This window comes from Bufo bufo, chromosome 8, assembly GCF_905171765.1.
Source record: "Bufo bufo chromosome 8, aBufBuf1.1, whole genome shotgun sequence".
Lineage (NCBI taxonomy): Eukaryota > Metazoa > Chordata > Amphibia > Anura > Bufonidae > Bufo > Bufo bufo.
The window spans coordinates 175,874,334-175,946,422 of record NC_053396.1 but is presented as its reverse complement, the minus strand read 5'-3'; the positions used below and the strand labels follow the sequence as shown (position 1 = coordinate 175,946,422).

The following is a 72,089-nucleotide window of genomic DNA, read 5'->3' as shown; positions in this document are numbered from 1 at the left end:
TCTATGCCCGGGTCACCCTCATTCATGGTGATCCCTGCGAAGTTCCCTCTGGCGGCGGCCCAGGTGGGCTTGAAGCAGTGCGTATGGGCGGCTGGAGCGACGCTATGACGTGCTTCCCTCCAGTCGCCAGGTGATGACGTCAGACACCGGGAGGCGGGGCCAGCGTTGGGGACGTCACGGAGGCCGCGGCCGGCGCCAAATTCAAAAAGGGGACGCCGATTCGGACCACTCTGAGGCCTTTACGGTTCACCTTACCTGCTTACAGCAACGCAAGTGAACGGGAGCTGAGAGATGAGCGCCCCTACACCACTGGCATGGGTCCTGAGCCCCCTAACCACTCTGGGCGGTGTGAGTAGCCTGCTGGCACCTTTTCATATTGCATATTTTCCCTGCAGTGGTTGACCCTTTTCCTCCCTTGTGTGTTGCAGGGAGAAAAGGAGTCTACCTCCTCTGTTAAATCCAGACCCAGGAAGTGTGGTGTCTTTTCTAAGCGCCTTCCTTCCTCAGGGTCCAAGTTACTGTGTAAAGACTGCACCTCTACCGTGCTGAAGGCGGAGTCCTCTAGTTTTAGGGAGGAGATCAAGACTCTGGTCAGAACGGAGGTCCAATCAGCGTTGGCCGCTAGGGACCCCCTGCCTCCCCCTATACCCCCAGCCCTGTCAGGGCCCACAGACCACCCTCTTTCCAGAGGCCTTGACTACTCTGGGAGTGACCTGGACTCGGCCGACTGTTTTGTCAGATGTGGGGACTTCTACTAGATCTCAGGAATCGGAGGAAAGTAGTGAGTACAGGAGTTCCTCTTTACCCAGAGGAATCGAAGAATTTATCCGAACAATCAGGGCCACTATTAAGATGGAGGTCCCTAAGAGGTCCAAGTCAGTCCAGGAGGAGATTTTTTGGGGTTTAGGGAGAGGCACAAATCTTTGTTCCGGTCCCTGGAACAACAATCCAGAAGATGATACGGGCAGAATTGGGAGAAGCCGGAGAAGGGTTCCTTTATCCCACGGGGCCTCAAAAGGCGATACCCCTTCGACGAAGCGGACTGTGCCGACTGGGAGGCCATTCCCAGGGTGGACGCTCCCGTTGCTAAAGTTGCGAAACGAACGTTCCTTCCGTTTGAGGACAGAGCGCAGCTCAAGGACCCCCCTAGATAGCGAAAGCTGAGAGTCTGCTCAAGAGAACCTGGGAAGCTACAGCAGCTCTCTAAAACGGGGGTGTGCAGGACGTGTGTGGCTCGTACACTCGCAGTGTGCTTGAACAACTAGAGCACCATATAGCGAATAAGGCCCCTCGGGAGGAGATCCTGGACAGTCTTCCTCTTCTGAAGAAGGCCATTTTCTTCCTTACAGATGCCGCTGCAGAATCGGTTAGGCTATCTGCCCGCACGGCGGTCCTGTCCAATACCACCAGACGGGTACTGTGGCTTAAGGCCTGGTCGGGCGACACCTGTATCAAAAAACAGGCCGATATCACTACCCTTTCACGGTCAATACGTGTTCGGGTCCGACCTGGACAAGATCCTTGAGAAACGCCACGGACCGTAAGAAGGGCTTTTCAGAGGACAAATCCAAGTCCAGGAGATAGTTTTTTCGGAGGCCCCCAGCAGGATCCCAGGGCCCGATAGAGGAGCCGCAAGGGTCGCGGATTTACGAGAGGCGGGAGAGGAAAAGTTTTTTTCCTTAATTCCAACCGGGGAGATCCCCTCTCCCTCTTTATCAAACAATGACATCATCCCCGGTCGGAGGAAGGCTCAGCTCCTTTCTAGGGGTTTGGGAACAAACCAACTCACGGATCCGTATTTATTATGCATCGTAGAACATGGCTACACTATAGAACTGGATTCCCTTCCTCCGCAGAGGTTCGTCCTGACCAAGCTCACCAGGGGCCTCGAGTCTCCCTTATCCGAGGGCGTAAGGAAACTTATTTACGCCTGGGGGCAGTAGAAAGGGTCCTGCCGGAGAATTGGGGAGGGGTCACCTATTCCCCCTTATTCCTGGTCCGGAAATCGAAATGGCAATTTTCGGACCATCATAAATTTTAAAACCCCTGAACAAACACATCACACTACCACAAGTTCAGGATGGAGACCGTCAAGTCAGCGGTGAAGCTCATCAAAAGAGGGTCTATGATGGCTACAATAGATCTCTCCAATGCATACTTCCATATCCAATACAGGTCCATTCCAGAAGATATCTGAGGTTTGCGGTGGAGCAAGGTGGACAGTCCCTCCACTATCAGTTCAAGTGGCCTCCCGTTCGGCATATCATCGGCACCCCGCATATTCACCAAGGTTATGGCGGACGGTCGTAGCCTCCCTAAGCAATAAGGGATAATAATCGTCTCCCTACCTAGACGACCTGCTAATAGTAGCGGAAACCTCAGATCTCCTTCACAGACACATCCAGTAGTTCTCTTGCGCCTCCAGAACTTGGGCTGGTTGGTCAACCGGGAAAAGTCGACATGTTCCCAGACCATCGGAAGGTATTCCTGGGTATTCTCTTGGATTCAGCTCTTCAAAAATCCTTTCTCCCTCCACTAAAGGTACAGAAGCTGAGGTCAAGGGTCCTCTCACTTCACCAAGCAGTCCCCATTGCTCAATAAGGCAGGGCATGGGAAATGCTGGGCCATCTCCACTTCCTGCATCCCTGCGGTTGGCCTGGGCCCAATTCCCCATATGAGACCCTTACAGAAGCTGGTTCTAAAACAATGGAACAGGTATCGATCTTCCCTGGACCAAGGGTTGTCAGTGTCCCGGGTGTGGTGAAGGCTTCACTGGGCTGGTGGCTCAAGACCAAGAACCTGGAAACGGGAGTCCCCATGGAGGCAGGAGGATGTGCTTTCCCTCACAACGGACGCCAGCTCTTGGGCGTGGGGGGCCCTCCCACGGCCTCAGACACTTTTCAGGGGATTTGGTCCGAGGACCAGAGAAGGATGTCCTCCAACTACAGAGAACTCTGTGCGGTTTGGGAAGGCCTCAGGTCCATCCAAATACAGGCCAAAAATCGCCCACGTCCTGGTCCATTCGGACAATTCTACAGCGGTGGTGTTTATCCAGCACCAGGGAGGAACAAGACACGGTCACCTCAAGAGGCTCTCAGACCGAATCTTCCTTTGGGCAGAAAAGAAATCTACAATCCCTTGCGGCAGTTACATCTGAAGGGATCCCTGATCTCCAGACGGGTTACTCGAATGGTCTTTGTCCCAAACCGCCTTCCAACAAATTCGGGATCGTTGGGGAATTCCCATCCTAGACCTGTTCGCATCAGCAAAAGAATTGCAAGGTTCAGTATTTCTTCTCCCTCAATCGAAGAGACCCATGTGTGGCAATAGACGCCTTTACCCAGAGCTGGACGACGGGCCTAGTCTACTCCTTTCCCTCGATACCAGTAATCCCAAGGAGGTGCTCCAAAAGTTTCAGTCCGAAGGTGCAGGACTGATTCTGGTGGTCCCATTCTGGCCCAGGAGAAGCTGGTTCGGGCTCCTCAGGTCCCTCAGCCCAGAAGATCCCATCTGTTTCCTGCCAGAGGAGGGTCTTCTAACCCAGGGTCCCATACTGCACCCCAATACCAACCTTCTCAAGCTGTCCGCCTGGATTCTGAGCAATCCCTCTTGTAAGGGCTAGGGCTCTCTGAAAGAGTAGGTATAAGAACCCTCTTACTCAGTAGGAAGTCCAACACCTTCAAAGAATACCTCAAGGTTTGGAGAAAGTTCGCCTCCTGGGGCGGAGTCAGGTTCAACCAGTCCACCCCTAATTATCCCTCTTATCCTGGTATTCCTCCAGGATGGGTTGGATTTGAGTCTTGCTCCCTAACACATTGCGAGTTCAGGTGTCGGCCTTAGGGGCCCTCTATTAATACCAGCCTTTATGAGGTCCCCTGGGTAGCAAGATTCCTGAAAGCGGCAGATCGACTAAATCCCCTAGTCAGGAATATGGTTCGCTCCGTGGAACCTCAACACCGTCCTTTTAGGGCTGTCGGATGTTCCGTTTGAGCCTCTTCTCTCCTATCTATTAAGTGGCTCACTCTGAAAAACATCTTCCTAGTGGCCATATCCTCCGCACGGAGGGTTTGCCGAGCTCCAGGCTCTGTCCATACAGGAACCCTTCCTCAAGGTGCTAGACGACAAGCTCATTTTCAAATTGGACCCCTGTTTTCTCCCCAAAGTGGTCTCCTCCTTTCATAGGTCGCAAGAATATAGTTATCCATTCTTTCTTTCCTAACCCTAAAGACGAGCAGGAATCTAGATTCCACAATTTAGACGTTAGGCGCTCAGTTACTTCATTATTTACACGCCACAGAGGAGTGGCGTATCGACAAAAATGGTATTTATCCAGTTTGCAGGTCCAAATAGGGGTAAGAAGGCAGCTAAGTGCTCTATATCCCGCTGGATTAGATGCACTATCTCCGAGGCCGATAAAGCCTCCGGTAAGGAGGCCTCCTCCATCCCTTAGAGCCCACTCAGTTAGATCGGTCTCCACTTCTTGGGCTGAGAGAGCCTCTGCTTCGTTAGAAAAGATCTGCAGGAAGCTACCTGGAAGAGGGCCCAACCTTCACCAAGCATTATAGGGTGGATGTGTTTGCTGACGAGGACTTGGCCCTTTGGACCGTAAGTTCCTAGGTGCTGTAGTCCCCCCCCTAAGTTACTTTGTTAGTTCTCAGTTTGTGCTGTCATGGAGACGACTGGGGAAATGAGTATTTACACTCACCGGTATCCGGTTTCCTGGAAGTCTCCATGACAGCACAACTTTGTCCCGCCCTTGTTTTTTCTTTGTCAATAGACTATTTTTATGTTCTACCCCTTGTCCTAGTTCCTGTTATAATACCACTGGCGATGAGGGGTGGGGGTGGGGTTTTTAACCTCTCTGTGTGCTTTATTCCTGTCCTATCAGAGGAAGGCAATCTCATTTTGTGCTGTCATGGAGACTTCCAGGAAACCGGATTACCGAGTGAGTGTAATACTCATATGTATTATATGTAATGCTTAAAGGGGTTTTCCAGGATTTTTATATACTGATGACCTATCTCAGGATAGGTCATCAGTACCTGTCAGTGGGTGTCCGATACCTGAGGACCCCCCGAAGATCAGCTGTTAGAGAAGGCACCGATGCTCTACACCCCTTCTCCGTGCTTACCAAGAACAGCACCGTGGCATCGTGCTCAGCCCCATTTACTTCAATGGTGCCTTCTCAAACAGCGATCGGTGAGGGTCCCAGGTGTCGCACCCCACTGATAAGATACTGATGACAGGTCATCAGTATCAAAATCAGGAAAACCCCTTTAAGAATAAGCCATATATGGCTGAACATGTGGATTGAAACTTGTCCAAGCATCTTCAACATCTGATATAATTCCACCTTCCTGTACCATTCACCATCCTCCATATGTCGACTATGTTATATTAGCTGGGTTTACTTTTATGCAAAGGAGTCATTCTTATTCTACATCCTTTATTACTGCTGCTTTGTTCTGTAAACGGTCATCTCACATTGTATTTAGGCGACTGCACATGTAAAAAAGGTGGGACGTCAATCAACAGATTGATGGGTTTGCAACACCCGGGCTAAAAAACTTTTAGCATTAGTGATGGCAGTCAGCATGGCCTGTCATTAAAGGCTGCAGGACTTCTCCTACATCAGATCTCTTAGTCATTCTTCCAAATTGCAATCAAACCTCATGAATTGCGCTGGCAGCCATCTTCCACTGCCTGCAGGAAAACAGCACACATTGTGTCTCTGCACTTGCGCATATATCTGGCGTATTCCCGATAGCAGTGTCCTGCACGAGAAGAAACAAAGGAGTGACCCCCCTGCTTAAGTAACAATTCTGGCCCGGTGAGGGGCACTTCCACTTCATGTGTGTGTTCTTTGATGTCTGAAGAGATGGGATTTGTAGTCAAACTGTTTGCCGCACTGGTTACACTTATGGAGGCTTCACTCCCCGTGTGTTTCCTCTGATGTACGAGAAGGCTAGACCTGTAGTTGAAGTCCTTCCCGAATAATTCACATTTATGAGGCTTCCTCCCCGTTGTGTGTCCTCTGGTGGACAATCAGTCGAGATCTGTACTCAAAACTCTCTGCCGCATTCATAGCATCTTGGGCTTTTCTTTGGAATGTTCCTTCATGTGCTCAGTAAAGGAAAGCTCAGAGATGAAACATCTTCCGCATTCGCCACATATAAAAGGCGTGAGGATTATTGGTGTAAAGTGACGCAAGGAAAGCGTTGTCAAACCCATCCGACTGGTCCTCATTTAGTGGTTCGTACCCTAGGTAATCAATTTTGGAATGCAAGTCTTGTTTTCGGCTTTTTCTCCTCACGTTATGGACGTTTCTCCCAGGATGCACTGTTCCTCCGGGTGGAAGTTCTCACTCAGAGAGAATGGTTTAGGTTATCAGAGACAGAGTCAGATAATAAGATTTACCACATCATAGTCATTGGAGAAATTATTAGTGAAACCTTCTCTTTGTAACTCTTGAGGCACATAGGTTGTCAGCAAAGTTTCTCCTTCCAGACAAACTCTTTGGTGGGATTCTTCTAATGTTCCCCTGACCACAGAATGATCTGTTAAAGGAATAAAATGAAGGAATTATTTTTATTAATGTGCTGCTGGTCTGAAAATGCAGAGTTGTGATAAACTTAAAGGAACTAAAGAGGACCTGTCAACGCTCTTCATGCATTCCCCATGTAATAATTATGGAGCATCTATTCTTATGGCTCTGTGTTGTGCCATTCCTTTATTATTTTTACTAGAAGTTATGAATGAATTGCTAGCAGTCTGCAGTAAGGGTACAGAGGGCAGGTAACAAGTTAGGTGTATGTACCTGCGCGGTCTGAAAATGACAGCACTGATTGGATAGAGTGAGTCTGTGCAGGGACCCCCCCCCCCCCCCCCCCACTGGTTACTTCCCCTCTGTACCCTTACTGCAGACTGCTAGCAAATCATTCATAACTTCTAGTAGAAATAACCAAGTAATGGCACAACAAAGAGTCATAAGAATAGATGCCCCAGAATTGTTATTACATGGGGAAGGCATGAAGCTATTAAAACAGGCATGTCCGGAGTAGGGTTGTTGCGGGTATCGAAATTTCGATACCCAATCGATACTTTTGTCCCGGTATCGATACGATACCGGGATTTCCATTTTTTTGATACTGGGCTGCGCTGCTGCGCAGTCTAGTATCTCTGTCAGCGCGCTCATGTTCCCTCAGCAGCACAGGGAGACGGAAACAGTCTCTCCCTCGCCCCTGTGCTGCTGCCACCAATGAACGGAGAGAGGGGCGGGCGCACAGGGCCACCAATGATATGACTTTTCCTGGGTCCAGACTAAGTAGCAGGCTACATAGAGCTTACTATTATTCCTGGGCGCCGCTCCGTTCGCCGCTGTGCCCCATTACTGTCTCCTGCTCCATATGCTAATTACTATCGGAGTAATGGGGAGGAGACATCAGCTTCTCTCATGGGCGTTCCTTCTCCCTGCGCTGCGATTGGACAGCGCTACAGCCAGGGAGAAAGAACGCCCACTAGAGAAGCTGATGTCTCCTCCCCATTGCACCAATAGTAATTAGCATATGGAGCAGGAGACAGTAATGGGGCACAGCGGGCGAAATAAAAAATAGCACATATCGCCACGTCAGAAAAGTCCAAACTATTAAAATATTTTAAAAAATCTATGCGGTGAACACCAGAACAGAAAAAATTTAAAAAAACTGCGCGATTCGCCATTTTTTAAAATGCGGAATGCACGTGTCTTTTTTGGTTTATTTATTTCGCGTGGTATCGAATATCGCAAAATCGAATCAAAAATTTGGTATCGCAACAACTCTAGCCAGGAGCAGTGACAGGTCCGCTTTAACTTTTAATATGGTCCATTAAAAAATAAATGCTTATCCAAAATAAATATAGTGCTGCTTCCAATTGGTCTCGCACGAGCAGAAGCAAGCCAACTCCAAATTTCTGAGTGTAGTAGTTGTAATTCGGGACATGAAACACAGAGTGCTGATAATGGAGGGATCTCGCACTTGCCCCCAAGCTTTTTAGGACAGGCCTCCATATGATAAATGACCTCCTTAACAAAAGACTCCAGAATAACCACCTGTGGAAACACGTAGCAGCAAGTCCTTTAGAGTGTCGGATTAAAGGGGTTATCTAATGATTAATGCAAAAAAATGAAACTCTGATATCATATAGTGCGTGCCAATCTCTTTCTAACAAACTTACAACCAGCGCCGTACCTCACATGGATCCAGAGATCTCATCTTTCATTACTCCAATTGCTCTGCTAGATTTATTTGAAGCGGGCATGAACTCTCGGGGGTTGTGTCCTTTCTACGGCAGCTGAAGAATGGATCTGAGCATGTGCTTCCATCTCAGCGAGCAGGACAGAAGAAATTAGAAAAAAGAGCAAACAGCAGGTGGCGCTATAGAGTTCAGTGAATTGCCTCAATGGGTATACTAAATTTGTAATTACATACAATTATAAAAGTATTCAGATCGGGTGCGGGGTTTGAAAAAATAGTGAGGCAGGACTAGTTACGAGTGCTGGTTGGAGTCGTCCCCGTTCTCAGGACGAGTGCTCCACTTTTGCCAGTGTTCTGGGCATAGCAATCATCATATGGACACAGCACTATATTTTGTTTGAGCTTTTCATTTTTAATGGACCATAATTAAAGTTACGTTTTAATCACTACTCTACATCGTGAGGGAACATTATATTTGATTGTTGCACTCGAGGACCTGAATCTTTGGTCTGAATATATGTATATTCCAGAAAAATGAAAATAACTCCTTTAATCACCCCGTGCGGTAAGAAGCCTATTCCCTTAAGGACGTGCACCCCAGACTCGCTTATTAGCCTGTGCCGCCATTTTCAGTAATAATTATATATATATTTTATATAGTACACACACATTTTTTGTCCAAAATGGACCTAAAGAAATCTAAATCAATCGAGAATTTCTACCTATATTCTTGGGGAGGGGGACTAAAAAACAAAGTGTGTTTTTAGTCTACATACAGTATACTGTTCTGAAACATAAGCAGCTAATACAGCGTTTATATATAGGTGGTCGATAGATGCTGGATGGTAAGTGCCCACCTGTGACATCAATGATTTCTTTTCCTCCTCACTTTCCTTCGGAGTCTTCTCCACTGGTTCAACATTCTGTGTGTTGTCATTCACATCACCTGAAAATTACAGGTGAGTGTTAATCGTGTAGGTTTCCCAAAATGTACTTTCCATATCTGATAAATAATATAACTATATCAGTTTCCAAACATTAAAGGGGTTGTCCAAGACCTAGAAAAAATTTCCAGGGGCTGGGCATGGTGCAAGTTAGAAATAAAAAAAACACCTGGCCAGAGCGTCCGTGAGATAAGATGTGGCGGCGTGCTGTTCCTGCACATACAGTAAGTCACACTTCTGGTCCACAGGGGACCGGATAGGAGCCTTGTCACTGGAACCATCTAACCTGCCTTTTATTCTTGCTGTTATGTCTTTTCTGGTCGCGACTGGCATTTTACGCCGCCCTTGCAATTTTACAAAAAAGAGTAGGCGGAGCTAGAAAAATGGCATAACAAATTACTGAACTCTACAGACTGCTGGAGGAGCCATGTAAGTTAGGATGAGGCCCATGCCTCGTCATGAACGACATGGATCGCCGGTCCCATCTAGATCGGCGTAGCAGAAGTGTTTTCTCCTCATCTTCAGAGATGTGTGTGTTTTGTAACAAATTAATTACCACGTTACTCACCTATAAGACTCTCTGAAGAAAGTGCTGGGGACTCAACATCCTCTTTATTTCCGGCATCGTCAGCTCCATCCTTAATTGATACACAATCGACATCGTCTTCTTTCAAATCTGCAAATAAAGGCAGAGGATACAACCTGAAAGCTCTTCACAGATCAACTTTTTTTTTGTTTTAATATCTGCATGGCTTGAAAATCAAATGCATTATTGGCTTCAGCCTATGGAATAGATTTTAAAGAGTGCACAATTTTGGGGCCTTTCCCCCATGGTCTTACCTTCTTAACTTCATAACAACCTAATGTAGTGACTAGGGATGAGTGGTTCGGGTTCGTACCGAACTTTGTGAGTTTGGGTACCTGGACCTTTTCGCTGAAGTCCGGGTTCGGGTGATTTTATGATTTTCCGTTATAACACGGTTACATCGGAAAATAATAGCATTCTTAAGACAGAATGCAAAACAATATGGCCAGTTAGGGGTTAAAATAAAAACCTCACCTCATCCACTTCATCGCACTGCAGCAGCTTCTTCTATCTTCACTGAGAAGGACCTGCCAAAATACTCGCGATGTGCGACATGACGTCACCGCACTCTCCCACGTGATGACGTCATCATGCATATCGTAGGTCCTGTTCAGTGACGATAGAAGAAGCTGCTGCAGCACGATCAAGTGGGTGAGGCGAGTTGTTTTTTTAACCCCTAAATGGCCATATTGTTTTGCATTCTGTCCTAAGAATGCTATTTTTTTCCGAGATAACCGTGAAGTTTGGCCGAACCCGGTGAACCCAAACTTCCATGGGTTCGCTCATTCCTAGTAGTGACCACCATATTGTGGCTCTCCATCTGCTGTGAAACTACAACTGAGGGGGATGCTCTGACCGCCACGTGCTGATAGAAGATGCTTTACCTGAGCTCAGATTGGATCGCACTGTCACCGCACTGATGGACTGGTGATTTTTAACCATCACATCCTTATAAAGGTCCTGGTGTTCTTCAATATAGTCCCATTCCTCCATTGAGAAAGAAATTGAGATGTCTCCACATTTTATTGGTACCTACAACAGTAAAATGACAAAAAACTTAAAGGGGTGTTCCAAGCAAACATTTATGGTGTATCTACAGGATTTGCCGTAAATTGCTTGATAGGTGTGGGTCCCACCTCTGGAACCTTGGCTGCGTGTACAGGGTAAATTCATGCTTGATGACATTCCCAACAAATCTGCCAGTAAGTCCACAAAATACTTCAGTCCACTGAAGTTAATGGAAGAAATCTGTACGTAGACTATCCACAGCATGCAGAAGGGGGCTGAACCGCCCCACCTTACAATAAACCTGCTCAGAGTCAGGCTTTTCACTTCAATCTGCTGTTATCCCTCATTTCCTCTGCAATGAGATGTCCATGGACGAGTGTCATTTAACGGAGACCAAAACAAAGCTGCAGCAGCGTTTCTCGTAGCATTCTGCACCTTTGGGATTTATTGGCTCTGTTTGGCTTTTCTACCGTGTTTGGAAAATCTTCTGGAAAATCCAAGCAGAAAAGATGAAACCTGAGGGTGCAGAGTGCTCTGAGAAACATTGCACCTTCGTGGCTTCCGCAAAGTTTTAGGTCCTTTTTAATACTAGGACTATAGATTGCATGGTGGCAACAAGTCCATCGCAGAGGACCTCTAGTCACAGTGACTCTCTCCTTTCAGTGGAAATTTACAATTAAAGTAACATTTTAAAGGGCATCTGTCAGCAGGTTTGTCCCTATGACACTGGCTGACCTGTTACATGTGCACTTGGCAGCTGAAGGCATCTGTGTTGGTCCCATGTTCATATGTGTCCCCATATATATTGCGATATATGCAAATGAGCCTCTAGGAGCAACAGGGGCGTTGGCATTACACCTAGAGGCTCTGCTCTCTCTGCAACTGCTGCGTCCTCTGCACTTTGTTTGAAAGGGCCAGGCAGTGTAAAGGTGATCATGCAAAACTATGGGATAAGTCAGGTCAAAGTGATCACCTTTACACTGCCTGGCCCTGTCAAACAAAGTAGAGAGGGCACAGCAGTTGCAGAGAGAGCAGAGCCTCTAGGTGTAACGGCAACGCCCCTGTTGCTCCTAGAGGCTCATTTGCATATAATAAAACATCATTTCTCTCAGCAATGCGGGCACATATGAACATGGGACCAACACTTATGCCTTCAGCTGCCAAGTGCACATGTAACAGGTCAGCCAGTGTCATAGGGACAAATCTGCTGACAGATGCCCTTTAAAGAGTAACTACACCCTTGATGGAAAAACTGCTCAGACCGCTCTGCCCCTACGGATTTCATCAGCTCTGCTCAGCTTTTCGATCACATGCAGTACGGAGACACAGAAAAGACATGGGATCTATACCCGATATAATAGAAAAGCTAAGCAAAGCCAATGAAATTGAAAAGGGAAGCACTCTGAGCAGCATTCCTGCCCCTTCATTTTTCATCATAGGTCTAGTTACCTTTTAAAGGGGCCCCCCATACGCCCGGGCCCCTCGCACTGATTCTACTTACTTCATCTGTGCACGGGGAGAAGCAGCGGTGGCCATGCGGGGACCAGGAGCGGCGCGGGGAGCCAGGTAAGTTGAATCAGTGTAAGGGGCCCGGGCATATGGCGGTGGGGGGCATTTCCAGCCTCGGATAACCCCTTTTAAGTGGGAATCGTACACAGATATTACAACGGAAGTCACCATTAAAACTCACCTCACCAGTCAGCTGGTCCCGTGGTGCTGTGCGGGGAATTCTTGCTTCATAACAACATATTCCTATATGGAAGAGATGTCATATGGCGGTGCTTTAATATGGAGAAGACTATCTAACACACATGTGGTCCAAAAAATCATCTGTTTTGCACTAGTGGCAGAATTCTGCTTTGGACCAGAGACCTAGCATTCTTCAAGAGGTAAACTGGGGGATACACCTCTCACCGCTGAAAGGCTGCCATAGCATTACTGTGCTAAATGCTTCCGCAAGCGTTCATAGCGCTCTTGTCTATCTGGGATTTTACTATGGATGATCATCATATCCGATAGGTGGGGGTCAGACACATGGCCTCCTTGCTGATGAGTTGTCTCGGGGTAGCTCCACCACTGAACTACACAGGTCTGTCCCAGTGTGGTGGACGGAACTGGTTACTGCAGCATTGCTCCAGTAAAGTGAGTCGGGAGGAGCGATGCAGTAACGCGCTCCATCCACTACACAATGGACGGAGTTGATTAGCTGTGGCACCGACATCTAGAGCAGGCATTGCCCAGAGAACTGCAGGGTGTTGGCAACCCACTGATCAGATATTGATGGCCTATCCTTAAAGGGGTTGTGTAACTAATAAAAATGTATCCCGCCCAACAGATATCACTGTTATATCACTTTCCCCGAACACCCCCATTTATCAAAACTGCCTCATTCTAAAGATATTAGTCTACCCTTGTGCCCTGTGGCAAATCAGTTTCAATTCAGTAGCTGTTGGTTCCGTCCTGTAATGGATCCTTGTAATACAGGACGCACATGCTCACAGCGCCTCAATAACCACTCCTCTATGTGTCAGTTACATGTCGGTTATGGATGGATGGATGGATGGATGGACAGACAGATGATAGCTAATAGACAGAAAGACAGATAAATAGATAAACATGAGGATGAATGTTGCCTTTAACAAATGATGGATATGCTCACAAGTTGGGTCTGTTATAAATCCAGTTACACGGAGCATTTTGAATACGTGGTGGTAGATTTTGAACTGGATAGTGTCACCTGTCCATCCTGGACACATCTCACTGGCCTAAGGCATGATGGGACAGCAGTCACATGACAAACCAGGAAGTAGAATTCAAGCATGGGGGATAAGAGAAAACTGCATATGAGGTACATTTGAAAAAAAACATTTTTAGAAATAAAGAAAAACAATCCAAGGAGGAATGGGAGCCAGAGCACTTGTGAACTATAAACTATGAGAAAAAAGTAGTTATGGCACAACGCCTTTAAGATAAGCTACCAATAGTAAAATCCTGGAACATTCTCCATCTCCACATACATGCTGCCCATCTGGTTACACCAAGACCAAGAAATTCAGAAGTCACACTGGGTAGATGTACTCGGGATGCAGATCAGAGTAAGAGTCCATTAACACGTCCGTATGTGTTTTGTGAATCCGCAAAACACGGACACCGGCAATGTACGTTCCATATTTTGCGGACCGCACATCGCTGGCACTCTCCTAGAAAATGCCTTTTCTTGTTCGCAATTGCGGACAAGAATAGGACATGTTCTATTTTTTTTGCGGAACGGAAGTGCGGATCCTCAAATGCGGACAGCACATTCCGGCCCCATTGAAAATGAACGGGTCCGCACCTGTTCCGCAAAATTGCGGAACGGATGCGGACCCATTTTGCAGACGTGTGAATGGACCCTAACACTGTCACAGATGTTTGCACCCTCGGGCTCCTGGAGTCTCAGGGAGTTCTTGTGCTGGCTTCTGCCTCTCTGTGACTGATGCCCTATAGGAGGTTCTCTTACCAATCTTCTCCTTCATTCCTTATCTCCTACCCAGTCCTTCACCTCTATTTCCACTATCTTCTTCACTCAGTTAGTCCCCCATGGAAGTGGAGATTCAGGTGGTAAGAAGGTTTTCAAACTATTCGAGAAATTTGAAAAGTATGGGACTTTCAGGAAATTTTGGTTGTTAGACTGAAAAAGTCCCTCCTGTGGATAGCAATTATTGGACTCAGGGGCGTAGCTATAGGGGAAGCGGCTGCTTTGGGGCCCGACCTCTGAAAGGGCCCATCCAGGAGGAGGACTAAGATATTTTTTTGTCAGGGTCCCTCAACAGTGTTATACAATAAGATTACATTATAGAGACACTGTAGGAAACAGACGGAGTGGCTGCTGGGCCTTGTCTGAAAGAGCAATCTTGACTAGCCACAGGAGTGGGGGTTTCATGGGAATGAGGGGGTTACGAAGTTGCTGGGAGGGCCCAGTTCAAAAATTTGCTGTGGGGCCCAGTCATTTCTACTTAAGGCACTGATTAAACTGTTAGCTAAACGCACACAATCAGGATTGCGTGCAGAAAATCCGCACCGTAGGTCATGCACATTGTATTGTATGAGAATCTGAAATTCTCATGTACACAATGCAGATTTTTTTCTGTGCGGATTTTAAAGTCTGCAGGCATGTCTATTTATTTTATTTTTCCTGACTGGATTTTCTCTATTCACTTCAATGGGGAGAGGAAAATCCACATGTACAGTTAGGTCCATATATATTTGGACACTGACACAAATTTTGTTTTTATTACCTGTTTACTGAAACATATTCAAGTTATAGTTATATAATGGAGATAGACATAAAGTCCAGACTTTTAGCTTTCATTTGAGGGTATCCACCTTAAAACTGGATGAGGGTTTAGAGTGTCAGCTCTTTTATATGTGGCAACCCTGCTTTTAAAGGGACCAAAAGTAATTGGACAATTGACTCAAGGGCTGTTTCATGGGCAGGTGTGGGCAATTCCTTCATCATTTCATTCATTCTCAATTTAAGCACATAAAGGCCTGGAAGTTAATTTGAGGTGCGGTGCTTGCATTTTGAAGCTTTTGCTGAGAGGTAAACATGTGCTCAAAGGAGCTCTCCATGCAGGTGAAACAAGCCATCCTTCATCTGCGAAAACAGAAAAAACCCATCCGAGAAATTGCTACACTATTAGGAGTGGCAAAATGTACAGTTTGGTACATCCTGAGAAAGAAAGCCCTGGTGACCTCAACAATGCAAAAAGACCTGGACTCCCATGGAAGACAACAGCGGTGGATGATGGCAGAATAATTACCATGGATGAAGAGAAACCCCTTCACAACCAAGTGAGCAACGCTCTCCAGGATATAGGTGTATCATTATCCAATCCACCATAAAGAGAAGACGGCATGGAAGTAAATACAGAGGGTTCACTGCGCGGTATAAGCCTGAAGAATAAGAAGGCTAGATCGGACTTTGCTAAAAAACATCTTAAAAAACCAGCACACTTCTGGAAAAACATTCTTTGGACAGATGAAACCAAGATCAACCTCTACCAGAATGATGGAAAGAAAAAAGTATGGTGAAGGCCTGGTACAGCTCATGATCCATAGCATACCACATCATCTGTAGAACACGGCGGAGGCAGTGTGATGGCTTGGGCATGCATGGCTGCCAGTGGCACTGGATCACTAGTGTTTATTGATGATGTGACACAGGACAGAAGCAGCCGGGTGACTTCTGTGGTTTTCAGAGACATACTGTGCGCTCAAATCCAGCCAAACTGATTGGTCGGCGTTTCCTAATACAGATGGACAATGACCCAAAAACATGAAGCCAAAGCAACCAAGGGGTTTAATAAAGCAAAGAAGCGAATGGCCGAGTCAGTCACCGGATCTGAACCCAATAGAGCATTTCACTTGTTAAAGACCTAAACTACAGACAGAAAGTCCCACAAACAAACAGCACTGAAAACGCTGCAGTAAAGGCCTGGCCGAGCATCAAACAGGAGGAAACACCGCGTCTGGTGATGTCCGTGAGCTCAAGACTTCAGGCAGTCATTGCCAACAAAGAGTTTTCATACCAAGTATTAGAAATTAACATATTATTTAATTTGTCCAATTACTTTTGAGCCTCTAAATGAAGGGATTGCGTTTAAAAAATGCTTTAGTTCCTCACATTTTTATGCAATCATTTTGTTCAACGACAGAATTAAAGCTGAAAGTCTGAACTTCACCTGCATCTGAATTGTTCTGTTCAAAATCCATCGTGGGAATGTACAGAACAAAGATTAGAAAAATGTTGTCTCTGTCACAATATATATGGACAGAACTGTAATCCACACCAATTGATGGCGATGGAAAGATGAATCCAGCCAGCAGAGGAAGCCATATGGACAATCACAATACATCAGTAAGTGCCTTGTATTCACATTCTCTTTAGTGAGACTTCTAGTGTCTTCTGCACCTGACAGAAATGCAAGTCCAACAATTTGTGAGTAAGTCCTATCTAATCTCATGTTGCTGATGTGGGACCGGAGCACCGCCACCCACCTCTCCAGTCAGCAGGTAGATGATCCCCAGGGCGTGATTCAGAATCTTCTCCGTCAACTGCTTCTTGTTCCTTTCGTTAATCATGGCGACAGACTGTGAATGACACCAAATGAAAAATGACTATCATTTCATACAGCTGCTAAGTATCGATAGGAAGGATCTGATTTTACTAAAGGTGGTCATTAGTGTTGAGCGAACTTGTGATTTGCAAGTTCGTCGTTCGGGTTATCTAAGAATTCTGTAATGGATTCTGTTACCACGGACCAGAACGGAATTCTATGACTGTATGGACCACGGAAGCCTGTAAGAGGCATTCCGTCATAATAGAAGTCTATGCTGCCGTAGTGCAGGCCGTCATAGAATTCCGTTATGGTCCGTGGTAACAGAAAGCATTACGGAATTCTTAAGATAACTTGACCCCGAACTTGCAAATCGCAAGTTCGCTCAACACCATGTTAAAAACCATTTGCACGAACCAATGATCGGAAGAGTGATCGCACTTTCAGACGATCGTTCACAATCATTGCTCGGTGGTAAACACGCCCGCTGATCAATCGCTAATCCCATGTTTTGTGCATGTGTAAACAACGTGCTGATGGTAATCATGGAAACGTACGTGCATCGGTTGATTTGCTATATCGTCCATGGTGTCGGGAGTCGTACCCCCTATACCCTTAGGATAGTTCCTCTAATCCTGAGAAATGCTATTTTATTTTTATGCTGATATGGTTTTCGTTGCACCATGGGAGGGTTTGTTCATTCAGTGCACCTTCCAGTGTCAAAACTGGTGGCTCTGAAATCTCATGGACTGTCAATCAAACAAGGGTCGGAGGCTCTGGGTGGTGTAACAGCGGATCCTTGATGCACCAAACTGAGGCCTCTCCCGCATAAAAACAAAAAAAAGGTACAGATTTTTTTTTTTTAAATGTATAGTTCTGTTTCAGGCACCTACAGTATGCTACATGGCGGCATACTTAGGCTACTTTTACACTAGCGTTTTGGCTTTCCGTTTCTAAGATCCGTTCAGGGCTCTCACAAGCGGTCCAAAATGGATCAGTTCAGCCCCAATGCATTCTGAATGGATAAGGATCAGTTTGCCTCCGTTCAGCCCTCCATTCCGCTCTGGAGGCGGACACCAAAACGCTGCTTGCGGAGCCAAACGGATCCGTCCTGACTTACAATGCAAGTCAATGGGGACGGATCCATTTTCACTGACACAATATGGCGCAATAGAAAACGGATCCGCCTCCCATTGACTTTCAGTGTAAGTCAAAACGGATCTGTTTGCATTATCATAAACAAAAAATACGGATCCGCACCTAACGCAGGTGTGAAGTAGCCTTACTTTGAAACCAATTTTGGGGTGACCTCTATGTAACTGTACTTGGCTGGTCGGCAGGGAGGGTATGGAATGGGCTTTCAAAGTGTTTTTGCTGTATAATACATCTAAAATTACAGGATCGGAGAGAATGCCGATCCCAGTCATTTAACCCCACATACGCCAGTAAATATCGACTGCAATATGTGGGAGGTCAAACAGAGAAACCGGGGCTCCCACTGCAAAATCGCGGGAGTCCGGTCAGTTGCTATGGCAACCCAGGGCTCCCAGGCCTGTCATAGCAAACTGCCTGCATCGGGGCTTAAAGGGAGTCTGTCACCACAATTTGCCCCTATAGACCACTTACATAGCACTGAAGCATAACTATAGATCAGTCAAACGGTACCTTTGTACTTTTGTTTGGATGTTCACCAGGGGCAAAAACTGAGTTTTATTCATATGTAAATGAGGTCTCGCAAGTGTCCAGGGGCGGCGTTCGGGCTGTAAGTGCCCAGGGGCGGCGTTCGGGCTGTAAGTGCCCAGGCCGCTCTTCCTTCTTCTCACATAACCCCTCCCCAGCCTGTTGCTTGGCGCGCCCTGTAAGCCTCTTCCTGTAAGCGTCATCCACTGTACTGGCCGATATCCCGCCCGCGCAGCGGTTCTTTAAGGGCAAATTGTGGTGACAGACTCCCTTTAAAGGGGTTATTCCCATCTTAGACATTCGGGGCATATCGATAGCATATGCCCCCAATGTCTGATAGGTGACGGTCCCCACCTCTGGGACCCGCACTTAGTGAAAGACAGCGGACCGCGCACGCGTGGCGCCCTCCAGTCTTTCCTATGGGAGCGCCGAAATTAACGGAGCGCTGGCTCAGCTATTTATGTCAGGCCGCATAGAAGTGAATGGGAGCGGTGGCCTCCCATTCCCTCAATGGGTGCATGTGAGCGCCCCCTGTCAATATGGGGGCTCTGTTCCAAGTATATAAAAAAAAAAATTGAGAACAATATTAAAAAATGTAACTCACCCTCCTCTCCCAATTCTAGGTATAAAAATAAACAATTAAAATATAAAAATACTTATCATCATGTGCAGTAATGGGGGGGGGGGGAAGAAAAATGTCCGATTTGCTGTCTTTTAGTCTCAAAGAAAAAAAAAAAAAAACGTAGGAATCACAAAATGATATCAATAAAAACTACAGCCCACCCTGCGAAAATGGCGACTCAAAGGGAATACGTTTTACAAAATGGTTTTCTTTTTTTTTAACAGTAGTAAAAGATACAAACTATACAATTTTGGTATCGCCCTAACGGTACCGCCTCTCAGAACATGCTCGTCATGTCGTTTTTAGCGCACAGTGAACTCCATAAAAACAAAACCTAAAAAGTCACTGCAAAATTGCATTATTTTTTTTTCCCCAAATTTCACCCACCAAAAATTCTTTCCTGTTTTCCAACACACGCTATGGAAAATTAAATGGTGCCATTAAAAATACAAGAGACAAGTCCTAAGTTATACAAAAGAAAAAAAAATAGGCAGTGCCCAGAAAGGGTTAAAGTACAAAGACCACAACCCCCCCATGGCTACCAGTCCTGTGCTGCCACCTCCAAGAATAGGTGACAGGGCATGCTGGCACTTATGGTTCCACAGGCAGTTCTTGGTGCACAAGCAAGGAAACTACGCTGAGACACTGTAACAAAACAACACACGTTCTAAGTGGAGTGACACGCAGAGCACCTTGTAGAACACCTCATAAATACCTTCCAGGGCTTACTCACGTTGTGCTAGGAGGAAGTGAAGTTCTAGGGGGAGAGGGGAGTGCAAAGCAAGAGACATGGGACAGTTTGCGCCGAGTGCATTGTAGGATTTGTAGATTTTGAAGACGTTTATTAGTTTTTTGTGTTATTTAAAGGTAGACTACAATTCCCAGAAGGCAGTTCGAGGTAGCAGCATGACCGGAGGCGGTCAATCAGAGACGAGAGGCGGGCAGTTCAGTATGACCTGTGGAGTGATGGCTGCACGGCCCCGCCCACGTGCAATGTGATTGGAGGAAGTTTATCAACAGAGACAGCGAGGGCAGGAGGAGTATATGGAAGACTAGCTCTGGTTGCCAGGGGCAACAGCTTCAAAGGAAATAATCAGGGAAGGAAGAATCTCCCAAAAAAAGGGGGGGGGGGGGGAGCTGAAAAAACACATGGTAATTTACATGCCTTGTTATTTTTTTTCCCCTGCTTACGTTTTTAAAAACTGGTGGAGAAAAGAAGTGACTTAGTCAGTCTTGATGTCGATTCCACATCCAAACTTACAATTAAAATGGGTAGGATAAAAAAAAAGTAGGAACATAGTCTTGTGTGAACATAGCCTAAGGGGTCATGCATCAAGTGCGCCATACCAGAAAACTTGCACCATTTTTAGGGGGCGCCGTGCCAGATGTTTTGTGGGAGGAACTATAGGTTTAACCAAATTTATCTGTGCAACTTTTTTTTTTTTTAAAGTCACAAAAAGTGTAATTGTCCTCCAGTCCTGTAGCGATGACACAAACTGACCGAGGCTTGTAATACATTTCAGGCGCAAGGTGCCACGGGTGACATCACGTACTGCAAAAATACTGCAGCGCCGGGTTTCATAATGTCCCCCTATAGTTAGACTTGGCAGGGTCAGCAATACTGTGGTGCAGAAGAAAATACCGCCCCAACACAACCATAGCACCCCACAGTGCAGCACAAAAATACTGCCGCCCGTGCCACAGTATTCAAAATGTATAATTGTCCTGAGGACGGTAATAGGAGTTCAGGAGGGCACCTGTGGCCGCTGGTCAGGAGCATAACTGCCCGATACTCCTACATTAATGAACGCTGAGAGCATCAGATCTTTATGTATCTAGCTGGGGGCTATAAGGAGGGCTTGGCCAGCATCCTGGGCATTGGCCCGCCAAGAAATTTCCCTGTAGGGTTATGGCCAGTCCACCTCTGCCGGGTGGTATCATTGTAGGTGGCGCAGTCCACTAGGTGGTATCATTGTAGGTGGCGGCAGTCACTAGGTGGTATTATTGTAGGTGGCGCAGTCACTGGGTGGTATCGGGTGGTATCACTATGGATATTGCATTCACTGGGTGGTATCACTATGGGTGGCACAGTCACCTGGTGGTATCACCAGTGGCATGCCCAGGGAGGGGGGGGGGGGCGCACCGCCCCGGGGGCCGGCTCTCACAGGGGTGCCAGGCCCAGAAGCAATAAGCGCTTCCATCAATAAAGATGGAATAGCTCATTGCTGGAGCGCTGATGCCCACATGCTGCGGCGGGGCACGGGAGCGCATAGTTCCCTGCCTGCCCAGCCCACGATCACCGCCCTAGGCTTCAGGCTTGGTAGGCCTGAAGCCTAAGCGGCAGTGAAATCCTGGCACAGGCGTGCGCGATGACGTCATCGCTAGCCCCTGTGCCGGGACGCAGCAGCACAGTGAAGTGTGCGCGCCTTCCTCTGCGAGCTAGCGCCTGGACATAGGTAAGTATTTAGCTTTTAGTTGTTTTGTTTTTTTTTAACTTTATTTTATGTCCCAACTTTGGGGGACACATGTCGGGGGAAAATATTATGGTCAGATACTGTGTGGGGTCAAATTATTATGGGAGGAATTACTATGTGGGGCAAATTACTGTGTGGGGGGCAGTGTGGGGGAAATTACTATATGGGGCAGCGTGGGGGCATTGCTATTGTAGGGGCAATTCTATTATTTCGGGGGACACTATGCAGGGATTATTACCTGGAGCACAATATAGGGGGTTATTATTACTGGGGGCACTCTAGGGGACATTATAGCTGCTGTGGACACTATAGGAACATTTGGGATAATTTATCAAACTGGTGTAAAGTAGAACTGGCTTAGTTGCCAGTAGCAGCCAATCAGATTCCACCTTTCATATTTGACCGCTCTTTTTGAAATCCAGTTCTACTTTACACCAGTTTGATAAATGACCCCAATTATGTCACAATTTTTTCAGCAGTATAGTACCTGGGGCATTGGGGGGCACAACGTGCACAGTATTGGGAGTGGCAGCAGGATGACACTGTGGGACACCAGGATGGGGATGTCATCCGGAGAAACGGATCAGTTATATATATTTTTCACATTTTTACCAGACGCATCCGGCATTGCAGTATTTTTAATGCCAGGTCCAGCACTAATACATTGAAATGTAAATTAATGCCGGATCCGGCATTTTGGACTGAGATAATACCGCAGCATGCTGCAGTATTTCTTCCATCCAAACCGCTGTTCAGTGACTGACCTGGAGACATCCTGATGCATCCTGAACGGATTACTCTCCATTCAGAATGCATGGGGGTAAAACTGATCAGTTCTTTTCCGGTATAGAGCCTCTAGGACGGAACTCGATGTCGAAAAAGAAAAACGTGTATATGCCTTGTGCGTTGCTTGAGAGCCAAATGGCAGGCTAGGAGTGGTTGGTATTGAACAGTAAATTCTAGATAGGATGGGTATGCTGGGACTTGTAGTTCCTCAGCTGCAGTACAGCCATACCCTGTTAAGAGTCTGTTCTGAAATCCCATACAATACGCTGGATCCGGTGTCACTGAATATGGACACATTTGCTTCCCATGGCAAGAAGAAAGCTGCGTACTCCTGGGGAATGAAAGGTGAACTTTCCAGGAATCCTGCAGCTATGTGATTGGCGGTCACGCCCCTCATACAGGGGGCACTGGGTATTGTAGTCCTAATGCAGCCCCTCTTCTTCCATCACCAAACTAGATTCCTACAAGTCCCACAATCCCCCGACCGATGCCACACCGCATCACTTCCTCTCCGAATCCTATTTGACTGCAAGGTATGGGCTGAACTGCTTTGTTAGACGAGTGTTTCTGTTGTGTAGTCTGTGTATTTGTTGCATGTTGCATGACGGCTACACGTCTGTTTGCATGTATGGAAATGACGCCTGGCAGGAGGGGCGCCTGCAGATGGGGGCTGGTTGTGGGATTGATGCATGTGGAGGCTGAGAACATGAAGAGCGTTGCTCTAGGGGTTGTGGAGGTTTTAGGTGTGATGTTAGTTTTGGTATTTTTTCTGCGATGTTTCACACTGCTTATACTGTACTTGGTCAGAATTTATCATTTTTATTTCAGAAAATCACTTTAAATGGGTTATCTACATTAAAATAAGAAGCATAAATGCACGTAGGTAAAAAGGAATATGCTTTGTTGAGGTCATTTTCTGGGGACACAGGTCCCTTTGGGGGGGGGGGGGGTGGGTCATTGAATTTTTCCAAAAAGCACAGAAAATGTGTCAGAGTATCCATGGCAATACCTTTCTAACAACCCCAGACCCAACCCTGGACCACACATGGATCCAGAGATCTCCTCAATCATTGCTCCAATTGTTCTACTAGATTTATTTCAGACTGACAGCTCAGGGGGAATGCCCTTTCTGCTGCAGCCCTCTCTTTATCACAGCTCAGGGGGTATGTCCTTTCTGCTGCAGCCCTCTCTTTATCACAGCTCAGGGGGTACGCCCTTTCTGCTGCAGCCCTCTCCTTATCACAGCTCAGGGGGAATGCCCTTTCTGCTGCAGCCCTCTCCTTATCACAGCTCAGGGGGAATGCCCTTTCTGCTGCAGCCCTCTCCTTATCACAGCTCAGGGGGAATGCCTTTCTGCTGCAGCCCTCTCCTTATCACAGCCCAGGGGGTATGTCCTTTCTGCTGCAGCCCTCTCTTTATCACAGCTCAGGGGGTACGCCCTTTCTGCTGCAGCCCTCTCCTTATCACAGCTCAGGGGGAATGCCCTTTCTGCTGCAGCCCTCTCCTTATCACAGCTCAGGGGGAATGCCCTTTCTGCTGCAGCCCTCTCCTTATCACAGCTCAGGGGGTATGTCCTTTCTGCTGCAGCCCTCTCCTTATCACAGCTCAGGGGGTATGTCCTTTCTGCTGCAGCCCCCTCCTTATCACAGCTCAGGGGGTATGCCCTTTCTGCTGCAGCTCTCTCCTTATCACAGCTCAGGGGGAATGCCCTTTCTGCTACAGCCCTCTCCTTATCACAGCTCAGGGGGTATGTCCTTTCTGCTGCAGCCCTCTCCTTATCACAGCTCAGGGGGTATGCCCTTTCTGCTGCAGCCCTCTCCTTATCACAGCTCAGGGGGTATGTCCTTTCTGCTGCAGCCCTCTCCTTATCACAGCTCAGGGGGTATGCCCTTTCTGCTGCAGCTCTCTCTATCATAAATCAGGGGGCGTATCCATTCTGCTGCAACTCTCTCTCTGTGAGGGCCGTGTGCTGACTGGGCCCGTGCTGCGGACCGCAATGTATGGGCTCCGACCGCGGGGCACCCGCATGTGGATCGCGGACCCATTCACTTGAATGGGGTCCGCTCTCCGCATCCGACCGTAAAGAAAGTAGTGCATGCACTACTTTTTTGCGGTGCGGAGGCATGGACAGAAACCCCACGGAAGCACTCCTTGGTGCTTCCGATCCGTGCCTTCGTTCTGCACCGCATCTCCCAGATTGCGCACCCATTCAAGTGAATGGGTCCACATCTGCGGTGTGGGGTGCACACGGCCGGCGGACCCACTGCATGCTGGCCACAGCTGAGCAACGACCATGTGCATGAGCCCTAACGTCAGCTTCTAACAGTAGATATGGCTACTTGCAGTTGAAGGATCAAATTCCGCATGTGCGACCACCTCAGTGAGGTGGACAGAGACATTAGAAAAGTAAACAGCAGGGGGCAATATACAGATAGATTTCTATTGAATAACTCACTGGTTATACTAAATCTTGAATTACATGCAATTACAAGAGTATTCAAATCCAGCTGCTGGTTTAAAAAATGTAGAATATTTTTTGTGGGACAACCCCTTTAAGCCACCAAGCGGTTAGGGGCATCACCCTGAATAGCAGGGATATCAAAAGCAAGGAAAGAGTCACTGCATAACTAGGAACTTTTTCAATTCAGAGTAAAGAAAACTTGGCGGAAAACTACTATGGAAGCTGTGATAGTGACGGCAGTGGCTAAACAGAATTTTTAACAACGCAGAGACAACCATCCGAGGGCTGTTAGTTTTTTAGTATATTTCCTTTAAAGCAGTGCTTCTCAATTATTTTCTGTCATGCCCCCCCTAGGAAGAAGAAAACATTTCGCGCCCCCCGCGCGACTGTAAATAGTATCATTTGTCTATAAAATTGTTATAAGTACACCTCTGCATAACACTGTATCCTTATTAACGTATAAGAGAATAAAAAAAGAGAGAAATGTGGATCGGACACACACTTATGGGGGGATCTGTGGATGACGGACACTTATGGGGGGATCTGTGGATGACGGACACTTATGGGGGGATCTGTGGATGACGGACACTTATGGGGGGATCTGTGGATGACGGACACTTATGGGGGGGATCTGTGGATGACGGACACTTATGGGGGGATCTGTGGATGACGGACACTTATGGGGGGATCTGTGGATGACGGACACTTATGGGGGGGATCTGTGGATGACGGACACTTATGGGGGGATCTGTGGATGACGGACACTTATGGGGGGATCTGTGGATGACGGACACTTATGGGGGGATCTGTGGCTGGCACTGTTATATATGTGCCATCCACAGACCCCCCACCCCATAACAGTGCCATCCACAGTGCCCCCCCAGCCCATAACAGTGCCATCCACAGACCCCCACCCCTTAACTGTGCCATCCACCGATTCCGTGTGCCCGCCGCCGCCGTATAAAGTTATTAAACATGCCCCCCTCACTCCTAATAGTACCGTATTTCTTCTGTATAATGCCGGCAGGCGGGCCGGGCGGCCGGCGCGTCCCTCAGTGACGTCACTTGTCTGCGTCGCCTGCTTCATTCATAAAGCAGGCAGCGCAGGCACGTGACATCACTGAGGGACGCGCCGGCCGCCCGGCCTGCCTGCCGGCATTATACAGAAGAAATTCGCACACCCCAAAAGCCGGCCCTGAACGAGCCCCCCTTCACGGAGCCTGGCGCCCCCCCTGGGGGGCGCGCCCCACTATTTGAGAAACACTGCTTTAAAGGGACTGTCTTGACGAAAAAAATAAATCAAATAATCTACAAGTTTCAGAGAGATCTGAATAATTTTGCAAGTTTAAAGGGGTTGTCCGAGTTATGGAAAAAAAGAATATAGCACTGTAAGGCCCCCTGCACACGAACGTGTGCACCCCGTTGCCATATTGCGGACCGCATTTGCGGATCCGCAATACACGGGTGCCGTTCCGTGGGCATTCCGCATCACGGATGCGGACCCATTCACTTGAATGGGTCCGCAAATCCGGAGATGCAGAATGCTGCGGAACGGAAGCATGAAACGGAACCCTACGGAAGCACTATGGAGTGCTTCCGTGGGGTTTTGTTCCGTACTTCCGTCCCGCAAAAAGATAGAACATGTCCTATCTTTTTGCGGAACGGCCGGATCGCGGACCCATTCAAGTGAATGGGTCCGCGATCCACTGTGGGTGCCCCACGGACTGGGTTCGTGCATTGCGGCCCGCAGCACGACCACGGGGTGCATACGTTCGTGTGCAGGGGGCCTAAATCTGATGGTCAGCGATATATAACGAAGCTAAGCGCGTTTTAGGCAAAAAAAAATCAATTTCCTCATTTCCCTGGTTCTCTTCTGGCCCAATAAAAACAATCTCTGCCCCTCCCCCTGCACTGCTAAGGGAGTGGCTACACGAGCTGCCCTGAATGACATGTCTGCCTGCTGGGAGACTCAGCAGCATGTTGTATGTGTAGGACTACAAGTCCAGCTGTACAATGACACTGCCAGACATCCCAACCTGCAAAAACTCATTTCAGGGAGGAGCACTTCTCATTTCAGGGAGGTTTTCTTTTTTTTTTCTTTCACAAAACTTTTATTACCTTTTCCAGACATATGCAGTATCTGCACACTTTGCTCTATGGTGTGGAGGACGGGGCTCATTACCCTGTATATGATTAAAGGGATTCTGTCACCACCTATAAGCCCTGTGAGCTAAACATCTGCTCATGTCCAGGGCAGCATTCTGATTTCTAAGGTGGCCTTATAAAAGCTATTTGTGGCTTTATTCTGCGGAAAAACAGGTTTGACTAACCTGTCAATCACTGAATTAATGTGCCCAAGCAGGGGAGGTCTGTGGATGCATGGTGCCCGGCCGCACGCATCGCCGTTCGTGCCCAGCGCCGCCTTCTACTCCTCAGTGCCGCCTCTCCCTCCCCCTCCTCCCGCTTCGAGATCCCGCGCGTGCGCACATGCTCAGCCTGATGCGCCATTGCGGACTGCTGGCATCGGCTTCTTCTTGCACTGTGCGCACGCACCGAGAAGGGGACACTGCTACAGGTTGCCGGAAAGGTTTACTGCGAGTAAACTAGAGATGGGAAGTTCGGATCTTTCACATGAATCGGTTCATTCGCTGAGCTGACAAGAAGCAAGTGAACCGAAGCTTAGGTTGCGCAATGCGCCTGCGCGGATGCTTCCATTCACTTGCTGACTCGCTGAGTCGGCTCTTGGTCTGAGTCAGGAAGTTTATTCTTTAAAACCCCGTGTGTAATTATCTACCCCACTGTAGGAAAAAAACAACATCCAGGGGGGGTGAATTTAACACTGGGGTAAATAATATAATTAAAATGGATGGTTAAATGTGTAGATGTATTTAAAAAAAAATACATCTCTCTCAATAGTTATATAGCTACTGAATGAGACAGAAGAAGGGATGCCTTTAACATATAGATCTCCTTGAGAAGCCAATTTGACCCTAAAGGGTTAATTCAACCTGTAATCTAAACTCTGTCCTGTCACTTCTCTTATCTCTCTGCTCTGCTATCAGTGAACCTTTCTGGGATATATTGTATCACATGGGGGTGTCAGGGAGCCGCTATCTAATAGCGGGAGACTCCCTGAACCTCCGGGAGAGTTGAGATCCCTGCACTGCCAAGGGAGTGAATACAAGAGCTGCCCTGAGTGACATGTCTGCCTGCTGGGAGACTCTGCAGCATGTTGTATGTGTAGAACTACAAGTCCCAGCTGTATAATGACACTGTTAATACACACAGGATCTTCCCCCTACCTGCAATGCTCTGCAGAACTTCTCTTTCAGCTCCTGTGCCCAGCATTTTTCTCCTCGCTGCCTGCAGCTACACAGTAAACACGTCAGCCCTGAGTCTGTGCAGCTGAAGGGGTTAAGAATCCTGGGAGAGAGCAATAAGCAGCAGCTGGCAGTGCAGGGGGGTGTGGCCAGCACAGTCCTGTACAGATCTCTCAGGCTTGTGCAGGAACATTATCAGAGAAGCTGACATCACAGGTCATGTGACCCTCAGTGAACTCTGAGAAACCAGCCACTGGAGATAAAGTGAGTGAATTGGAAAGCTGTTATATTTGCCCAGTTAGAAACATAGAAAGAATTAAAAAAATAACTCGGAATTATAACAAAAATCTGTATAGTGCCACCTGCTGTTAGCTCTGTTCCTTATTTCTCCATCCACCTTGATGAGGTGGTCGCACATGCTCAGTTTCCTCCTTCAGCTTCCCCCCCAGCCGTATCTACTGTTAGAAGCTGTGACAGTTACAGGGAGAGCGTTGCAGCTGACAGCACACAGCCTCTGAGAAAAGAAAGGCCCCCTTAGGCAAAGATCTGCAGCAGAAAGGACACCCCCAAGAGCTGCTGATTTACTGGAGAAATGAATGATTAGATCTCTGGATCCATGTGAGGTACAGGGCTGGTTCTAGCTGTGTTGGAAAGAAATTGTCATGTACTATATGATTACCATTTTTTGCATTCCTCATGGGATAACCCCTTTAATGTTTCCTGATATATACTAGTGGGAAGAATATACTGCATCGCAAGCTAAAATAATATTTAGTTTGTACTTGGTGATGGAGCTGAATTTCTCATAAAATGTCAATGTTTTCCTCCATTACGTTGCTTTTTATTGACCCACACATAGTTGAAGTCATTGAGCCCGTCATGTATAGACTGTTGGGGTATGTTCACATACTGCGACTGAAAATCTGCTCCAAACTTCTGCATTGTCTCTGCGACTTGTCCATAGATGAGGTATATCTGAGGGTATATTTGTCCACATGTGCTTAAAATGCAGCAGGATATCTGCAGCGTCCCTGCTGGATATCCATGGCGGAAAAAAATTACCAAGTGACACGTTTTTTGTTGTTGCATATTTCATTGGGTAAATGCTGCTGCTGCTTTGTCGCCTATTTCACTTTTTGCATTGCAAAAGGGTAAAATCTCAGATGAAAATCTGCAGCATAAACGGACATTCTGCAGATTTAGGCCACCTGCGCACGTTGCGGAAAACCGCAGTGTAGTACAGTACCGGCCAAGTGTGCGAGATTAGACAAATCTCATGTGTAGTGTTGAGCGAACTTCTGTTTTAAGTTCGACGTCTAAAGTTCGGCTTCCGGTTAGCGAAGAATCCCGATATGGATTCCGAATTCCGTTGTAGTCCGTGGTAGCGGAATCAATAATCGGCCATTATTGATTCCGCTACCACGGACTACAACGGAATTCGGAATCCATATCGGGATTCTTCGCTAACCGGAAGCCGAACTTTAGACGCCGAACTTAAAACAGAAGTTCGCTCAACACTAATGTGCACTTTTCAGATTTTTTTCTGCCTGGAAATTGACCCATTTCCAAATCCGCAGCACGTCAACTATGTTTGAGGTTTCAGCTGCGGACTGCACCCCCTTTTCCGATGAAGGGTGAGATCTGGGGCAAAACCCTCATCAAATCCGAAACAAGTCCTTTGGCTAGCAGATGGAGCCAGTGAACGCAGGAATCGGCGTCACCCGCTATACAGTGGACGGAGCTGTGTCATTCCGGTGCTGACTTCCGCCACTGATCGGCGGGCGTGTGGGGGTTTCAGAGCATCGCCGATCAGACATTGATGGCCTACTCCTGTGATAACTAACCTCCGGCACTCCAGCTGTGGTAAAACTACGACTCCCAAGATGCACACTTGCTTGGCTGTTCTCAGAACTCCACAGAAAATGAATAGAGCATGCTGGGAGTCGTAGTTTCACCACAGCTGGAGTGCCGGAGGTTAGCCATCACTGGGCCCTATCCTGAGTGGCTCTTTAGATACCGCCACCACTTAGCGGGGCGTCCTTACACCAGAAAAGTTCATCTGCACCCTTTGAACAGACAGAAATTTGTGCCATAATTGACGCTAATATCTGGTGCAAATTATTGGAAAATCCGTCGACCACTTCTAAAAAGTGTAAAATGCCAAAAAGTCTGATTTTTTATTTTTATTTTTTGTAAAATGTGGCTTGCGCCAAAATTTGCAGCTTTTGTACGGGGTCAATTCCCCCATAGACAATAAGATGCCTGTCGGCGGTGAGGATGCCGCCTGTCACATAAGGCATGCTGAGCGGTGTAGTGCTGCCGTGCATCCACTGTACTAACTGCCGGTGGTGTCTGTGTCTGTGTTCACATAGGTGCCATCCCTGCAGCTTCCGAGTGTCACAAAATGAAAAAGAAGAATTTTACGGAGAGGATCTTGAATCACGCCCTGGGAATCATTTACTTGCTGACAGGAGAGGTGATGAATTTAGTAAAATGCTAAGCAGAATGAGCATTGTGTCTCTGCAGAGGGAGAAGGAGTCATGGGTGCCGGGCTGCCGGAGAGTATAAGGAGCAGCAGCTGAAAAATCCTAAAGATCGGATAGCACAAGAATGGAATCTGCCAGCACCCATATAGTTTCCATCGTTAGCATATTAGCCAATTTAGACTTCCTGCATAAATATGCATATTTAAAGGAGTATTCCAGCTACAGCAATTAAAGGGTTTCTGTCACCCCACAAAACTCATTTTTTTTTTTTTGCATAGTTAGATTCCTTATAGGGCGATATAGGAGAATATAATAGTCTTACTTACTTTCATGCGGCCGATTCTTTATAAAACGAAATTTTATAATATGTAAATGAGGGCTCTACCAGCAAGTAGGGTGTCTACTTGCTGGTAGCCGCAGCAGCAATCCGCCCCCTCGCCGTGTTGATTGACAGGGCCAGCCGGGATCTCCTCCTCCGGCCGGCCCTGTCAATAATTCAAAAATCGCGCGCCTCTGGTCATTCGGCGCAGGCGCTCTGAGATGAGGAGGCTCGTCTCCTCAGTGCGCCTGCGCCGATGACATCACCGAAAGAGAAGACGTCATCGGCGCAGGCGCACTGAGGGAGTGCTGAGGAGACGAGCCTCCTCATCTCAGAGCGCCTGCGCCGAATGACCAGAGGCGCGCGATTTTTGAATTACTGACAGGGCCGGCCGGAGGAGGAGATCCCGGCTGGCCCTGTCAATCAATTCGGCGAGTGGGCGGATTGCTGCTGCGGCTACCAGCAAGTAGACGCCCTACTTGCTGGTAGAGCCCTCATTTACATATTATAAAACTTCGTTTTATAAAGAATCGGCCGCATGAAAGTAAGTAAGAGCATTATATTCTTGTCACGGGTGTATGTGAGCAACGATAGTAATTCACAGTACAGAGCAACTGACTGGACCCAGAACTAGGGAGGATAAAGGGTGACCCCTGTCCGACCCTCAACGCTTTCCCTATTCTGCTAAAGCACATGCCCGGATCCAAAAGGCGGAACGAGGCATGCCCACGTGCCTAAGACTAATGACCCCTGTAACCCCTACAATAGTGGAAGGGGCACGGCCACCAGTGCCCTACTCAGTATATGGAGGGAACCGTGGCCACCTCAGATCCAGTCAGAAAACAAACAGGAATACAACAATGTCTGCAGACTTAGCTGAAGGTGTTGTAGCCGCAGAGAAGACGGATCCAAGGACAGGCTGGCAAAATCCGGAGTGCTAGCTGCAGCAGAAGACAGGTCCAGTGGACTGATAGCTACAAGTGAAGAAACCAAAGCAAGAGCCACAACTGAAGTGAGAACTATAATCCACATCCTATCATAGGAGGAGGGGTGATATAAAGAGAGGGAAATCAAACACATGAAGGACAGCTGTGGTGAAAGAAACCAGAAGTAAACAGAGTAGTGAGAACGCCTCCCAGCTCTAGTAGTGACATCATCACAGGGGTGGAGAAACAGAGCTGTGAGAACGTCCCAAAGCTCTGGTAGTGACAATTCTCCTATATCGCCCTATAAGGAATCTAACTATCCAAAAAAAAAAATATGAGTTTTGTGGGGTGACAGAAACCCTTTAAAGATGCATATTTAAAGGGGTATTCCAGCCAAAGCAACTTATGGCTAGTAAATGCCGTCACCTGCTGATCAGTAAGGGCTGTTTCACACGAGCGAGTCCATTGCGGGAATCGCGCTCCGTGTCTGGACTTGCAGGAGCGCACGGCATTATCATGATGTATAATGCTATGTGCCTCTACATGACCTTATTTCTACAGAATCATACCGACAGCTTTATGTCACTATGATTCTGTGGAAAAAAGGCCATGCAGAGACACATAGCATTATACATCATGATAATGCCGTGCGCTCCTGCAAGTCCAGAGCGGAGGATAACACTCGCACACGGAGCGCGATTCCCTAAGGCCTCTTTTACACGGGCGTTGTGGGAAAATGTGCGGGTACGTTGCGGGAACATGCGCGATTTTTACAGCGCGAGTGCAAAACATTGTAATGCGTTTTGCACTGGCGTGAGAAAAATCGCGCGTGTTTGGTACCCAAACCCGAACTTCTTCACAGAAGTTCGGGCTTGGGATCGGTGTTCTGTAGATTGAATTATTTCCCCTTATAACATAGTTATAAGGGAAAATAATAGCATTCTGAATACAGAATGCATAGTACAATAGCGCTGGAGGGGTTAAAAATAAATAAATAATAATTTAACTCACCTTAATCCATTTGATCGCGGAGCCGGCATCTCCTTCTGTCTTCATCTTAGCTGTGTGGAGGAACAGGACCTGTGGTGACGTTACTTCGGTCATCACATGATCTTTTACCATGGTGATGGACCATGTGATGACCGGAGTGACGTCACCACAGGTCCTGTTGTTCCACACAGCTAAGATGAAGACAGAAGGAGATGCCGGCTCCGCGATCAAGTGGATTAAGGTGAGTTAAATTTTTTTTAAAATTTTTTTAACCCCTCCAGTATTCAGAATGCTATTATTTTCCCTTATAACCATGTTATAAGGGAAAATAATAATGATCGGGTCACCATCCCGATCGTCTCCTAGCAACCGTGCGTCTAAATCGCACCGCATCCACACTTGCTTGCGGATGCTTGCGATTTTCACGCAACCCCATTCACTTCTATGGGGCCTGCGTTGCGTGAAAAAACGCTGAATATAGAGCATGCTGCGATTTTTCACGCAACGCACAAGTGATGCGTGAAAATCACCGCTCATGTGCACAGCCCCATAGAAATGAATGGGTCGGGATTCAGTGCGGGTGCAATGCGTTCAACTCACGCATCGCATCCGCGCGAAATACTCGCCCGTGTGAAAGGGGCCTAAGGGTTTGACGGTTGAGATCCTGAAGTTTGCAAGGGTGACGTTTAAAGGGGTTTGCCCATCTCAGACATTAACGGCATATCACTAGGACTGTGATGGCTAGCCTCCGGCACTCCAGCTGTGGTAAGACTACAACTCCCAAGATGCACACTTGCTTGGCTGTTCTCAGAACTCCATAGAAATAAATAGAGCATGCTGGGAGTCGTAGTTTCACCACAGCTGGAGTGCTGGTGGTTAGCCATCACTGGGCTAGGATATGCAATCAGTGTCAGATAGGAACGGGTCCTACCTCTGGGACCTGTTCCTGTCTCCAGAACAGGTTCCCTGAAGCGAAGTAGAGAGCACACTGTGCATGCGCGGCATGCTCTCCATTCACTGACGTGAGCATACTTGGCTGAATGGAGAGCGTACTGAGCATGCACGTCCACCGATTCATTTACTGCTAAGGGACTGCCGGAAATAGACAAGCATATTCTCTATTTTAACTACGTCCATAGCGGTGAACGGAGGGTGGTCGTGCTTGCACGGTGCACTCTCCTTCACTTCAGAGGGGTCAGTTCTGGAGTGACAGCATATCCTAACGATATGCTATTAATGTCTGAGATGGGAGTACCCCTTTCATTTCCGTGGCGCACCGTAGCGCCTTTCGAATTTGTTTCTGCCACAACCAGGAGGTGCCTTGCATAAAAAACACTGAAGGGGCCAAGGCCCCTGTGTTTTATCAGTTGGTGGTCTCTATGGTCAGCCCCCATGACCAGAAAGTGACAACATATTCTAGCTGAACGCGCAGACTACAATACCCCCTTGGGTTTTGATGCTTAGGAGAGCTTTCCCTTATTAGAAAAAGTGAAGGCCTTTTTTGCCGAAACAGCGTCTCACTTGTCTATGGGCTGTGTCTGGTATCGCAGCTCAGGCCCTGTTTACTGGATATGGACACCTTTGCACAATATTAGGCCCCATTCACACGTCCGCAATTTCATTCTGCATTCTGCGGAACGGAATTGCGGACCCATTCATTTCTATGGGGCCACACAACGAGCGGCCCGGCTCCGGTAATGCGGACCCGCACTTCCGGTTCCGCATTTCCGTTCCCGAAAAAAATGGAACATGTCCTATTCTTGTCCGCAATTGCGGACAAGGATAGGCATATTCTATTAGTGCCGGCGATGTGCGGTCCGCAAAATGCGGACCGCACATTGCCGGCGTCCGTGTTTTGCGGAACCGCAAAACACAGTACGGACGTGTGAATGGACCCTTGGAGGGGTATTCCCATTTCAGACAATGGGGGCATATCCCTACCGTCGTCTGGGAACGGTGGCCGCGCAAGCGCGGTGCACGCCCGTTCACTTCTATGGGGAGAACGCTTGGTGGTGGCCGGACCCGGGGTTACCCTGCTCCGTTCTCGATATAGGTGAGGGTCCCAGAGGTGGAACCCGCACCTATCAGACAATGGGGGCGTATTCTAGCGATATGCCCCCTATGTCTCAGATGTGAATACCCCTTTAATTATGGAGATGTCAAGATATGGCGGGCATGCATTCATCCATTTGTAAGCTCAATTAAAGGGGTTATCCAATCCTATAAAATGTCCCCCCATATGCTGGGCCCCTCACAATGAATATACTTACCTGGGTCCCCGTTCCTGGTCCCCGGACCGCCGCTGCTGCTGCTTCTCCCCGTGAACGGATGAAAACATCTGGTGTCGGGGGGGAGGGGGGGCAGCCAATGGCAGCCGGGGACAGGGATGAGCCTCCCTAGCGTCACCCGCGATGCTAGGGAGGCTCGTCCCCGCTGGCCATTGGCTGTTCCCCCCGGCACCCGATGTTTTCATCCAGGAGCGGCGACCCAGGCAAGTAAATTCAGCGTGGGGGGCCCGGCATATGGGGGGGGGGGGGGGGGGCTTTTTATATGTTTGGATAACCCCTTTAAATTTTATATGTGACGCTAGTTTTTTCCCCACTTACTCTTTTACCCTTTTAAACTTCGAATATACGTCTAATCTGTCTTTTTCTTTATTAGGAATATGTCATTGTGAAGAAGAATTCTCCTCACAGCGCCACCCATCTGCTGACCGGAGAGGTGAGCCCCATAGCTGCCCACTGACACCCTACAAAATCCAATGCCACTACATTCCGTTATAATTCATGGAGTCCCCTAATTGGTCCTAATCTCAGTCTTTCTGCAGTTTTGTGCTGGAATGAAGCGATGGATTATCAGATTATCGGAATCTGGATTAAACTATTTTTTTATGTACTCGATTTTTTTTAAAATCAAAGCCCAGTACGTACAATGCCCATTACAGTCTATTGTTATTAAAGGAGTTGTTCCATCTTGGACTTTTATGGCCGAGATGGGAATAACCGCCGTAAGCGCTGGCCAGGGGTGGACGGATTTTACGGAAATATTTGAGTAGTTGGCGCCCCACCGTTTCTACAACTCCTATAGTAGTGGATGGGAGCTACACCAAGAGCGCAGCAGAGCCAAATATGCCGCATCCGTATCTCCCGAGTTGTGGCTCGCTGCGTTACACGGCCTGCATAGCTCCCGTTCACTGCTATGGAGGTTACGGAAACGGCACAGCCCCAACGCTTACTGAGGTTATTCGTAACCCCAGTGTATAATGTGATGGAAAAATGAATCCAGGAGGCAATATGGACAATCACAATACATTAGTAAGTGCCTTGTGTTAACTTTGCTGACGTGAGACAACTCCTTTAAGGCAGGAAGCGACAGAAGACAGCACGGAGTAGTGGCAAGGTAAGTACTCCAGTGGGAGAGATGAGATGGTGGCAAGCATGGACCACCGGCATTACAATCCCAGAAGTGAATGGACGTTTCTTCTTTTCGAAGTCTGTAGACTTCTAGCAATATCTATATCACAGGGCTTTGATTTGTAAGAAATGACTATTCTTATGTGAAACTTAGGTGCCGATAAAATGTGGGGATATCTCCATCTACTTTTCAATGGAGGAGTGGGATTTTATAGAGGAACACAAGGATCTCTACCAGGAAGTAACGCTGAAGAATCAAAAGAAACTTCATTCATCTGAAATTCTAGAAGATATCATTGCAGGTGGGTAATGCGTATCCATCATCACTCAAGGGTCGAATCTCGGGCAGGTGATCACTAATGAGTGTAAAAGTGCCGCTGATTACCTGATGAATGAGCAAAACGCTCGTTCATCGGGTAATAGCTCATTCATGCAGCCAAAAAAAAATCTTCGTTTGCCAGCAGCAGATTGTGCCGTCTATACACGCTCTGCTGCTGGCAAACAGTGATTCTGTGTGGGGGCGAGTGATAGTATTAGCGATCACTGCTCCCCGTACTGTGGAGGAGATCCCTGCGTGGAAATAGAGCGGTCTCATCCGCTGGCGATTGCCGGGAAAAAACGCTTCCTTTTAGATAATCCTCTGCAAAGTAACTATTCAGAAATATGAGGCCTCTACATTCACTTTGCATTTAGGTCCCTATTTAACATTACTGTATTTTTGGTGCGGATCAGATGCGGAATAATGCAGAGACAGCACACCATGTCTTGTCCACATCCGTGGGTCTATGCTGGGGTCCCGTTTTGCGGACAAGTATGGGACATTTTAATTGAAGGTAAAAAGAAAATGGCGGCATGCACGCGGCCGGTATCTGTGTTTTGCGGATTTGCTGTTTGCGGACCGCAAAACACATGCAGAGGCCTAAGTCAAAACCAGGAGTGGAACATAAAAAGACACAGCTTCTGTATTTTGGACCGTCTCCTGGTTTTTGGAATAAAATTACTGATTCAAATCATGAAGGTATGCCACCTGTGTGATGGCGGCCTTACAGCATCAGTGCCCACATTTACGGTATAGGTATGAACTCCCTTTTATATGTTTAGAGCAAACTCCTAATAACTGTTTGCGCTCAGCAGATAGCCATGAACGTGATGAAACTCTGCCGCTGGATGAGGATGTGAGTGGATGTGACACTCAGCAGGTGGAAGTGGCTCACACAGTCTGCACAGGTAAGTCATCCTCTCTATAGGCAATTGGTAATAATTTAAGGGTTATTCCCATATGCAAGAAGAAATAGCTTGTCACTTACCTTAGCGTTCACGTGCCGCCGCTCTCGTTCTTCAGCCGGGCTCTGTTTACCTGGCTGCAGTGGTGATGTCATGTCGACAATACGTGACTGCGGCAGTCAATCACTGGCCACAGCGGTGCCCAGAAGAGCACTGTGTTTGGCTGCAGGAGTCATGTGTTGCCAGTGTGATTCCACTGCTGCAGCCAGGTAAACAGAGTCCGGGCTGGGATAACCGGAGAGGCGCCAGATCTGATTGGGAAGTAACTATCTATTCTTTATTGCAGGCAGAGCACATGTGTTACTTCTGAAATCGGACAACCCCTCTAACCCCAGTACATTTTGGGCAGGGGTAGGCAGTTTTACAGAAACAGCCCAGCGGTCTGTCCTATGCTGTCTCTGTAACTTCTATAGAAGTGAATCAGCTATGCAAATCGCCTATAACAGCAAGTTATGCTGTTTTTGTAACTGTACACTGCTTGTGTAGCTTCCATTCACTTCTATAGTTACGGAAACAGTATAGCGCAGCCACCTTGGCTGTTTCGGTAACACCGACCACCCTTCAACACTTCAAGGGTTATTTCAGTCTGAGCCATGGCCGAAATAAAAATAACCATTTAAAGAGCTTCTGTCGGCATGATCCACCTTTTTAAATCAGGTATATTGCCTGGTAAGGTTGATCATACAGAGCAAAGGGTTAAAAAGTACAGACTAGGGGTGCACCGAAATTCCGGCGGCCGAAAATATCGTCCGAAAATGGGCCTAATCCATTTCGGCCGATATGGGTACATATCGGCAGAAAATATGGGGTTTGGGATTTGTGCGGGCGGGCGGTTTACTTTAAGTCACTGCATCTTTATTTTACCTTACAATCGTGACGCTCCAGTAACAACTCTGCAGGGAGGGCGGTGTAACGTCACTTACTCACGTGACGCGCCTGCTCCGCCTCCTTCATTCATAAAGTGGGCGGAGCAGGCGCGTCACGTGAGTAAGTGACGTTACGCCGCCCTCCGCTCTGCCTGCAGAGTTGTTACTGGAGCGTCACGATTGTAAGGTAAAATAAAGATGCAGTGAGTGATTAGTCTGCTGTGAGCAGCAGGGCCGGGGCTGTTATGGGTAGGGGGATCGGTCTATGGCACTGCTATGGGGAGGGGGGATCTGTGCACTGTTATGGGGAAAGGGATCTGTGCACTGTTATGGGGAAACAGTGCACATATCCCCCCCTCCATAACAGCGCCACCCACAGATCCCCCTCTCCATAACAGCGCCACCCACAGATCCCCCTCTCCATAACAGAGCCACCCACAGATCCCCCTCTCCATAACAGAGCCACCCACAGATCCCCCTCTCCATAACAGTGCACAGATCCCCCTCTCCATAACAGCGCCACCCACAGATCCCCCTCTCCATAACAGCGCCACCCACAGATCCCCCTCTCCATAACAGAGCCACCCACAGATCCCCCTCTCCATAACAGAGCCACCCACAGATCCCCCTCTCCATAACAGAGCCACCCACAGATCCCCCTCTCCATAACAGAGCCACCCACAGATCCCCCCTCTCCATAACAGAGCCACCCACAGATCCCCCTCTCCATACAGATCCCCCTCTCCCAGCAAAAATTTGTTCTTGACCTGAGGCTACGTCTGTTTACAGTTTGAGGTTGGTTTTACAACTGTTTCTTGCACTGTTGTTTTGTACAATCACTTGTACATGTTGTTTTGTACAATCACTTGTGTATGAGGAAGCACCATGTTATATAATATGATTTATTAAATTCATGAAAAAGAATTATTAATAAATCATTTAAAAAAAAGTATTTTAAAAGTATTTGGGCAAAAAGGCAGTTTCGGTTTCGGTTTTCGGTCAAGGGCATCCTGAATTTTCGGTTTCGGACCAGAATTTTCATTTCGGTGCACCCCTAGTACAGACATATATAACTTTTTATATTTATGTAAAGTATGTATTTGAAGCACCAGGGGGATGGCCGCAGTGCTAGGAGCACCCCTAGCACAATGCACCCTGGGCTCCCTGTGCTCCTCCTTCCCCTTTGAGCGACAGTGTCTCGGCGTTTGCACAGTGAATCAGATGCTGCTTTCTGAGCTTGGGAAATAGCAGAAGATCCACTGCACAAGCACCGAGACACTGAGCCTCGGCGCTGCCATGAAACAGGTGTTCAGCCCTGTTATTTAAAGGGGAAGGGGGGAGTACAGAGAGCACAGGGGATGTTCCTCTAGCAGTGCTCCTAGGGCTATGGCCAGCCCCCTGGCGCTCTAAATAACTAATTTATATAAATATAAAAATGAATATATGTCAGCACCTATTAACCCTAGAGAGGAAATAAATATATTGTTTTATTCATCATGATCAACCCTACCAGGCAATATGCCTGGTTTAATATATATTATATATATATATATATATACCCATTTCCTAACCTTAATACACATTTTATAACCCTAATAAAAGACTAAAATAATGCCTAAAACCAGGCATTTTACAAATATACTTTGCCTGTAACATATACACCCTTCTCACATATAGTTTTAATATTTGGATCGTTCATATTATGAGTTTAAAGGGGTTCTCTGGTTTGCATCAACATCTTTTCAAATGACCGTTTATAAAGATAGCTGGAATTCTATAATGTATTTCTTTTTCCTTTATTACTCCCATCTTCCGTTCTGAGCTGTGGTCACATGACCATGTCCATGCAGCTCTGTCTTACTTCCTATGATGTTATGTCCATGGGCGGGGCAGTGATAGGGGAGTGTCTGTGTAACTAGCTGGGTGGGAGGAGCTATGTAAACTAGCTGGGCGTTGTTAGGGGCGGTGCTGGAGCTGTGACAGAGGAAGGAGAAGTGCATCATGGGTTTGGTTGGATACAGCAACAGGAAGTGCTACCTACAGGATGGAAAGAAACCAGAGTGATTGGTTTACATGGTGAAAACGGGTCAGGAGAGTCCAAACTGAAAAAAGAAATGTGGAGGATGTTCATGATGAAGCAATTACATGAGCATATCTGTTAAAAACCATAGTAACTCCACAAAACCCCTTTAAGCTGCCCAATTATAGAGCAGGGCTGCAACAGGGAAATAAAATTCTCCAACATGGTCCTGCAGATATCCCAAAGCCTGTGAATACAATAGCTCATCCGCCTTTTGAGAAAAAGAGGAAAAATCCATGTTATGCCCATTCAATATTGTTGATCATTGATTTTATACCACATGTTTTAGTTCCTCTACCAGAAGATTTTACAGACAAACTGGAAGCGCCTCTGCGTGGTGAGAAGGAACCGTGCGAGACCAATGAAAATGACATTTTACAAGTGGAAATTGATTCGGAGAACTATTTGGGTGAGTTGCTGTAGCGTTCTCTCTACCGTCAGGGCAATCGAAGACAACACTGGGTTGGCCATTTTAATATGTAGATTTATGTTTTATGTAGGTGAATATTACACTAGTCATATATCTGATGATGGGCAGGTAGAGGAACACTTTGCAAGAATTCGGGAGCAGGAAATCCATGGTAATACGTGGACAGGTAAGCAAGTAACCTCGAGACGGCTTCCTACGAAATTCAAACAATATTCATATAAAGCTCTTTAGCATATCCATGGCCAACCAGCTGACGTGTGGGGATTTCTAGATGTTTGAACCTCTTGTTCCCAGTGGTTGTCAGAGCGTTATAGGTTGTCAGACACCCTACAGTTTTGGTACTGAGCTAAAACATTACTGGGGTGGTCCCATCTTGGCCTTTCATGACGGAGATGGGAATAACCACTGTAAGTGTTGGCTAGGAGTTCCAGATACAGCGTACATAGACATAGCCCCCTTACATTGCTATGAGAGTTAGGGCTCATGGACACAAACGTTTTTTTGCGTTCCGTATACGGTCCATATACAGAACTATTCATTTTAACGGGTCCGCAAAAATTATGAGACATGTCCTATTCTTGCCCATTTTGCGAACAAGAATAGGCATCTCTATAATGGGCCTCCTGTTCCGTTCCGCAAATTGCGGAAGGCACACGGGCAGCATCTGTTTTTGGCGGATCCGCAATTTGCGGACCGCAAAAAACGGCACAGTCGTGTGCATGAGCCCTTACACAAACAGTGGATATTTTCATAAGTCCATCCCTTCCCCCCTCCCCGATCCCTTCCTCCCGCCTTACTATAGTTATTTCCCTTTAAACCTCCAAGGCAAGTTTAAATACTTACTGAGTCAGTGTCTCATAAGCCCCTTTCACAAGGTCTTTGACCGTCGGAATTTGGTGCAGTTTCCATGCCAAAAAGCCGGGCTGAATCTGCCTCTCATTGTTTTCAATGAGAGGCCGCTCCGCTGTTCATAGCTGTGACAGCGCCAAGAAATGACCTGTCCTGGTCCAGTGTCCACATAGAAGCAACTGGAAACCACAGCGGACGTCTGCTCACCGTTTAGCTCTATTCAGTGGGGCTAAAACAGGAGCCGGTCCATGGCATTTAAATTGAAAAATGCGGCAGATTTTGTCTTTGCAAAATCTGATGTGCGAACTAGCCCTAAGGCGGCTAAATGTATTCCGATACAGAGAGATTTTTAGCAGGGGTCCTGAGTGCTGATAGGCAATACTGTTAGAGCCCTATTAGGCCCTCGTTCACATTTCCGTGTCAGTGTTACATGCGTGAAAAAAAGTGTCCTTATTAAATCCATAAAGATGTCTGTGAAGGATCTGTGGATGGTCCGTGTGTCCGTTTTTTCCCTCCGTTTGTCATTTGTAATCTACGGAAGTTGCTCAGCTGAAAATTAATATCAAGAGCATTTCCTGTCTTCCGTGAAAAACGGATGCACCACGGATGCAATCCGTGTTGTGTCCGTGATTTTCACTGACCCATAGACTCTTTCAACGGGCATGTTTGGTCCGTAAAAAAATATTGATGTGTGAACAGACACATTCAAATCAATGGGTACGTGTGCTGTCCGTGGAAAATGCGGACAGTAAACGTCAGTGAAAAACAGAAATGTGAATGAGGCCTTACATTGCACGATTTAGGTCCAGTTTTCGGGAATATGAACAACCCGTTCTAGATAATCGGCTCAATGAATGCTTGTTGAGTTCAATTCACATGAAGCAATCATTGTATTGTGTGTGACCAGATGATGATTAGTGCGATTGTTTGGGCACCTACAGGTTTGTTATTGTCCGATTTTTATGCCTGCAATATCATCTGATCAATCAGCGTGTTATGGGGCAACGATTGGCAACGAATGTGCTTATGAATGTTCATTTGGCCGATCATCAGCCTGTGTAGCCTGTGTAGCCTGTGTAGGGTAATTGCATTGCATAGTAAGGGAATAAAAGACATAATAAATAAACTAAATAAAATAAACCAGTGTAATGATGGGATTTTATCGCCATGTGTAGAATAAACAGAGGATGGTCTTTTCTGAGAAAATGGATTCTTTGCAATCTTATGGTGGTCTCTTTTGTTTGCAGTACACCCTGTTCCTCCCGATCGCTTCATGGACAGACCTCTTCAAGACGTACCTTACAATATGACCTGTTCACCTAATGGGTCGGTCGATGACGATATGAGCATATTTCATGGCTTTCAAGAAGAAGAAGACTCATCGGCCAGGTCCCCTTCCTATGAAACAGGGAATGTCATGTTTTCCCTGGCATCTGAAGAATGTGAACCAGGCTTGCTGCACCTCAGCGAGAGCTATGGCGGTACTAACCGTGATAAACCAGCGGGTAAGAAACGGTTAGAGGTGAGGAATGCTCGAAAGACATCCGAAAGACTTAGTAAGTTATCTGCTCGTGTCACCGAACAAACGGAACAAGGTGGGGAGAGAAACCATCAATGCAATGATTGCGGGAAATACTTTGATTACAAGTCCAACCTTATCAGACATCAGAGAAGTCACACCGGTGAAAAACCGTACGGCTGCGAAGAATGCGGTAAGCGCTACGCCACCAAATCTCACCTGACCATCCACAAGAGAACACACCTCAGCGGGAAGCCTCACCAATGCAATGAGTGCGGGAAGCACTTTACGTACAAGTCACAGATCGCAATGCACCAAAGGACGCACACTGGGGAGAAGCCACACACCTGCAACTTGTGCGGAAAGAACTTTGCCTACAAGTCGTATCTCATCATTCACCAGAGGATCCATTCGGGGGAACGTCCGCATGTTTGCCCCCAGTGTGGTAGATGCTTCACAGACAAGTCCAACCTTCGCAAGCACCAAAATACTCATGTAGAAAACAAGCCTTATGACTGCAGAGAGTGCGGCAAACGCTTCAATTCCAAATCTAGCTACACCACACATCAGAGGACGCACCAGGGAACCAGACACAAATAGTGGCTGAGGGTTACTAATCAAAAGGCGGCAGAATTCTGGCTCCGTTTGCGCCCGAAAAACTGGCGCACATGATTTGCACCACATTTATTAAACGTTTTAGACATTTTCTCTGACTTGTCCGACAGGGGGGGGGGGGGGGGGGGTCGTCTTAGTGGGAAGGAGCATGGCCTACTGGAAAAGGGGTCTGGTTTAAGCTGCGAAAAGGTGCACCAAAATTCTGACGGAAAGTAAGCCAACTAATGGGTGGTATAAAATTAGGCTAGACAGTCTAAGGTGCGCCAGGTTTATCATCCAGAATCAGCCTCTGTGGTAAATCTGGCACCTTTTTAGACCCTCTGGTCTAAGTCTAAAAATGAGACAGTATTAGTAAATCTGGTCAGGTACGTCTTGCACCTGTCATAGTGCACCCTTGTACCCTGCACCCAGAGAGGATTAGTATTTCTGAGCTGAATGTATATAAATTCACTAGAAATTAGTGAATTGAATTGAATAGCCTTCCATTAAATGTCAGCTTCAGCTGTGCGAATGCCATAAAGTGCGCCATCCATTGTGTTTTGTGAGGGGTTCACTTCATTTTCACCAAAGTGGCAGATGGATTTGCCAGCATGTTATGTTTTTGAGGGCACCTCAAGCCTGGGCTTTACAGGGCAAAAGCCCAATAAGCTAAGATGTGTCAAGCAGGAAGCTAGAAGGACCTCTGGATAGGAGAAATGCATAGACTCTAGAACCTCTAGGACCTAACATTGGTCTTTCCTGTATCCATGACCAATGGAGTTGTACATACATCTGGCATCTGTTCCTGTAACCTCTTTAGGAGGACTCTCCCGACTTCAAGTATTTTGAGAGTCCCAGTTCCATGGGAGATCTTCAACGTAGATCAGATAGGGCATATCCAGTGATCTGTGAGAGCTGACATGGTGGCTAAGGATCCATTCATTCAGTACCTTGACATTTCTCTAGTTTTGGAGAATACACTTTTGGAAGTAAAAGAAGAGTGTTTCCCATAGGGACCAATGAGTGGTTTGGAGAGGTTTATTACTAATATGATCGATTACAGAGATTTAAAAAATTCACGATTACAAATTATAGATGTGCTTTAAAGGGCATCTGTCGGCAGATTTGTACCTATGACACTGGCTGACCTGTTACATGTGCACTTGGCAGTTGAAGATATCTGTGTTGGACCCATGTTCATAGGTGCCCGCAGGGAATCTGTCACCAGCGACCCCCTATCCAGCTGTTTGCACAGACACCTAGCTGTGGTTCACCTGATTAAAACGCGGTTTCTCTTTTCTTGATCGGATTCTCCGTTCCCAAGTTATGGTACTTTTTCTTAATATCCAAATGATCCTCTTGGTGCAAAGAGGGCATCGCCGTTGCTCTTGTTGCACCCAAGTTGGGCTCCTTTCTGTAGCCAGCACGTCCTTTGCTGCTCTGCCACTGGAGGCGCTGGCCACAGAAGGGAGTGGAGCTTGGGTGCAACATGAGCAATGGTGACTCCATCATTGCACCAAAGGCCTAATTTGAATATTAAGAAGAAGTATTAGAACTTGGGAACGGAGAATCGGATCAACAAAATGGAAACAGCGTTTTAATCAGGTGAACCACAGCTAGGTGTCTGTGCAAAGAGCTGGATAGGGGGGTCGCTGGTGACAGATTTCCTGCGGGCACCTATGAACATGGGTCCAACAGAGACGCCTTCAGCTGCCAAGTGCACATATAACAGGTCAGCCATGGCTGTACAGTAGATTTGAAGCTCTGTAACAAAAAAACATAAAAAATTAACCAGCACAAATGTTTGAACCTATTCAAAAAATAAAATAAAGTTTTTTAAAGAGTTAGTCCAGGGATAATTATTTTTTTAGCTAATTCCCACAGCCTGCCTCGGTAAGTGGAAAATGTATACGTACCTGCTCCCGACCAGTCCGGCCCCCTGCACTGTCTCCATTATGTTCATGTTCCGTTCCCCGGCTTCTTGACTTCCGGCACAGCATGGGCATGGCCACATGTTCCGTTGCACCCAATGACTAGCTCCAGCAGTGACATGGCCACAAGCAGCATGTAGCAGAACATGTGACCATGCCCATGCCGGGAGTAAAGAAGCCCTGGACCGCCACATGAGCATCCCGGAGACAGTGCGGAGGACACGGGTTGGGAGCAGGCAAGTATGAATTTTCCACTTACTGAGGCAGGCTGTATTGGCTAAAAACTAATAATTCCCGGACAACCCCTTTAATAGTGTTTATTTAATTAAAATTTTATTTCAAGGTACAGATTGCCCGATACAACCAAGGGCAAAAAAAAAAAAAAAGACAATTTCATGATTTTTTTTTATAGTCACGTTGGAAAAGTATTCTTGAAAAAGTTTTAGAAATAACATTGCAGTTTATTTGCAATATATAGAGATAGGAGATGTGTTACATTCAGGCCTTGACCCTTCCCTTGTAGTAGGTGATACGTTCGCCATAACTGAAACTTTGTTCAATAAATTCTTTAGTTATTCCTTTTGTTGCATTGGTGTCTTGGTGTTCGAGTACAGATCAGATTGGTTTCTTTTCATACAATTATGCGCACGAGGCGATATATACTTTCCATACTTGGTCCTGATTGATATTTTGTAGATCCGCTCTTGAGAAGATTCTTTTGTTTATTCAGAGAAAAGAGCAGCAAGACAGCGTTGAAATAAATACAAGGCCTTCTGCCCACGACCGCATGCCCTCCGAGATATACGGTCTGTGAGCGGGCCATATGTCCCGGAGCGGCATTGATCCCGCGCACGGGAGCGCACAGCATCATAGATTACAATGATGCTGTGCACGTCGGGCCGCCCGCGGGGCTATTGTCCCGCACTCATAAGATCATATAGCCCCGCGGGGGCGGGCCCGACGTCCACAGCATCATTGTAATCTATGATGCTGTGCCCACCATCAATGCCGCTCACGGACCGTATATCTCAGAGGGCATAAGGTCACGTGCAAGAGGCCTTGGCAAAGGTTTGTGAAAGCCGGCTGACAACCGCTGTGCCAGCTCTAAGGCCTCGTTCACACAGACGTGCGCTACCCATGTTCTCCTTAGACAGCACACGTACCCATTGTGTAGTCAGTAGAAGAATAACAGACGCATGCACCACTTTGGTGCGTGATGCGGACCAAAAACGCCCATTGTAGTCTATGGGTTCGTGAAAAATCACTGACACAACATGGATATCTTCACGGCTAAAACACGGATGGATTTTCTATGCACCTCAAACAGGCACGAAAATGTGAACTAGGTCTAAAGATGGCCATATTGGCCCAGAAAAAAAGCATCTGCGTTTTCACCAGAAGCAGCACTGCGCTTCCCCGTGGATTGAGCTGCATTACCAGACACAGCCTGTAGATGTGGGTGGCGCTCTGTCTGGAAAAAAATATATATGTAGATAGATATACACCAGCTACAGGAAATTAATGGAAGTTCCTGCCACACTTTTTTTCGATTTATTAACACTAAAGGCTAAAAGATTACTAGACATACACTGATTTGCTAATATACACTGTGGTCTCCGGGTCTGCAGTGCGTGTTGGTCTGGGGCGGTCTACATTCAACTGTCTACTGAGTCTTGCCTGCTCTGCCAGGAGGTTGGGGGATCACCATAATGGAAGCGCTCACTAGTATACTCTTCATAAGATGCACTGTGTCTTATAACGCAAAAGATACCGCAATTCGCAGTACGCTTCTGCTGGTACTGTATTATGCCTCATGCACACGACTGTATGTCTTTTGCGATCCGCAAAAAATACAGACGACGTCCATGTGCATTCCATATTTTGTGGAACGGAACAGCTGGCTGCTGATAAAACAGCACTATCCTTGTCCGTAAGGGCTCATGCACATTGTTGAGGAACGGTTGAGACGTATGCATATATATCTATGCATGCCTGCAAACACGTGCGGGCATGTATAGTATATATGTGCATACATTAGACATAGCATCATGGGGTGATGTGCGCAGATGTGCCCAGCATCTGCGCACGTCTGCCCTTGGTGATCCCCAGGGGCTCATGGTGGCCCCTGTGGGAAATATGTGCCCCCTTGTGATGTAGGGGCTTGTGCCCCCTTATAGTGTAGGGGCTTGTGCCCCCTTATCTGTGCCCCCTTATATATCCCCTTATATAATCCCCCTAAATCTGCTGTGTGTGAAGGCCCCTAAGAATCAGTGATAACGGCAGTGGCATACCTTCAACGGAGGCAGACCACGCAACTGCTATGGGGCCCATGGGGGCAGTGCTGAACTCCTTTCCCCCAAATGAAAAAAAAAAAGACATTTTCATGCAGCTGTCAATGGGAGAGCTCAATGTAAAGAGATTATTTCAGCTTCCAGTAAATGGTGACTGTATAAATTCCTATGCACTGAGCTCCCCCTAGTGGTGGCCGCAGGTAAACAACTTTGTAATAGAAGGAAGCAGATTAAATCTATCTTCTATATATATAAAGGAGGACGTATATATGTATGTACTGTATATATGTCTGTATGTATGTTCCGCGATCACTCAAAACGCAACCATCGATTTCAACGAAACTTGGTATACACATCCCTTGCTACCTGGAAAGAAATCTTGTGGGAATCTCAGCTCTCTAGGATGTAGCGTTCCTGAGATATTCCCCAAAAAATGACCTGCATTAGCCAATACAAGCCTGCAAGTCTTTCTCTTCATATCCCAACTGCCATACACACGGTCACATGTCCCTTATCAGCCAATAGAAGCTCGCAGGCCCTTAGTCTCCACATACACACAGTTTTACTCAAGGTTTCCATAACAACCCAGCCATTTTTCTTCACTGCTGTAGGTCAGCTTTAGGCTAGGGCTACACAACGACACATAGGGCACAACTACACTACACCTATGTTGCGCAACAATTTTTATAATGATAGTCTATGGGGTTGCACTGCAACATGTGACAGGCTGCGACTGCGACGTGACAGTCGCAGAAAAATCCATCTTGGATGGATTTTTTGCAACTGTTGTGTCGCAGCATGTCACATGTCGCAGTGCGACACCATAGACTATCATTATAAAAATTGTTGAGACAAAATGTCGCGTGACACATGTCGTCGTGTAGCTCTAGCATTAAAGGGGCAGGGTGCTGTGGAGGTCACTGTTAAAGGCCCGGGCACTGTGGAGGTCACTGTTAAGGAGGCGTTCACTGTGGATGTTACTGTTAAGGGGGCAGGCCGCTGTGGAGGTCACTGTTAAAGGGGCGGACACTGTGGAGGTCACTGTTAAGGGGGCAGGGGGCCCCTTAACGCAAAATGCAGTACATGCACGGCGGGCTGATCGGACGGGCTTCGGAGCGATGCGCGCCCGATCACTGCAGGGGTCCGGAAGTCCCTGGTAGCCGGGCCCCTGCTGTATCTGCTGGCATCGCTGTAAAAGAGGATTAACCCCTTCTATGCCGCGGTCCGAGCTGACCGCAACATAGAAGTGGTTTGCGGCAGGTGAAGGAGCGCATTGAGTCCCTGCGCTGCTGTGGCGGGGACTCGATGTGTATTGCACGGCATCGGGAACTGCCTTCTATGGGAGCCGAGGAGATCCAGCCTCAGGCCCGGTCTCCTAGGCAACCTGTTAGTGTATGACTCGGTGTCATGCACTAACAGGCAATGCATTACAATACAGATGGATTGTAATCCATTGCAGAGGGGATCAAACCCCCAAAAAAGTTTCAAGTTAAAAAAAGAAAAAAATGCCCCTTTCCCCATATTTTATAATAAAAAGTAGAAAACAAAAAAAACACACATATTAGGTATCACCGCATCCGTAATGACCAGCTCTATTAATATATCACATGATCCACCCCGTCCGATAGACACCATAAAAAATAAAAACTGTGTCAAAAAAAGCCATTTTTGTCACCTTACATCACTAAAAGTGCAACACCAAGCGATCAAAAAGGCGTATGCCCCCAAAAATAGTGTCAATCTAACCGTCACCTCATCCCAAAAATCCATAGGACAATCGCCAAAAAAATAAAAAAAACTATGCCTCTTAGACTATGGAGACTCTAAAACATAATTTTTTTTGTTTCAAAAATGCTTTTATTGTGTTAAATGTAAAAAAAAAAAAAAAAAAGTATACATATTAGGTATTGCCACGTCCGTTACAACCTGCTCTATAAAAATACCACATGGACTAACCTCTCAGGTGAACACCGTAAAAAAACAAACAAAAAAAAAACGGTGTAAAAAAAAGCCATATTTTTGTCACCTTACGTCATATTTGGTATTGTCGCGTCCATAACAACCTGCTCTATAAAAATATCACATGATCTAACCTGTCAGATGAACGTTGTAAATAACAAAAAATAAAAACTGTGCCAAAACAACTTTTTTTGTTACCTTGCCTCACAAAAAGTGTAATATAGAGCAACCAAAAATCATCTATACCCTAAAATAGTACCAACAAAACTGCCACCTTATCCCGTAATTTCCAAAATGGGGTCACTTTTTTGTAGTTTCTACTCTAGGGGTGCATCAGGGGGTATTCAAATGTGACATGGCAAGTTAAAATTATCCCAGTGAAATCTCTCCAAAAACAATATGGCGTTCCTTTCCTTATGCACCCTGCCGTGTGCCTGTACAGCAGTTTACGACCACATATAGGATGTTTCTGTAAACTACAGAATCAGGGCAATAAATATTGAGTCCAGTTTGGCTGTTAATCCTTGCTTTGTTAGCGGAAAAAAGGATTAAAATGGAAAATCTGCCAAAAAAGTGAAATTCTGAAATTTCATCTCCATTTTCCATTAGTTCTTGTGGAAAACCTAAAGGGTTAACAAAGTTTGTAAAATCAGTTTTTAATACATTGAGGGGTGTAGTTTCTAAAATGGGGTCACTTTTTTGGAGTTTCTACTCTAGGGGTGCATCAGGGGTGCTTCAAATGGGACATGGTGTCAAAAAACCAGTCCAGCAAAATCTGCCTTCCAAAAACCATATGGCGTTCCTTTCCTTCTGCACCCTGCCGTGTGCCTGTACAGCAGTTTACGACCACATATGGGGTGTTTCTGTAAACTACAGAATCTGGGCAATAAATATTGAGTTTTGTTTGGCTGTTAACCCTTGCTTTGTTAGCAAAAAAAATAAAAAATCAAAAATCTGCCAAAAAAGTGAAATTCTGAAATTTCATCTCCATTTTCCATTAATTCTTGTGGAACACCTAAAGGGTTAACAACGTTTGTAAAATCAGTTTTTAATACCCTGAGGGGTGTAGTTTCTAAAATGGGGTCATTTTTGGCTGGTTTCTTATTATGTAAGCCTCACAAAGTGACTTCAGACCTGAATTGGTCCTTAAAAAGTGGGTTTTGGAAATGTTCTGAAAAATTTCAGGATTTGCTTCTAAACTTCTAAGCCTTGTAACATCCCCAAAAAATAAAATTACATTCACAAAATGATCCAAACATGAAGTAGACATATGGGGAATGTAAAGTAATAACTGTTATATGAGGTATTAAAAGCACAGAAATAGAAATTTGGAAAGTTGCAAATTTTTCCAAATTTTGGGTAAATTTGGTTTATATCTAAAAATGAAATATTTTGATTCAAATTTACCAGTGTCATGAAGTACAATATGTGACGAGAAAACAGTCTCAGAATGGCCTGGATAAGTAAAAGCGTTTTAAAGTTATCACCACATAAAGTGACACTGGTCAGATTTGCAAAAATCAGTCTGGTCCTTAAGGTGAAAAATGACCCGGTCCTTAAAGGTTAAAGGGGCAACTCCTGTGGAGGTCACTGTTAAGGGAGTGGGGTGCTACGAAACTCACTGTTAAAGGGGTGGGCTGCTGTACAGGTCAAAGTTAAGGGGTGGGCTGCTGTGGAGGTCCCATTTTAAAGTGGCGGGGCACTGTGGGAGGGTCAGTGTTAAGGGGTGGGGGCTGTGGAGGTCACTGTTAAGGGGGATATTGTTGATATCTTTTAACGACACACACAAACATGAAATGAAATAGATGAAATATACCCGTGCAAAGCCGGGTCCTTCAGCTAGTAAATTATATATATAAGCGCCATATTTATGAAGCACCTATTCCACTTTTTCGACATAGAAGAAGTCGGATAAAGTGGTTTGGGGGGGGGGGGGGGCGACTTTTTTATTACAATTTTTTTTCAATTACAATTTCTGATTAATTAAAAAACAAACACACACAAGGGCGGGTTCGCATTGGCGTTATGGCATTCTGTTATAACAGAGTTATAATGGAATATAACAGAATTTTAGGACAGGATTCAAAACGGAACCCTTTAAGAGGCATTCCGTTTTGATCCGTCATAATAGAAGTCTATGGCCATGCAAACCGGATCTGTCTGGTTTCCGTTATGCAGGAGGGAAAACAAAGTCCTATCGACAGGACTATTTTTTACGTCATATAAAACAGAAACTAACTAACCGTTATTTGGCCCCATAAACATGTATTAGGACGGAGAAAATGGAATCCCTCTTAAAGGCTTCCGTTTAGCATTCTGTCCTAGAATTCGTTTATAACGGAATTCAATAACGCCGATGCGAACCTTCCCTAAATTTGTCAGAAATCTGGGGCATTGCGCTTTGTGTTGCCTGGGAGTGGTTGTCGCACGTGTACTTGGAATGTGGGTGGTGGTGGGGTGACACTAAGTTTTGCTATGGGGCCCTATGAGATCTGTGTACGCTCCTGGATAACGGCCGTACGCTATTGTGGGTGAAACGGCTTTTTACCTACAAAAGCTTGCGGCGCTACTTTCACACTGGCGTTTTGGCTTTCCGTTTCTGAGATCCGTTCAGGGCTCTCACAAGCGGGATCAGTTCTGCCCTAATGCATTCTGAATGGTAAAGGATCCGCTCAGAATGCATCAGTTTGCCTCCGTTCAGTCACCATTCCTGCCAGAGATAAGCGGCTGTCTGAAAGGTCTGGCAGCCGCTTATTCCACTCTCCTGAAATTAGGCCTAGTATCTGGCCAAATTGTCTACAGAAGTGCAATCTCATATGGTTAGCATTATACAGGGAAGTGCAGGCAGGGGGTGTCCTAGGATAGGTAGTCCACCTATGGTGGAAGCATCCGACTGTAACCTCCCCTTTAATGACAACATAATGTCGTGTAATGCAGCAGTCATAAAGCATAGCAAGGCAGTGGAATCCAGTATGTAAACCGTGACTCTAGCTGAAGCCACACTACAACTCCCAGAATGCTCCTCGACGCACGCGTGTCACATGATCCACTGCTGCTCTCCCACCGCGTGACTGCCTTCTCGCAAGGCATTGTGGGAATTGTAGTACCCAGACGCTCTAATGGCGTTACATGTACGAACCGTGGTACAACAAATCCCGGAAGCCCTTGCGCTGGAATGTTTATCTGCGCGGCTGCACACCTTCGGTCCTGCTCTGGTTGGATTGTAGAAAATCGTCGGGTCGGAGGGTGCGTGCTGCTGCGGGAGGACCGAGCGGGTCTGTTTTATATGGGTGCTATACCACTGACTGGCTTTGAGCTGTTTTAGACTACAAGTCCCAGCATGCATTGCCATAGGAGGTGGGCATCTTGGGACTAGTAGTTCACCTGGGAAAATATAGGTCGATATTGATAATCTTTGAGAAAGTAACCCTTTAAATGCCAGTCTACCCTGCAGTGCAGACAGCTGCCCAAGGGTATTTTGCTTAAAATGAACTTTCCTGCTAGAGATCAAGCCGTTTATCAACCACCTAGGAAAAAGTGTAAATCGCAGGTTTGCAACTTTTTAAAATGCCCTTTGTGCTAAAAATGTTTGTGCAAATGGCATTTATTTGTATTTTTTTAGGGGACTGGTGAAGGAAAAAAAAAAAAAAAAAAAAAAGGCGAAGATTTCCCCCCAGCAGATTTATCATTATTTATGCAATTTATCTGGTGAAAATGATTACTGAAATCTATGCCAGCTACAAGCAGGCGCCATTTACATTCTAGGTACGCGGACTGCCGGAGGATGTAAAGGGAACCATATGTATCAAATCTTTTTTTTTTTTTACACAATAAAAGCACACAGAGCTATGGGGACTGGGTATTGCGGATGTGCTAGCTAGAGTTGTTGCGATACCAAATTTTTGATTAGATTTCGATACCATAAAAAAGCATTGCGATACTCGATACCACGCAAAAAAATAAACAAAAAAAGCCACGTGCATTCTGCATTTTAAAAATAATGGCGAATCGCACAGTTTTATTTTTATTTTTTCTGTTCTGGCGTTCACCGCATAGATTTTTTAAATATTTTAATAGTTTGGACTTTTCTGACGTTGCGATATGTGATATATTTATTTATATATTTTATATGTGAAATTGGGAAAGGGGGTGATTTATACTTAATATTTTGGTGTTTTTTTTTTTTTTTTACACTTTTTATTTAATAACTATTTCCCCCCTTAGGGGCTAGAACCTGGGATCTTTTAATCCCTTGTCTCATTCACACTGATAGATCTCTATCAGGGTGAATAGGAGCTCACACTGTCCCTGCTGCCCTGTGCTTTGTACACACAGCAGCAGGGAGCTGACTATGGCAGCAGGGAGCTGACTATGGCAGCCAGGGCTTCACTAGCGTCCTGGCTGCCATGGTAACCGATCAGAGCCCCAGGATTACACTGCTGGGGCTCCGATCAGAAGCTGCCACTGCCACCAATGAGGGGGAGGGGAGAGGACCCTGTGGCCACTGCCACCAATGGTTTTAATACTGGGGGGTTGAGAGGGGTGGGCGCACTGTGCCACCAATGATTTTAATGGGGTGGGGTGGGGGGGGGAGCTCTGTGCCACCAATGATATTTAACCCTTAATACAGGAGGCGGGTACTGGCAGCAGATCAGCACCTGAGGGGTTAACTGCCGCTGATCGCAGCTCCCTGTCAGAGGCAGGGTGCCGGCAATGTGATTCTGCTGCCGACACCTGCCTCCTGTATTATGTGTTAAAGACGACCTTATATGGGTCCAGACTTTAAGTATTAGGCTACATAGAGCGGCGCCCAGAGATGTCCCAGCTCTTACTATTATTCCTGGGCGCCGCTCCGTTCGCCCGCTGTGCCCCATTACTGTCTCCTGCTCCATATGCTAATTACTATTGGTGCAATGGGGAGGAGACATCAGCTTCTCTAGTGGGCGTTCCTTCTCCCTGCGCTGCGATTGGACAGCGCTACAGCCAGGGAGAAGAAACGCCCACTAGAGAAGCTGATGTCTCCTCCCCATTGCACCGATAGTAATTAGCATATGGAGCAGGAGACAGTAATGGGGCGGAGCGGGCGAACGGAGCGGCGCCCAGGAATAATAGTAAGTGCTGGGACATCTCTGGGCGCCGCTCTGTGTAGCCTGCTACTTAACCAAGTCCGGACCCAGGAAAAGTCCTATCATTGGTAACGCAGTGTGCCCGCCCCTCTCTTCTCATTGGGGGCAGCAGCACAGGGGGGGGAGAGAGACTGCGCTGCTGAGAGAACATGAGCGCGCCGACAGAAGCGCGCTCATGTTCTGTGATACTAAACTGCGCAACCCAGTATCGAAAAAATTGAAATCTCGGTATCGTATCGATACCGGGACAAAAGTATCGATTGGGTATCGAAATTTCGATACCTGCAACAACCCTAGTGCTAGCGGCCATCTAGCAACCCATGTCCTCAGCTCTATACATCAAATCCCGGTGACAGGTTCCCTTTGTAGGGCATTTTGTCAGCAGCTTTGTCCCTATGACACTGGCTGACCTGTTACATGTGCACTTGGCAGCTGAAGACATCTGTGTTGGTCCCATGTTCATATGTGTCTGCATTGCTGAGAAAAATAGTGTTTTAAAATATGCAAATGAGCCTCTAGGAGCAACGGGGGCGTTGCCGTTACACCTAGAGGCTCTGCTCTCTCTGCAACTGCTGCACCCCCTGCACTTTAACAGGGCCAGGCAGTGAAAATGTCATCACACCTGGTCTTGTCAATCAAAATTGAGAGGGAGCGGCAGTTGCAGAGAGAGCAGAGCCTCTAGGTGTAATGACAACACCCCCGTTGCTCCTAGAGGCTCATTTGCATATATTAAAACACAATTTTTCTCAGCAATGCAGGTACATATGAACATGGGACCAACACAGATGCCCTCAGCTGCCAAACGCACATGTAACGGGTCAGCCAGTGTCATAGGTACAAATCTGCTGACAGATGCCCTTTAATTTATGACCATTTGTGCCCCTCATCATAAACTAAGTGCATCGTCTGGCGGTAGAAAATGACGATCTTGATAAATATCAGAATGGATCCCAGTATAAGTTAGCAGGACGAGTCCTGATTTGTTTGGATGTGTCAGAATACAGATCCCTCGCAGCGGTCATGACTTTGTTATGAGCTCTATTGCGCCGCTGGAATCTCGTCAGTCTATGTACATTTTTGGCGTTTACTTGTACGTTTCTATCCTTTATTTTCTCCTGTTTTCTCGGATGGCAGTCGAGAACGAAACGATGATCAAGATGAAAAAGCAAATGGCAGAAAAGATCCTGAATCATGCCCTAGGAATCATCTACCTGCTGACTGGGGAGGTAAAATATCCAGCATCGCCCCCATTCTCTCTCACAGGTATCGGCTACGTGCCCGGGGCTATAGGCATTGAGATTATACAGCCTCAGGCTCTCCCACGCTTGTGAAACTACTGCTGCCATCATGAGCTGCCAGGGAGTAGTAGTTGGACAGCTGGAGAGTTACAGGTTGCAGAACTACAACTCACAGTATCCCCCGGTCAATGATTTCTTGATTCACATAGCGGAGAGCTTCAGGTTGCAGAACTACAACTCACAGCATCCCCTGCCAGGGACTTGTTGTTTGTCAACAGTTGGAGAGCCACAGTTGAAAAACACTGTTAGACCATGTTCGCACTGCGTCTTGCGACATTGGAAATTTACAACCAACTGAGCAGACGCGGCCACTGCTGCTGGATTGCAGTGGTGGCCGTAACCCCTGACAACGAGCAGTGTATAAAGGACTACAAAATGACACTTTACCAGAAGAGGAGACAATATTGTATGAAGAAGTATATTAGTAAGTTCTTTACATATATATATTAATGTTCTAAGTGACAACCCCTTTAAATGAGGGAGGGGAAAAAAAGTAACTAAAGAAAGAAGCTAGAAGTTGAACCTGGAACATCTACTTGCAAGGCTGACCACTTACCTCCAGGCTATAACATCCTCATGTTGAGAAGCTTTACTTAGAAAGCTAATACATATTACTGGTGCCTTTATAATATATTGCGCTTGTGAATGAACCAGTAATATATATTAGCTTTCTAAGCATAGAAATTCTCTAGTCTCAAAATAGTAAGTAGTGTATACAATATATTCATTCTAGGACACAGCTCTGCCTCCAGCATGCTGATATCTAGCCCTGACAATCAAGGGGAGGGGGGAGTGTGCAGAGTACAGGGGGTGTTACAAAAGCAGTGCTCCAAGGATTCAGCCCTGCCCCCTGGTGCTCCAACATGCTAATTTACGTATGAATACAAACACTTATCTCTGCAGCTGTTTAACATACAGACAAAAGAAAGATGTCGTTTTAATCAGCATAATGCGCCCTACCAGCCAGTATGCTTGGTTTAATGGGGTCGATCATGCTGACAGAGGCTCTTTAAGATGCATACACCTGCTACATAAAGATGGTCATTAACATATGTCCTGTCACTTTGGTAGGAATATGTCATAGTGAAGAAGAATTCCCCCCACCGTACGACGCACCTTCTCACTGGAGAGGTGAGGCTTACTTGTTCTGTGTAACATGTCCTGGTCACCCCTCTTTAAGGTTCCAGTTCTGAATATTCCTTGTTCCAGATGCCAGTAAAATGTGGCGACATCTCAATCTACTTTTCCATGGAAGAATGGGACTATATAGAAGAACATAAGGACCATTATCAGAATATGGTTCTGGAAGAGGGGATCTCAGTGGACAGGTGCTCAGGTAACATTATGCCATGGCTGCTGTGCCATGAAAATCTCAACGTCCATCTTGTCAGTCCATGGTAATCAGATCAAGAGTGGAAAGCCTTGATAACCCTTCATGAGTAAAAGGTCCTGTGAAATTTCAATTTCTCTACTTTTATAATAGATAGTAATACCTCCAAAAAGAGTTATTACTTTACATTCCTCATATGTCTACTACATGTTTGGATCATTTTGTGAATGCCATTTTATTTTTTTGGGGACGTTAGAAGGCTTAAAAGAAACACCCTATATGTGGTCGTAAACTGCTGTACGGTCACACGGCATTGCGCAGAAGGAAAGGAATGCCATATGGTTTTTGGAAGGCAGATTTAGCTGGACTGTTTTTTTTGACACCATGTCCCATTTGAAGCCCCCCAGATGCACCCCTAGAGTAGAGTTTTATATTTTTTTTTATTATTTTTTTTTTTGTGTCTCCACATTCTGGAAGCGGGGCGACTGTCTTGTGTAGGGGCTAATTTTTTTTCGGGATGAGATGATGGTTTGATTGGTACTATTGTAGGGTGCATATGACTTTTTGATCGCTTGCTATTGCACTTTTTGTGATGTAAGGTGACTAAAAATTGCTTTTTTAACACCGTTTTTATGGTATTCACCTGAGGGGTTAGGTCATGTGATATTTTAATAGAGCAGGTTATTACGGACCCGGCGATGCCTAATATGTATACTTTTTATTTATGTAAGTTTTACACAATGATATTTTTTTAACCAAAAAAATCATGTTTTAGTGTCTCCATAGTCTGAGAGCCATAGTTTTTTATATTTTTTAGGCGATTGTCTTAGGTAGGGGCTCATTTTTTGCGGGATGAGGTGACTGTTAGATTGGTAATATTTTGGGGGGCATATGCCTTTTTGATCGCTTGGTGTTGCACTTTTAGTGATGTAAGGAGACAAAAAAATGTTTTTTTAGCACAGTTTTTATGATTTTTTTTTTTCGGTGGTCACCTGAGGGGTTAGGTCATGTGGTATTTTTATAGAGCTGGTTGTTACGGATGTGGCGATACCTAATATGTATATTTTTTTTTATTTACTTAAGTTTTACACAATAACAGCTTTTTTAAAGCCAAAAAAACTATGTTTTAGTGTCTCCATATTCTGAGCCATATTTTTTTTTTTTTTGGGCGATTGTCTTAGGTAGGGGCTCATTTTTTGCGGGATGAGGTGACTGCGAGATTGGTATTATTATGGGGGGTATACGCCTTTTTGATCGCTTGGTGTTGCACTTTTAGTGATGTATGGTGACAATTTTTTTTTTATTTGCAACAGTTTTTATTTTATTTTTTTGACGGTATTCACCTGAGGGGTTAGGTCATGTGATATTTTCATAGAGTCGGTAGATACGGACGTGGCAATACCCAATATGTTAATTTTTTTTTTTATTCCCTTTATTTTGGCAAAAGGATATTTTTTTTTTTTGGGGAAACTTTATTTTTTTACTTTTTTTTTTCACTTTATTTTTTGTCCCACTCTGGGACTTCAACTTTTGGGGTCTGATCCCCTTCTGTATTGTGATGCATTAGCTGTAAGTACATTACACACTGTAATACACTTACAGCCTAAAGCCTCATGCACACGTCTGTGAAACACGGACCGTGTGATACCGGCCTGGATTTCTTCTAAATGCAGGAGCGCACGGCTTCATTGGTTGCTATGACGCCGTGTGCTTCCTGCTGCCGCTGCAGTACAGTAAAACACTGGTATAGATCATACTAGTGTATCACTGTACTGCGGCGGCAGCAGGAAGCACACGGCGTCATAGCAACCAATGACGCCGTGCGCTCCTGCACTCAGAAGAAATCCAGGCCGGTGTTTCACGGACGTGTGCATGAGGCTTAAGGAAGGCATCGGGCTGCCTTCCATGGCATCGGGTCCCCGTCACAGCAGCGCGGGGACCCGATGGCTGCTTCCTCCCTGCACGGCCATCGGTGATTTCACCGATGCCTGCGCATGCAGCAGGGGTCCGGCTATCAGTGACCAGACCCCTGCCGCTAATCGGGCGGGTGCATCTCCTGCACCCGCCCGATCACCATGATGTACATGTACTCCTCTGGTCCTTAAGTCCCGGCCAGAGATGACGTACATGTACGTCATGGGTCCTTAAGGGGTTAAAATAGTTTTCATATTGAGAATAGATGTAAACAAGTCCTGGTGTATAAAGGGCAGATGATTCAAAAAATATTCTACGATTTTCAAACGAGCACCTGGATCTGAATACTTTTGTAATTGTATGTAATTAAACATTTAACACAGCCACTGAGTTATTCAATAAAATGTATCTGTATAGCGCCACCTGCTGTTCCTTTTCCTGTTTATTTGACCTGCTCACTGAGAAGGCCGCACATGCTCAATTTCATCCTTCAACTTCCTCCTGAGCTGTGATAGGGAGAGCTGAGACACGCCCCCTGAGCGGCAGCAGAGAAGACACTTCCCCTGAGCCGTCAGCTTGATATAAATCTAGCAGAGCAATGAATGGGGAGATCTCTGGATCCATGTGAGGTAGAGGGCTGGTTCTAGCTTTGTTAGAAAGAGATTGTCATGTCCTATATGATGTCTGATTTTCATCTTTTTACGTTTTTTTATGGGATAATCCCTTTAAATAAAATATATTTTTTTCCTTCTATTGAGTCTTATAGGGCCACACAAGAACAGCTTCAATGTTGTTTTTCTTGGAGAAGAGGAATTAAGGGAGAAAAACACAGGAGATGTGAATTTCTGCAAAGAGACCAAAGCAGGTTGGTTATATGGGGTCATTTTGTTCTCTACAAAGATGATAAATCTGGGCTGAATTGCTTTTTGAAACGACTGTGCTCGATTTAAAGGGGTTGTACCAAGATTTAAAGAGGACCTGACTCCTCTGCTGACATGTCTTTCTTTTTTTTTTTTATAACTACTTGCATTCCCCATGTAACAATAATTCTGCAGCATGTATTTTTATAACTGTGCCCATTCCTTTATTATACCTGCTAGAAGTTATGGATGGATTGCCAGCAGTTTGCAGTAAAGGTCCAGCTGAGTCTTACCAGTTGTGTCCCTGCACAGTCTGACATTATCCAATCAGTGCTGCCAGTGTGAGACGGTGCAGGGAACACCCCTCCCCAACTGGTAACACCCATCTGGACCTTCATTGCATGCTGCTAGTAATTCATTCATAACTTTTAGCAGGAATAATAAAGGAATGGCACAACATAGCGTTATAAGAATAGATGCTCCATGGGGAAGGCAAGTAGTTACAAAAAAAAAAAAGACGTCAGGAGAGGGGACAGGCCTTCTTTAAGCTTATCCTTTGTCCATGGGATGGAAAATAAGTGATTGGTGGGGGTTTTACTGCAGGGACCCCCATCCATCATGACACTGATGAATGGGGCAGCAGTTGTGCTGCGGTTCCGTTCATTCCCTTTGGAATTGCCATTCTGTTTGTACAGGAGGACACACCCGTTTTTTTTTGTTTTTTTTCCCCAACGATCAGCTGTTTACCGGGTGACCTGGAGTTATCCGCTGTATTCTGTGGAGAAATGGAGCACTACACAATTTTAATTGAAATCGGTATGCAGTCTGTGTAGTACATGGACACTCTTTGTAGCCGCTTTCCATTTGGCTACTCGATCATTGACTCGCCTCAGCCAGTGATTGATTGGACATTTCGTGTATATGAGACAGGACCAAGAATTAGAGACCAGAACCTCTACTTGAAATCCATTTTCAAGGAACAGTAAACCTGTCCTTGGAAACACTAGAGGCGTCCATTTTGTGGGCTGCACTCAGATGTTTCCAAAGAGTCTGCCATATGCAAATTATTGAGCTCCGACAAGGTACCTACCTGTAAATGGGCCTAACTTTGCCTAGGAGCCAACAATCCCAATGGTCCTATCCTATGCCCATAAAAAGGAAACACTCGCCTGTCCTGTGCTGCTGCCCTGTTCCCAATGGCTTCCGGTCCCATGACTGCTGTGGCCACTGACAGGCCTCAGCAGTCACATTTGCTTGAATGGCATGTACTGGGCCCTGCAGGGATCAGAAGCAATGGGTAGTGGGGCAAGTGAATTTTTTATTTTTTTAATGGGGCACAGGTTAGGACCATTGAGGTTTTTAGCACCTAGGCCACACAACCCCTTTAAAGGGGTTGTCTCACTTCAGCAAATGGCATTTATCATTTAGAGAAAGTTAATACAAGGCACTTACTAATGTATCGTGACTGTCCATATTGCCTCTTTTGCTGGCTTGATTCATTTTTCCATCACATTATACACGGCTCGTTTCCAGGGGTTCTCCAATCTTTTTAGATTATAGGGGTGGGAAGGAAAACTGGTTTGGTTGCCCATAGCAAACAATCAGATTCCACCTTTTATTCTCTAACGGTGCTCTGAAAAATGAAAGGTGGAATCTGATGGGAAAGTTTTCCTTTCCACCAGTTTTGATAAATATCCCCCTATATTTTTTTACAATTTGCCATTCTATTTTATTTTTTTCCCCAAAAGATAAATCGGTGAACAGGAGCCTGGTAGAAGACTCCTACAAAGGTTCACGAGGTGCTACTGTAGAAGTTGATACCAGCAGATCTCAAGAAGGAAACTCCTCGATTGCGTCATCAGTGTGTGACATGGGAAGCAACACATCTTCCTGTCCCCGGTGGGAACGTGAGAAATGGAAAGTAGATGACAATATTATCAGCAAGGATGCATCTAAGAAAAAGACACCAACCCAAGACAAAAAGAATAAGGGTTCTGTCAGCGGGGCACCAAAAGATGTAACACTCAATGGTACGAAAATCCCAAGGATGGCCCATTTGAGTGAGCATTGTGGACAGTGTTTGGTGGACAGGTCTCACCTTGTGAGACACAAGAGAAGACATCCAATGGGGCAGGAGTTTTTCAGTTGCAAACCATGTGGAAAACACTTTGCTCATAAATCTCATCTTATTGCACACCAGAGGTCACACAATGGCGAGACCTGCTACTGGTGTGGGGACTGTGGCATCTTCTACACCTACAAGTCTCAGCTTATTGCTCACCTGAGGACTCACCGTGAAGATCAGTTCTATCGGTGTGATGTGTGTGACCAAAAATTTGACTTTAGGTGTCTTCTTCTGGTGCATCAGCAAATTCATACTGGACAAAAGCCCCATCGTTGCTTCAGATGTGGGGAGCGGTTTATGTACAAGTCAAGTCTTGTCGTTCATGAAAGGACGCACACAGCAGAAAAGCCTCACGGATGCAAGGACTGCGGTGAACACTTCTCTGATGGATACAGTCTTATCACACATCGGAAGGTGCATGGGGTGGAGGCACCACACAAATGTTCTGACTGCGGAAAGCAGTTTGAATACAAGGCTACTCTTACTGTCCACCAGAGGACACACAGACTGGTCAGACAACAGAAACGTCCAGTGGAACCCAAGTCTGGCCCACCATAGGAAAGGCCTAACTAGTCATAAATTGTGACCTTCACGATATCTACTCAGGAGATATGCCATATCTTGAACTTCTATGCAATGTAGCCTCCAGACTGTTGAACATAAAAATACATGGACATTTCCATTGTAAACAAGTGAAATAAAGAGAAAGTATGAGACCACGTAGATTCAGCGTAGTTGTGTTTACAAGACCTCAGTGTTAAAGAGGTTGTGTCTTCAGCAAATGGCCTTTATGTAGACAGAGTTGATACAACTAATTACTAATGTATTGTGATTGTCCATATTGCTTCCTCTGCTGGCTGGATTCCATTTTCCATCACACTGCTAGTTTCCATGGATATGACCACCCTGCAATCCAGCAGCGGTGGCCGTGTTTGCACATTATAGGAAAAAGCGTCAGCCTCCCTGGTGGCCAGGACCGTGGGAGTGCACATAGGCACGCATGCGCAGCAGCTTCCATCCCGGACACGTGCTGCAGCAGTGGTCGTAACCCTTGGAAATGAGCAGTGTATATTGTGATGGAAATCATGCCACAATTCTGGCTTAAACAGTTTTTTTTAAAGTAAGCCAACCAATAGCTGGTATAGAGTCAAGTATCTATCCCTGCACCACTTTTGTCATCCAGCTTGAGGCCCTGTGATAAATCTGGCGCAGGTCTAGACACCCTGTGTAAGTGTAGGATTAGTAAATCTAGACCACTGTGTGCAATTACCTTTTCTCTGTTTGCAGACTGCAGGAAAGGAGCAATACGCAGGATATGGGGTTGGTGGGGCTCTAGCGGGCACTCTACATGCCTTGTGATACAGCTGTAACTGCAGGAGTGGGACCAGTGGGTGGCAGCAGGCGCATACATGGAACCTGCCCCTCATTGGCTAAAGTGTGCCTTCTGATGTCTATTGAAGCTGCCCAGCGGTTTCCTGTGCTATGTAGCAGAGAAGGGAGGTTCCTAGTGAAGATGGGGTGGCACAAACCAAAAGATCCAGTGCAGGAAGTTCTGGAGCTGCCCTCCCTTCTGCATCTTTACTAAGTAGGATAGCTCCTTTTCTGCGTCACAAAGGGACATCCTTGGTTATCTATTCATCTCACAGTATGTCAGCGCTTGCACCACCTCCCCTCTTCTCACTACTGTAGGTGGAGCTGCCTGAAGGAAGAGGTTCAATTAGCCTCATGGTAGATGCTCTCCTGCATATCAGTAAATCAAACAAGGAATGTGATTGTTGCTTCTACTTACAAATTGAGTGGCCTATTCAAAAGCATTCAGGAGATGACAGACATCACTAAATATATCCCTCATAAAATGTCTCTCTTTCTCTGCAAATTTTATAATTCCTCCTATGCTTCTGCCTGAGCAGCTACCAGTGAAAAATGTTCAGAAGAGCTAAAACAAACTTTGAATACAGCTGATGATACAGAATTGGTTTTATACAGCTCAGATATCAGAAATAAAGTAAATATACCCTAAAAATGGGGGTCATGGGCACATTTACACCTAAACTAGCCAGAGGGTGGCTCAAACTTCTATTTATACTTTTGGGTGTGCCAGAGCAGAATAAAACTAATCATAATTGTGTTACAACTGCTGAGTGAGCATAGTCAATGGCTATGACTAGAAGATGCAATGATAACATCTCATTCTCATGATCTGAAGAATCAGGCCAGCAGTAAACATATAAACATCTCTCTTGACTTAGTGCAAAATATACATTTTGGCACATCCAGCAGTATTAAGTACAAAGTGCAGTTTCTGACACCAGATGAGGAGGTATGGTGGCTGGTTGTATGGCAATTTAATGGCACTTGCAGGTACTTGTGTATGTAGGTGTCCACTGTGTGATACAGGCTTGATGTTAGTCTGGACTAGTGGTTGTTTTAGGTGATAGGTGTCTGAGCCGTAGTACCTCACCTGCAGCAGTGTCTGTAAAGCTGCAATTTTGCTGATCACTTTGCTGTTTTGGCACAATGATGCTTTCTGGTAGCAGTGTTCTTGATGCTGATGATCTCTTTGGAGTGATGATCTCACAGGAGAATTGGATATGGTTCCTAGGAGTAGGAGCTCTGACATGTGCTTCCTCTCCCTTCATTGTCTGAACTGCAACTTCCCCCTCCTGGCAGAATGTAGAACCAGCCGACTCCTACCCAGGGCCGGTGCAAGGATTTTTGCCAACACAAGCGAAGCTACATTTTAGCGGCCCCCCCCCCCCCACCCCAGAATTTGAACTCTATGGTTCAGTTGACCCATTGTTGTCCTCCGTTTGTTGCAGCCGTAATACAGACGCTAAAATGCTCCAATAGTTCGGCCATGTGAAAGCAGAGAGGTTTTCATGTTTTATGTAAATTTGGCTTAAAAATAAGCAAGAAAAAAAGGCACAATTAAAAAACAAAACAAACCAAAATCAATGAAGAACCATAAGAAGGCAAATAGCGCGTCCACACAACCGCCATTTTCTGACCAATTCATTTCTATTCTTGTTCATACTTTCAGAAGATTACAGCCCTTGCAATTGATGGGTGTGAGAAAAATACAGAACGCACGCAGAAAGACCCCCCCTCCCCCCACAGCTCACCTGGCCCTGGTCCCGTCTGCAGCAGCTGGCCTCTCCTCTGTGTGGTCCTGGTATCTTCTCTCTGCTTCAGACAACCTAAGACGCTCCTAGGTTTTAGAGAAGGATAATAAGAAAAAAATATTTTCCAATACACCTCAGGTCAGACCAGCAATCAGACCTCAGATCAGACCCCCAATGCCTCAAATCAGACCCCCATGTCAGCCATCAGCCCCCATCCATCAGCCCCCCATGTCAGCCATCAGCCCTCCATGTCACATTTCTCCCCCTCCGTGTCACATTTCACCCCCTCAAGGCCTCAATGTCACATTTTTCCACCTCCATATCAAATCACCTATGTTACATCAGCCCTCCATGTCAAATTTCTACCCCTCCTTGTCACATTTCTCCCCTCCAAACCATGTCAAATCACCCCCTTTGTGTCACATCATGATCACATCATTACTCCCTATTGTGTCACATTTCTCCCCCATGGCACAACATCATCCCCCCCCAACCCCGGCCGGCCCTGGCCCCATCCCCATGTCACAGACTACAGACATTGTCCCCCCTCCCATCATGTCACGGTCACCATCCCCCCCTCCATTTATGATTGTTGTTTGATTGTTGTTTAAAAACACCTTTATGCCGTGCGCTCTGGCGCTAGAGCGCTCATCACCTCCCCACCTGTCCTGCTGCTACGGCAATCTGGCTGTGTGTGAGTCAGACTCACCCTGCGCCCGCCAGCCGCTGCTGCGCCACTCGCCAGTCACACCCCCTGGCCTGACCCTGTGACCGTGTTGACGTGCTGCCGGGCCTGTGCCGCTCTGTGAGTGAGGGCCCGGGGCCGCACGGCGCACTCAGGTTGGGGCGGGTGGCCGGCTGCGGCGCAACTCACAAGTACTGTAAGTGATTAAAAAAAAAAAAAAGGTTCATTTTTCCGCCCTCCCCAGGGTGCACCCTAAGGCAGCCGCTTGGCCTGCCTTATGGAAGCACCGGCCCTGCTCCTACCAAGAGGGGAGGAATGGGGTGGTTAGCCCTGTTCCTACCAACCATTACCTCTTCTGTTGGAATAAACGGCCTAAACATGAAAATACATAACATTACATAGTAAAACATAATAATTGAAGATAACCTCAGGTCTTGGTACAGCACTCTGATAGCGCTCTCTCTCCTCAGTGCAGGAGACAAAATTATGACAGGCCCATAGACATACTGTTGAGCTACACTTATGGTCTCATCAGCATCTCCTCTACACAGCAGATCACTGTAGATCACTGGAAAATGTGTTTCCATTGCTTCCCTTTGGAACAAGGGTGGAGGTGACCACTGCAAAAAGCCAACCTGGTAAAATTTTAATGCCAAGGGTCAAAATCTAGGAAAAAGGCAGAAGTTGGTACATGGGCAAGCGAACTTAGAAACAGCACACCGTTGCAGGATGCTAGCATACTAGAGCCTATTGCTCAGGCACGGTCACTGCGGACAGGATCTCAGATACACAGACAACCAAATACACAAGTGTCTAGGCTAGATGCTGGGGAAAGGTCACCTCCTAGCACATCCCTGACTTCTCTCCCTATGCTGCTAAGCCCACATTCAGACCTTGATGGTAGGAATGATGTGTCCTCGTGCCTGGACAACAAACACCCTAGAATCCCTGAGATGGTGAAAGGGGAGAAGGGGCAGAAGACACACAAATAGCCTAGACCGCAAACAACACAAACAGAAACCAAACTTATCTGAGCTGGAACAGACAATCCTTCCTTCCTTGAATCCAAGGCCAGACAGAATGCTATAACCCGCACGGCCCTCTGGGAGTGAAGGCAATTTAAACCAATGACCCCACCCACAGCACCTGAAGGAAGGCGGATCCAGCATGATTCCAAAACAAACAAAAGGTTAGACACGTGCTGCCAATCTGACAGACCTCCGCACAGCGTCCGAGCAGGGCATGACAGTACCTCCCCCCTTCTACGGGTGACCTCCGGGCACCCCGGACCAACCTTATCCGCGTGGGCTCTGTGAAAAGCCCTAACCAGTTGGCTGGCGTTGACCTCCAGTGCCGGAACCCACATCCTCTCCTCGGGGCCGTATCCCCTCCAGTGTACCAGGTACTGAAGGGAACCCTGAAGAACTCTAGAGTCAAGAATCCTGGAGATCTCGAACTCTAAATTTCCATCGACCAGAACAGGAGGAGGGGGCAATGGCGATGGTTCCACTGGTCTCACATATTTTTTCAATAAAGATCTATGGAACACATCATGGATCTTCCAAGTCTGCGGAAGATCCAGTCGAAACGCTACTGTTGATCAGCGCAGATATTTTGTATGGGCCGATAAATCTTGGACCCAGTTTCCAAGATGGCACTCGCAATTAAATATTTTTAGTGGACAACCACACCAGATCACCCACACACAGGTCCGGACCAGTCACACGTCTCCTGTCAGCCATTCGCTTCTATCTCTCACCCATCGTCTCCAAATTCACTTGTATCCTCCGCCAGATAGAGGATAAGGTAGAAGAAAACCTTTTCTCCTCTGGCATCCCAGAGCAACTAGTCCCAGAAAAGGTACCAAACTGAGGATGAAAACCATATGCGCCAAAAAATGGCGACTTACCCGTGGATTCCTGTCTACGGTTATTCAAAGCAAACTCCGCTAAGGGCAGGAATGAGGACCAGTCCTCCTGATTCTCCACCACAAAGCACCTCAAGTAGGTCTCCAGGTTCTGATTAGTACGCTCAGTCTGTCCATTCGACTGCGGATGGAAAGCCGAAGAGAACGAAAGTTGAATGCCAAGCCGAGAGCAGAACGCCCTTCAGAACCTGGAGACAAACTGCGTGTCCCTATCAGAAACCACATCCGAAGGAATACATGCAATCTCACGATATTGTCAACACAAATTTGCGCAAGAGTCTTGGCATTAGGCAGACTAGTTAACGATATAAAATGAGTCATCTTGCTAAAACGATCAACTACCACCAAAATTACTGTTTTCCCCGAGGAACTCGGCAGATCCGTAATAAAGTCCATGGACAAGTGCGTCCAAGGACGTGACGAAATAGATAAAGGAAGGAGTGAACCAGCCGGTCGAGTATGAGCAACCTTAGATCGTGCACAGGTCTCACAAGCTGCCACGTAATCCTCAATACTCCTACGTAACCCGGGCCACCAGAACCTCCGGGACACAAGGTCACAGGTGGACTTACCACCAGGATGTCCGGCAAGGACAGTATCGTGATGTTCCTTGAAAACCTTGTATCGCAGTTCTTCAGGAACAAACAACCTCCCTGGGGGACAGGAACCAGGAGCCCCCTCCTGGGCTCCCAACAACTCCATCTCCAATTCGGCATACAGAGCGGAAACCACCACCCCGTCAGCCAAAATCGGAGCAGGATCCTCTGAATCACCTCCCCCAGGATAACTGCGAGACAACGCATCTGCCTTGATGTTTTTGACCCCCGGACGAAAAGTAACAACAAAATTGAACCTGGTAAAAAACAGTGACCATCTGGCCTGTCTAGGGTTCAGACGCTTGGCAGATTGCAGGTAAGCCAAATTCTTATGATCCGTATAAACAGTAACTGGGTGAGAAGCCCCCTCCAACCAGTGACGCCATTCCTCAAAGGCCAACTTTATAGCCAGCAACTCTCTATCTCCCACATCATAGTTCCTCTCGGCAACCGAGAGCTTCTTGGAAAAGAAAGCACACGGGACCCATTTGCCAGGAGAAGAACCCTGCGACAGCACCGCTCCCACCCCCACTACGAATGGTTGAGACACATCGGGCTGCACCAGAATGGGAGCAGACGCAAAACACTCCTTAATAGTCGAAAAGGCCTGCAATGCCTCCTCCGACCAAACAGAGACGTCAGTGCCCTTCTTTGTCATATCAGTCAGAGGTTTAAAGGGTTTCTATCACTTCGTTTCACCTATTGAGCTTTCAGACACTAGCGATCCGCTAGTGTCTGCTTTATCTAACCATCCTAATATAAGAGCTTATTGTCCTGCCGTTTAGCTAAAAAAATAACTTATATAGATATGCAAATGAGCCTCTAGGTGCTATGGGGGCGTGATTAGCACCTAGAGGCTCCGTCTACCTTAACAAACTGCCGCCGCCCAGCGCGTCCCTCCAGCCCGCCCATCTCCAGCTGAAGCGATCCTCTCCGTGCGCGTCTCGGTTCTGCGCATGCGCAGTGAATGTCTGATCGCTTCCCTGCTCAGACATCTCCACTGCGCCTGTTCCTCGGAGCACTATGACGTCATCGGCGCAGGCGCAGTGGAGATGTCTGAGCAGGGAAGCGATCAGACATTCACTGCGCATGCGCCGAATACGAGGAGCATCGCATTCCGGAGGAGATGGGCGGGCTGGAGGGACGCGCTGGGCGGCGGCAGTTTGTTAAGGTAGACGGAGCCTCTAGGTGCTAATCACGCCCCCATAGCACCTAGAGGCTCATTTGCATATCTATATAAGTTATTTTTTTTAGCTAAACGGCAGGACAATAAGCTCTTATATTAGGATGGTTAGATAAAGCAGACACTAGCGGATCGCTAGTGTCTGAAAGCTCAATAGGTGAAACGAAGTGATAGAAACCCTTTAACAATGGTGGAATAGTTTAGAATAAATTTTCTATAATAGTTAGTAAACCCCAAAAACTGCATCAAAGCTTTCTGATTCACTGGTCGGTCCCATTCCAGAACCGACTGGACCTTTTCGGAGTCCATACGAAAACCAGAGTCGGAAAGCAGATATCCCAAAAACGGAAGCTCCTGCACAGAAAACACACATTTTTCCAATTTGGCATATAACTTATTCTCCTGAAGGATCATCAAAACCTGTCTCACATGATCCTGATGGGTCTTCAGATCAGGAGAGTAAATTAAAATGTCATCTAAGTAAACTACCACGAACCTCCCCACCAAATTATGGAAAATGTCATTGATGAATCGCTGAAATACCGCTGGCGCGTTCGTCAACCCAAAAGGCATAACCAGATTCTCAAAATGACCCTCGTGCGTATTGAAGGCAGTCTTCCATTCATCCCCTTCCTTGATTCTGATCAGATTGTAGGCCCCTCTCAAATCCAACTTGGAGAACACCCTGGCACCCACAATCTGATCAAAAAGGTCGGAGATCAAAGGAAGGGGATACGGATCCCGGACCGTAATACGGTTCAATTCCCGAAAATCCAAACACGGTCTCAGTGATCCATCCTTTTTCTTGACAAAGAAAAAACCTACTGCCACCGGAGACTTAGATGGCCTAATATGACCTTTTGCCAAACTCTCGGCGATATACTTTTGCATGACCTCTCTTTCAGGTTGGGAAAGATTGTAAAGGCGAGACTTTGGCAACTTAGCTCCTGGGATGAGATTAACTGGACAATCATAGTCGCGATGAGGGGGCAATTCCTGGGTCCCACCCTCCGAAAAGACATCCGCAAAGTCTGAGAGATATTGAGGTAGAACCGCAGTGGACACCCCAGAGATAGATGTGCCAAGACAATTCTCCGAACAAAATTCTCCCCAACCAATAATTTGTCTTGCTTGCAAATCAATAATTGGATTATGTTTTGTCAACCATGGTAAACCTAGGACTATAGGAGCAGGCAAATCCCTCATGACAAAACAAGATATAAACTCTACATGTGAATCACCCACCCTCAACTGAATACCATGTGCAATATGAGTGAGACTCCTTTGAGAAAGAGGTGAAGAATCTATTGCAAACACCGGAATCTCCCTTTCTAAAGTGCACGTACTTAGACCCAGATTTTGAAGAAAAAGAAAGTCAATAAGGTTTCACCCAGCACCACAGTCAATGAATACCTCAACAGAAAATTTTCTTGAGTCTGGCGCCACCATAGCTGGAAGGAGAAAACGAGAATTACAGGGAGCTTGCATACCTGCTTGTTCCACTACTCCATTCACGCTACCAAGAGTCAGGACGTTTTTTATTTGTTTTTTTTGTTTCATATCATCATGCGGTTTAACAAAAGGACAAGCAAAAGCAAAATGGTCACTTTTTCCACAGTAGTAACATAGTTTATGTAATCTCCGTTTTTCCTACCAGAACGAAAAGATATCTGATCCAACTGCATGGGTTCCTCCCCTACCCCAGAGCGATAAGTAATATCACCCTGGGCAGCAAGTGAGACGAAACCACACGCAGAAGGGATCCCTTGCATG

General features: G+C 46.4%; 2 protein-coding genes across 5 annotated transcripts; both read left to right on the top strand.

Annotated features, from left to right (window-relative positions):
* Positions 1-22,941: 22,941 nt before the first annotated feature.
* On the top strand, positions 22,942-45,423 carry LOC121009520 (zinc finger protein 792-like). The gene is made up of 8 exons (XM_040442710.1): positions 22,942-22,965; positions 30,586-30,689; positions 35,596-35,655; positions 36,502-36,649; positions 37,482-37,574; positions 40,867-40,986; positions 41,078-41,173; positions 43,104-45,423. The coding sequence occupies exons 2-8, from the start codon at positions 30,618-30,620 to the stop codon at positions 43,973-43,975; spliced, it is 1,461 nt and encodes a 486-aa protein (XP_040298644.1). The 5' UTR covers positions 22,942-22,965; positions 30,586-30,617; the 3' UTR covers positions 43,976-45,423.
* A 7,883-nt stretch (positions 45,424-53,306) lies between these two features.
* On the top strand, positions 53,307-63,518 carry LOC121009521 (zinc finger protein 84-like). Of its 4 annotated transcripts, none has more exons than XM_040442713.1 (6): positions 53,307-53,396; positions 56,411-56,502; positions 57,646-57,705; positions 57,784-57,910; positions 60,585-60,683; positions 62,427-63,518. In XM_040442713.1, exons 2-6 carry the CDS (start codon positions 56,425-56,427, stop codon positions 63,359-63,361), a joined length of 1,299 nt encoding a protein of 432 aa, XP_040298647.1. In that variant the 5' UTR covers positions 53,307-53,396; positions 56,411-56,424; the 3' UTR covers positions 63,362-63,518. The 4 variants fall into 4 exon arrangements, with proteins under 4 accessions (XP_040298647.1, XP_040298645.1, XP_040298646.1 ...); XM_040442711.1 differs by having other exon boundaries at positions 53,325-53,425; XM_040442712.1 differs by having other exon boundaries at positions 53,325-53,504.
* Positions 63,519-72,089: the final 8,571 nt, after the last annotated feature.

Coding starts and splice junctions, on each gene's coding strand:
- LOC121009520 (XM_040442710.1), top strand. CDS start 30,618: ATGAAAAAGAAGAATTTTACGGAGAGGATCTTGAATCACGCCCTGGGA. Junction 35,656..36,501: donor CCCATCTGCTGACCGGAGAG/GTGAGCCCCATA, acceptor TGTGAAACTTAG/GTGCCGATAAAATGTGGGGA. Junction 37,575..40,866: donor GGCTCACACAGTCTGCACAG/GTAAGTCATCCT, acceptor CACATGTTTTAG/TTCCTCTACCAGAAGATTTT.
- LOC121009521 (XM_040442711.1), top strand. CDS start 53,326: ATGTTTATCTGCGCGGCTGCACACCTTCGGTCCTGCTCTGGTTGGATT. Junction 57,706..57,783: donor CGCACCTTCTCACTGGAGAG/GTGAGGCTTACT, acceptor TCCTTGTTCCAG/ATGCCAGTAAAATGTGGCGA. Junction 60,684..62,426: donor CTGCAAAGAGACCAAAGCAG/GTTGGTTATATG, acceptor TTTCCCCAAAAG/ATAAATCGGTGAACAGGAGC.